The 72,089-nt window shown below is 47.1% G+C and overlaps 1 long non-coding RNA gene across 1 annotated transcript; it reads left to right on the top strand.

Moving 5' to 3' along the window:
- Positions 1 to 23,918: 23,918 nt before the first annotated feature.
- Positions 23,919 to 30,903, top strand: LOC143768835 (uncharacterized). Its single transcript, XR_013214076.1, has 3 exons — positions 23,919 to 24,076; positions 25,215 to 25,255; positions 30,746 to 30,903. It is a non-coding gene; the product is annotated as an uncharacterized LOC143768835 (long non-coding RNA).
- The last annotated feature ends 41,186 nt before the right edge of the window (positions 30,904 to 72,089 follow it).

The raw sequence follows: 72,089 nt of genomic DNA, 5'->3' as shown, positions 1-72,089 counted from the left end.
GATGGAGCAGAGTGTAGGCCGAAGCCTGCACTGGCGGCAGCTTTGGGTCTGTTGTGCCTGCGTGGCAGTTGCAGGACACGTTGCCGGCTGCACAGCAGGGGAACAGCTGGCGGTGCTGAACCCCACTGACACATTGGCTGGTGTTTGGCTCTGTGCAGCTAGCAGTACCGGGCCCCAACTGGCGGTGTTGGAGCCCGGGCTCTGCAGGGGGAGCAGAGTGTAGGCCGAAGCCTACTTGAACCGATTTCAAAGGTAACCTTTAACCCGCCCTCAGGGGTTACAAAGTAGAAGAGCCACAGCTTATGCAGCAGTAGTGCTGCACAAGTCAAAGGTTGCTCTTTTAATTTTGCTCCTTGCACACGCTGAATGAAACACGTATAACATTTAGCCCTTTATATAGTCAAACTGTGTTGGAGGCGCGAGTTCCCTTTGTAATGAGACGCAGCACAGATGTCAAGAATCCCACCTTGGTGCTGGGTGCAGCCTCCTGAGCGTTGTTATTTGCTGTACAGGAGTCTGCGCTGTCGTGTTATCCCCTGGCCTAGCGCTGTTAGCGCTGCCCATCTTCTGACATCATTTAATGTCGGCCGGTGCGGTTCGCGATGACCATGAATCCCAGCCCCGCAGTGTCTTAATATTGTTAAAACACTGCGGGGCTGGGATTCATGGCCTGGCGCAGCACATATGTTCGCCTCTCACACTCGGGTCCTTACACCCGCTTCAGACTGTGCGGCGTCAGCTGATCCCTTATCGCATGCCACGGCCATGAAGCCGCACAGTCTGAAGAAGGCGGAAGGAGATGAGGGACAGGCGAAGTGATGCACTGCTCATGCCCATCAATCACACCCTCGCAGTCCCAAGAAATAAGACACCGAGGGGCGTTGTGTGAGTCAGGGCGGCCGCAGAGGCGCAGGCAGCCAAACAATGATGCCAGAAGACGGGCAGCGCTACCAAGGGGGTTGCAGCGTGTCATTACAAAGGAAAGTCACACCACCGGGACGGTTAAATGGTCACACAGAGGACACATTTTAGACGTGTTTTCAGTTCCACATGTGCGAGGAGAATACGTTTATGAGCCACCTTGCACACATGCAGCATTACCGCTGTACAAGGTGGCCTTAAAAACGTACAAACGCCTGGGGGAGGGGGGACAGGTTCCCTTCAATTTCAGTTCTTGTGTCTGCGTGGCTTTTGCAGGACACGATGCCGGCTGCACAGCAGGGGAACAGCTGGCGGTGCTGAACCCCACTGACACATTGGCTGGTGTTTTTCTCTGTGCAGCTAGCAGTACCGGGCCCCAACTGGCGGTGTTAGAGCCCGGGGTCAGCAGGAGGAGGAGATGGAGCAGAGTGTAGGCCGAAGCCTGCACTGGCGGCAGCTTTGGGTCTGTTGTGCCTGCGTGGCAGTTGCAGGACACGTTGCCGGCTGCACAGCAGGGGAACAGCTGGCGGTGCTGAACCCCACTGACACATTGGCTGGTGTTTGGCTCTGTGCAGCTAGCAGTACCGGGCCCCAACTGGCGGTGTTGGAGCCCGGGCTCTGCAGGGGGAGCAGAGTGTAGGCCGAAGCCTACTTGAACCAATTTCAAAGGTAACCTTTAACCCCCCCTCAGGGGTTACAAAGTAGAAGAGCCACAGCTTATGCAGCAGTAGTGCTGCACAAGTCAAAGGTTGCTCTTTTAATTTTGCTCCTTGCACACGCTGAATGAAACACGTATAACATTTAGCCCTTTATACAGTCAAACTGTGTTGGAGGCGCGAGTTCCCTTTGTAATGAGACGCAGCACAGATGTCAAGAATCCCACCTTGGTGCTGGGTGCAGCCTCCTGAGCGTTGTTATTTGCTGTACAGGAGTCTGCGCTGTCGTGTTATCCCCTGGCCTAGCGCTGTTAGCGCTGCCCATCTTCTGACATCATTTAATGTCGGCCGGTGCGGTTCGCGATGACCATGAATCCCAGCCCCGCAGTGTCTTAACATTGTTAAAACACTGCGGGGCTGGGATTCATGGCCTGGCGCAGCACATATGTTCGCCTCTCACACTCGGGTCCTTACACCCGCTTCAGACTGTGCGGCGTCAGCTGATCCCTTATCGCATGCCACGGCCATGAAGCCGCACAGTCTGAAGAAGGCGGAAGGAGATGAGGGACAGGCGAAGTGATGCACTGCTCATGCCCATCAATCACACCCTCGCAGTCCCAAGAAATAAGACACCGAGGGGCGTTGTGTGGGTCAGGGCGGCCGCAGAGGCGCAGGCAGCCAAACAATGATGCCAGAAGACGGGCAGCGCTACCAAGGGGGTTGCAGCGTGTCATTACAAAGGAAAGTCACACCACCGGGACGGTTAAATGGTCACACAGAGGACACATTTTAGACGTGTTTTCAGTTCCACATGTGCGAGGAGAATACGTTTATGAGCCACCTTGCACACATGCAGCATTACCGCTGTACAAGGTGGCCTTAAAAACGTACAAACGCCTGGGGGAGGGGGGACAGGTTCCCTTCAATTTCAGTTCTTGTGTCTGCGTGGCTTTTGCAGGACACGATGCCGGCTGCACAGCAGGGGAACAGCTGGCGGTGCTGAACCCCACTGACACATTGGCTGGTGTTTTTCTCTGTGCAGCTAGCAGTACCGGGCCCCAACTGGCGGTGTTAGAGCCCGGGGTCAGCAGGAGGAGGAGATGGAGCAGAGTGTAGGCCGAAGCCTGCACTGGCGGCAGCTTTGGGTCTGTTGTGCCTGCGTGGCAGTTGCAGGACACGTTGCCGGCTGCACAGCAGGGGAACAGCTGGCGGTGCTGAACCCCACTGACACATTGGCTGGTGTTTGGCTCTGTGCAGCTAGCAGTACCAGGCCCCAACTGGCGGTGTTGGAGCCCGGGCTCTGCAGGGGGAGCAGAGTGTAGGCCGAAGTCTACTTGAACCAATTTCAAAGGTAACCTTTAACCCCCCCTCAGGGGTTACAAAGTAGAAGAGCCACAGCTTATGCAGCAGTAGTGCTGCACAAGTCAAAGGTTGCTCTTTTAATTTTGCTCCTTGCACACGCTGAATGAAACACGTATAACATTTAGCCCTTTATACAGTCAAACTGTGTTGGAGGCGCGAGTTCCCTTTGTAATGAGACGCAGCACAGATGTCAAGAATCCCACCTTGGTGCTGGGTGCAGCCTCCTGAGCGTTGTTATTTGCTGTACAGGAGTCTGCGCTGTCGTGTTATCCCCTGGCCTAGCGCTGTTAGCGCTGCCCATCTTCTGACATCATTTAATGTCGGCCGGTGCGGTTCGCGATGACCATGAATCCCAGCCCCGCAGTGTCTTAACATTGTTAAAACACTGCGGGGCTGGGATTCATGGCCTGGCGCAGCACATATGTTCGCCTCTCACACTCGGGTCCTTACACCCGCTTCAGACTGTGCGGCGTCAGCTGATCCCTTATCGCATGCCACGGCCATGAAGCCGCACAGTCTGAAGAAGGCGGAAGGAGATGAGGGACAGGCGAAGAAATGCACCGTTCATGCCCGTCAATCACACCCTCGCAGTCAAAATAAATAAGACACCGAGGGGCGTTGTGTGGGGCAAGGCGGCCGCAGAGGCGCACCCAGCCAAACAATGATGCCAGAAGACGGGCAGCGTTACCAAGGAGCTTGTTGCGTGTCAATACAAAGGAAAATCACACCTGAGGGACGTTTTAATGGTCACAGAGGACACATTTTAGACGTGTTCAGTTCCACGAGTGCAAGGAGAATACGTTTCTGAGCCACCTTGCACACATGCAGCATTACTGCTGTACAAGGTGGCTGTAAAACATAGAAACACCTGGGGGAGGGGGGACAGGTTCCCTTCAATTTCAGTTCTTGTGTCTGCGTGGCAGTCGCAGGACACGTTGCCGGCTACACAGCAGGGGAACAGCTGGCGGTGCTGAACCCCACTGACACATTGGCTGGTGTTTTTCTCTGTGCAGCTAGCACATCTGGGCCAAAACTGGCGGTGTTAGAGCCCAGGGTCAGCAGGAGGAGCAGGGGGAGCGGAGTGTAGGCCGAAGCCTGCACCGGAGCAAGTTGAAAGGAAACCTTTAACCCCCCCCCCCAGGCGTTTGTAGCTGAAAGAGCCATTGTGTACAGCACTAATGCTGGAAAAGGTAAACTTAGCTCTTTTAATTATGGTCCTTGCACATGCTGAACCTAACACTTATGAAATGTGTCCCCTCACAGCGTTAAACCGTCCGGTAGGTGGAACTTTCCTTTGTCGTGTGACGCAGCACAGCCATCATTTTTACCCCCTTGGCGCCGTGCGCCGCCTCCTCAGCGTTGTTTGAATCTGTCCCGGAGTCTGCGCTGTTAGGTTAGCCCTTGGCCATGCACACATTTTGCGCTGCCCGTCTTCTGACATCATTTGGTGTCAGGCTGGCTGCACCTGTGCGGGTGCGCTGGCCGAGATCCCGCCTCGCAGTGTCGTCTAATGTAATCCCACCGTGGGCCTGGGATCCGTGGCCATGCGCAGTGCATATCCTCGCCTCTCACTCCCCTCCCTACGACTTCTTCAGACTGTGCGGTGTCACGGCCGTGGCATGCTATTAGGGATCAGCTGACACCGCACAGTCTGAAGAAGCCGTAGGGAGGGGAGTGAGAGGCGAGGATATGCACTGCGCATGGCCACGGATCCCAGGCCCGCGGTGGGATTACATTAGATGACACTGCGAGGCGGGATCTCGGCCAGCGCACCCGCACAGGCGCAGCCAGCCTGACACCAAATGATGTCAGAAGACGGGCAGCGCAAAATGTGTGCATGGCCAAGGGCTAACCTAACAGCGCAGGCTCCGGGACAGATTCAAACAACGCTGAGGAGGCGGCGCACGGCGCCAAGGGGGTAAAAATGATGGCTGTGCTGCGTCACACGACAAAGGAAAGTTCCACCTACCGGACGGTTTAACGCTGTGAGGGGACACATTTCATAAGTGTTAGGTTCAGCATGTGCAAGGAGCACCACGAAAAGAGGCACTTTTTCCCTTTGCATCATTACTGCTGCACAAGGTGGCTCCTTCAGTAACAAACGCCTGGGGGGGGGGACAGGTTCCCTTAAATTTAACTTGTTGTGCCTGCGTGGCGGTCGCAGTACACGTTGCCGTATACACAGCAGGGGAACAGCTGGCGGTGCTGAACCCCACTAACACATTGGCGAGGTGTTTGGCTCTGTGCGTACAGCACTTCTGGACGGCAACTGGCGGTGTTGGAGCCCAGGGACAGGTGGAGGAGGAGGAGGTAGGAGGAGGTAGGAGGGATTGCCACACACACAGCAGGGGAACAGCTGACGTTACTGAACCCCAATAACAGAGGAGGGACTGTTGACTGTGCGTAAAGCACTTCTGGACGGCAACTGGCGGTGTTGGAGCCCAGGGACAGGTGGAGGAGGAGGAGGTAGGAGGAGGTAGGAGGGATTGCCACACACACAGCTGGGGAACAGCTGACGTTACTGAACCCCAATAACAGAGGAGGGACTGTTGACTGTGCGTACAGCACTTCTGAACGGCAACTGGCGGTGTTGGAGTCCAGGGACAGGTGGAGGAGGAGGAGGTAGGAGGAGGTAGGAGGGATTGCCACACACACAGCAGGGGAACAGCTGACGTTACTGAACCCCAATAACAGAGGAGGGACTGTTGACTGTGCGTACAGCACTTCTGGACGGCAACTGGCGGTGTTGGAGCCCAGGGACAGGTGGAGGAGGAGGAGGTAGGAGGAGGTAGGAGGGATTGCCACACACACAGCTGGGGAACAGCTGACGTTACTGAACCCCAATAACAGAGGAGGGACTGTTGACTGTGCGTACAGCACTTCTGGACGGCAACTGGCGGTGTTGGAGCCCAGGGACAGGTGGAGGAGGAGGAGGTAGGAGGAGGTAGGAGGGATTGCCACACACACAGCAGGGGAACAGCTGACGTTACTGAACCCCAATAACAGAGGAGGGACTGTTGACTGTGCGTACAGCACTTCTGGACGGCAACTGGCGGTGTTGGAGCCCAGGGACAGGTGGAGGAGGAGGAGGTAGGAGGAGGTAGGAGGGATTGCCACACACACAGCAGGGGAACAGCTGACGTTACTGAACCCCAATAACAGAGGAGGGACTGTTGACTGTGCGTACAGCACTTCTGGACGGCAACTGGCGGTGTTGGAGCCCAGGGACAGGTGGAGGAGGAGGAGGTAGGAGGAGGTAGGAGGGATTGCTACACACACAGCTGGGGAACAGCTGACGTTACTGAACCCCAATAACAGAGGAGGGACTGTTGACTGTGCGTACAGCACTTCTGGACGGCAACTGGCGGTGTTGGAGCCCAGGGACAGGTGGAGGAGGAGGAGGTAGGAGGAGGTAGGAGGGATTGCCACACACACAGCAGGGGAACAGCTGACGTTACTGAACCCCAATAACAGAGGAGGGACTGTTGACTGTGCGTACAGCACTTCTGGACGGCAACTGGCGGTGTTGGAGCCCAGGGACAGGTGGAGGAGGAGGAAGTAGGAGGAGGTAGGAGGGATTGCCACACACACAGCAGGGGAACAGCTGACGTTACTGAACCCCAATAACAGAGGAGGGACTGTTGACTGTGCGTAAAGCACTTCTGGACGGCAACTGGCGGTGTTGGAGCCCAGGGACAGGTGGAGGAGGAGGAGGTAGGAGGAGGTAGGAGGGATTGCCACACACACAGCTGGGGAACAGCTGACGTTATTGAACCCCAATAACAGAGGAGGGACTGTTGACTGTGTGTACAGCACTTCTGGACGGCAACTGGCGGTGTTGGAGCCCAGGGACAGGTGGAGGAGGAGGAGGTAGGAGGAGGTAGGAGGGATTGCCACACACACAGCAGGGGAACAGCTGACGTTACTGAACCCCAATAACAGAGGAGGGACTGTTGACTGTGCGTACAGCACTTCTGGACGGCAACTGGCGGTGTTGGAGCCCAGGGACAGGTGGAGGAGGAGGAGGTAGGAGGAGGTAGGAGGGATTGCCACACACACAGCAGGGGAACAGCTGACGTTACTGAACCCCAATAACAGAGGGGCTGTTGACTGTGCGTACAGCACTTCTGGACGGCAACTGGCGGTGTTGGAGCCCAGGGACAGGTGGAGGAGGAGGAGGTAGGAGGAGGTAGGAGGGATTGCCACACACACAGCAGGGGAACAGCTGACGTTACTGAACCCCAATAACAGAGGAGCGACTGTTGGGACTGTGCGTACAGCACTTCTGGACGGCAACTGGCGGTGTTGGAGCCCAGGGACAGGTGGAAAAGCAGAGGAACACAATGTAGGCCGAAGCCTGAGAAAGTCGAAAGGGAACCTTTAACCCCCCCAAGGCGTTTGTAGCTGAAAGAGCCAGCTTGTGCAGCACAAAAGATGCAAAAGGAAAAGGTGGCTCTTTTCATCATGCTCCTTGCAAACACAGAACTAAACACTTATAAAATGTGTCCCCTGAAACCGTGAAACCGTCCCAGAGGTGGGACTTTCCTTCGTAATATGACGCAGCACAGCCGTCATTCCTACCCCCCCCCCCGGCGCCGTGCCCCGGCTCCTCAGCGTTGTTTGATTCCGTCCCGGAGCCTGCGCTGTTATGTTATCCCGTGGCCAGGCACACTTAGCGCTGCCCATCTTCTGACATCATTTGGTGTCAGGCTGTCTGCGCCTGTGCGGCCGCGCTGGCCGAGAGCCCGCCTCGCAGTGTCTTCTGATTTAATCCCACTGGGGGCCTGGGATCCATGGCCATGCGCAGTGCATATCCTCGCCTCTCACTCCCCTCCCTACGGCTTCTTAAGACTGTGCGGTGACACGGCCGTGGCATGCTATTAGGGACCAGCTGACACCGAACAGTCTGAAGAAGCCATAGGGAGATGAGTGAGAGGTGGAGGTTCAGATATGCACTGCGCATGTCCATGGATCCCAGGCCCCCAGTGGGATTAAATCAGAAGACACTGCGAGGCGGGCTCTCGGCCAGCACGGCCGCACAGGCGCAGCCATCCTGACGCCAAATGATGCCAGAAGACGGGCAGCGCTAAGTGTGCCCGGTCACGGGATAACATAACAGCGCAGGCTCCGGGACGGAATCAAACAACGCTGAGGAGCCGGGGCATGGCGCCAAGGGGGTAGGAATGACGGCTGTGCTGCGTCATATTACGAAGGAAAGTCCCACCTCCGGGACGGTTTTACGGTATCAGTGGACACATTTTATAAGTGTTAAGTTCTGCGTGTGCAAGGAGCTAAACAAAAATAGCTACCTTTTCCTTGTGCAGCATTACTGCTGCACAAGGTGGCTCTTTCAGTAACAAACGCCTTGGGGGGGGGGGACAGATTCCCTTACATTTCAGTTGTTGTGTCAGCGTGGCGGTCGCAGGACACATTGCCGGCTACACAGCTGGGGATCAGCTGACGTTACTGAAACCCAATAACACTGGGTCGTATGTTTTGACTGTGCAGACGACACTTCTGAGCCTCAACTGGCGGTGTTGGAGCCCAGGAATTACAGTTCAGGTGGTAGAAAGATGAACACAACAGGAGACCTGGATACTGTAGACAGTCACCTAATTATTTAATCAGGAAGAGGAGTGGCAAATTCCTGCGAGATCCAGGCCTTGTTCATTTTCAGGAAAGTAAGCCGGTCAACGTTATCGGAGGATAGTCGCATGCGACGGTCAGTTAGTACACCACCTGCAGCACTAAAGACACGTTCCGATAATACACTGGCTGCAGGGCAAGACAGCACCTCCAATGCATACTGGCTTAGCTCTGGCCATGTATCCAGCTTTGAGACCCAAAACTTGAAAGGGGAAGAGCCGTCTGGGAGTACAGCAAGAGGGCAAGACATGTAGTCTGTCACCATCTGACGGAACCGTTGCCTCCTGCTGACTGGAGCCGTCTGTGATGGTGTAGACTTTTGTGGCGGGCACAGAAAACTGTGCCACAGTTGGGCCATACTGGTCTTGCCTTGGGCAGAGGCACTGCTTCTGCTCCCTCTTTGTGCAGAGCCTCCACCACTGCCTGGACGCACTGAGCTGCTTTGGAATGCACTAGCAGCACTTCTCTCTCAGTTGGAATGGAGAAGATGATGGAATTCACCAGTGTCTTGGTACTCCCGCATTTTTCGCTCCCGGTTCAACGGTGTGATGAGGCTTTCTACGTTGTCCCGGTAGCGAGGATCGAGGAGGGTGAACACCCAATAATCAGACATGTTGAGAATGTGGGCGATGCGGCGGTCGTTTCTCAGGCACTGCAGCATGTAATCCACCATGTGCTGCAGACTGCCAACTGCCCAAGAAACGCTGTCCCCTGCTGGAGGCGTGATCTCTGCCCACTCGTCATCACCCCACCCTCGCTGTACACACTGAGTACTGGACAATTGTGTAACTCCCTCCTCTGGACGGATGTCTTCCTCCTCCATTGACTCCTCCTCATCCTCCTCACAAACTGTCCCCTGCCTACGCGTTTGTGAGGAACCACGTGGCGCTGACTGTCCAGAAGATGATGGAAATGGTGAATCCTCATCCTCCACCTCTTCCACAACATCATCCCTTAGCGCTTGCAGTGATTTTTCAAGCAGGCAGATAAGGGGGACAGTCATGCTGACTAGTGCATCATCTGCACTCGCCATCCGCGTGGAATAATCAAAGGGACGCAAAACCTGGCAGACGTCATTCATAGTGGCCCACTCTGTGGTTGTGAAGTCTGTACGGCGCTGACTGCGACTTCTTTGCGCCTGAAGCAGCTGGTACTCCATTACAGCTTGCTGCTGCTCACACAACCGCTCCAACATATGTAACGTGGAATTCCACCTGGTAGGTAGGTCACATATGATGCGATGTTCCGGCAGGCGGTGTCGGCGCTGCAGAGCCGCAATGCGCGCTTTTGCCGTGCTGGAACGCCGCAAGTGAGCACACTCTAGGCGGACCTTGTGCAGCAGTGCATCAAGATCCGGATAGTCCCTCAAAAAGCTCTGCACGACCAAATTGAGCACATGTGCCAGACATGGGATGTGAGTGAGGTTGCCGAGGCCCAGAGCTGCCACCAGATTTCGGCCATTATCACACACTACCATGCCTGGCTGGAGATTCACTGGCACAAACCACACATCGCTCTCCTGCTTGATGGCATTCCAGAGCTCCTGCGCTGTGTGGCTACGATTCCCCAAAAAAATTAATTTCAAGACGGCCTGTTGACGTTTGGCCACGGCTGTGCTCATGTCGGTCGTAACAGGTACACGTTCATCACGGGTCCATGTGGAGGTGGACTGTGACGGCTCCTGCAGCGATGATTCTGAGGAACTGGTGTAAGAGGAGGAGTCAATGCGTACAGAATGGATTCCTGCAATCCTTGGAGTGGGCAGGACACGTCCTGCGCCACTCGCACGGTCTGTACCCGGCTCAACGACATTAACCCAATGGGCAGTGAGGGAAAGGTATCGCCCCTGTCCATGTTGACTGGTCCACGCATCGGTGGTGAGGTGGACCTTGCTACTGACGGCGTTCAGTAGCGCGTGTTTTATGTGTCCCTCCACATGCTTGTGCAGGGCAGGGACGGCTTGCCTGCTGAAGTAAAAGCGGCTGGGCACATTGTACTGTGGGACTGCCAATGACATCAAGTCACGGAAGCTGTCAGTCTCCACCAGCCTGAATGACAGCATTTCCAGTGACAGAAGTTTGGCAATGCCTGCAGTCAGAGCCTGTGCTCGTGGGTGGTTTGACGAGAAAGGCCGCCTTTTCTCCCATGCCTGTACTACCGATGGCTGTAGACTGGGCTGGGAGTGTGTGGATGACTGGGAAAGTGGTGCTGCGGGTGGAATTACAGCGGGTCTCTGGACAACAGGGCCAGAGGTTCTTCCACGGCGATCCTGGGAGGAAGCCGAACCAGCTGCGTGTGAGCTGGAGGAAGAGGCAACACGAGCTGAAGAGGTGGTAGCTGCCGCTGTTGGTTGGCCTAGCTCTTCAGTGTGTTTTTCTAACTCCGCCGGGTGCCTGGTGCGCACATGTTTCCACATGTTGGAGGTATTGAGGTTGCTGACATTTCGACCTCTTTTGACTTTTTGATGACACACCTTGCATCTGACATAGCAAATGTCATCTGCAACTGTGTCAAAAAAGGACCAGGCACTGCAAGTCTTGGGAGCGCCCTTTTTGGCTTTTGGAAGAGACATGCTCCTAACGGGTGCCAAAGCGGAGGCTGCAGGATCCGCAGTCTTCCCCCTCCCTCTCCCTCTTTGGGCCGTACGGGGAATCTCTTCCTCAGAGCTGCTCCCACCACCTTCCTGTCCCTCACGCCAAGATGGGTCAAGGACCTCATCATCTACACTACCCTCTGCCCCCAACTGCTCCTCCTGGGTAGTCTCAGCAGCAGAGCACGCACCAGTAAGTGGCACCTGAGTGTCATCATCAGCTGATGCGGCCTGCGATGTGGTGACCGGAGCCACTGGCCCACCCGCCTCTTCAGAGGAAGAGAGAAAAAGCTGTTGGGCATCACTGCACCCTGCCTCTTCTTCCATTTCTCCAATGCTGCTTGGCTGGCCCCCTGTTTCCAAGCCAAGAGATTCAGAGAACAGAAGTAGAGACGGCTCCTGCCCTGGGCTCTCTGTCTGCCTGGGCAATTTGGCAGGTGGTGAAGAGACAGATGGCTGCTCTCCAGTGCTCTGTGTCTGAGAGGATGTGGCACTAATTGAAGTTGATGCATTAGCTGCCATCCATCCGACAACGGCTTCAATTTGTTCTTCACGCAGCAGCGGTGTACGGCGCTCTGACACAAAGCTGCGCATGAACGACTGTTGCCTGGTGAAAGTGGGTGCTGATGAGTCACCGGTGCCCGCAGCAGGCACAGAATCCCCACGTCCCCTCCCTGCTCCGCGCCCACGCCCACGTGCCTTACTCACTGCCTTCTTCATCTTGGTTGACTGATAAAGATAAGCAGAAAAGTACTAACGGCTTTGTGTGCTTATTCCTGAACAACTCCTCCTAACAGGTATAAGAAACACTAATTTTCTAAAGTGTGGACTAGACTTTAATATGAGCTAATGTGGCCTACACAAATGTAAAGTGGTGTAACTGGTGTGTTTGGTGAACTTTATTATTTATTTATTTTTTGGGGGCTGAACTGACAACGGATAGAGCTGCAGTCACACGGAGACCGTGCAGACAGCCGTAAACGGCGCTGCAAGGCCCAAAAACCCTCCTCTACGTTATCCTATCTAGTGTTTTTCCACAAATTAGCTGGAGACGGGTGGAAAGACACTAATAGGAATTTTTTGAAAAAATGTGCAGCAGCCTGCACTACTTAAAACAAAATGAAAATTGATTTGGCGGTATGACGCAGTGAACAACCCTGAGCTGGAGACAACCAGGCTATGGCTGCTCACAGACTACAGGGCGAGCTGCAGTCACACGGAGACCGTGCAGACAGCCGTAAACGGCGCTGCAAGGCCCAAAAACCCTCCTCTACGTTATCCTATCTAGTGTTTTTCCACAAATTAGCTGGAGACGGGTGGAAAGACACTAATAGGAATTTTTTGAATAAATTAGCAGCAGACTACACTACTTAAAACAAAATGAAAATTGATTTGGCGGTATGACGCAGTGAACAACCCTGAGCTGGAGACAACCAGGCTATGGCTGCTCACAGACTACAGGGCGAGCTGCAGTCACACGGAGACCGTGCAGACAGCCGTAAACGGCGCTGCAAGGCCCAAAAACCCTCCTCTACGTTATCCTATCTAGTGTTTTTCCACAAATTAGCTGGAGACGGGTGGAAAGACACTAATAGGAATTTTTTGAATAAATTAGCAGCAGACTACACTACTTAAAACAAAATGAAAATTGATTTGGCGGTATGACGCAGTGAACAACCCTGAGCTGGAGACAACCAGGCTATGGCTGCTCACAGACTACAGGGCGAGCTGCAGTCACACGGAGACCGTGCAGACAGCCGTAAACGGCGCTGCAAGGCCCAAAAACCCTCCTCTACGTTATCCTATCTAGTGTTTTTCCACAAATTAGCTGGAGACGGGTGGAAAGACACTAATAGGATTTTTTTGAATAAATTAGCAGCAGACTACACTACTTGGAAAAAAAAAAAAAAAAGGACAGTATGAGGCAATGAACCACCCTCCCTGAACTGAATACAACCAGCTATGGATGGCCTATGTGGCTGCACTCAGACTAGAGAGTGGGCTGCACTCACACATACACACACACAGACCTTGCAGATCGCTGTGAAAACAGCGCTACAAGGCAAAAGCAAGGTGAATAGTAGGTGAACACAGCGGTTGCTAAATTAGCCTTTGGAAAGCACAAAGAAGCAAATCGCTATCTCTAAACTGGCCCTCAGTCAGCAAACAGCGTCCTGTCACTAACTGAATTCACAGCAGAGTGATCGCAAAATGGCGCCAGCGACTTTTAAACTGCATCATGACATCATTTCAGCAGCCAATCACAGCCATGCCAGTAGTTTCATGCCCTCCATGCTGAACAGGATGTGCCCACACTTGAAATCATTCTCATTGGCTGAATTTCTGCATTTTGAATCTGGGAACTTCCGATTCCGGTATCCGATACGCGGCAAGTATCGGAATCCCGGTATCGGAATTCCGATACCGCAAGTATCGGCCGATACCCGATACTTGCGGTATCGGAATGCTCAACACTAGTCATGTTACAAGTCCTACAGATAAACTGTTGCCAAGCCCTGTTGCCATTTTAGTGATTGTTGTATACAGGAACCTAAAGGTGCTACATAATGTAAACCTGTATCTCATAGAAAATGCAGCAGATTTTAAGTAAATAATATAAAACTTTACTATATACAGGCATAACCTAATTTGCCTTTGTGGACTTTAGAGGTATATTTCTGATTGACAATTTGAACTTCAAGAATCATCAGGAGGGCGTTAAACTAGAAGAAGAGGGGACGGGAAGAAAAACATTAGACTCGAACAAAGAAGACCCAGGAAAACATACTCAGAAGGGAGGTAAGAACATTTCTAAAACAATCCACAGCGAGGAGATTGGAACCAAACAAAATCCTCTAAACTGCATGCTCGCAAATGCCAGAAGCCTGACAAACAAGATGGAAGAACTAGAAGCAGAAATATCTACAGGTAACTTTGACATAGTGGGAATAACCAAGACATGGTTAGATGAAAGCTATGACTGGGCAGTTAACTTACAGGGTTACAGTCTGTTTAGAAAGGATCGTAAAAATCGGAGAGGAGGAGGGGTTTGTCTCTATGTAAAGTCTTGTCTAAAGTCCACTTTAAGGGAGGATATTAGCGAAGGTAATGAGGATGTCGAGTCCATATGGGTCGAAATTCATGGAGGGAAAAATGGTAACAAAATTCTCATTGGGGTCTGTTACAAACCGCCAAATATAACAGAAATCATGGAAAGTCTACTTCTAAAGCAGATAGATGAAGCTGCAACCCATAATGAGGTCCTGGTTATGGGGGACTTTAACTACCCGGATATTAACTGGGAAACAGAAACCTGTGAAACCCATAAAGGCAACAGGTTTCTGCTAATAACCAAGAAAAATTATCTTTCACAATTGGTGCAGAATCCAACCAGAGGAGCAGCACTTTTAGACCTAATACTATCTAATAGACCTGACAGAATAACAAATCTGCAGGTGGTCGGGCATCTAGGAAATAGCGACCACAATATTGTACAGTTTCACCTGTCTTTCACTAGGGGGACTTGTCAGGGAGTCACAAAAACACTGAACTTTAGGAAGGCAAAGTTTGACCAGCTTAGAGATGCCCTTAATCTGGTAGACTGGGACAATATCCTCAGAAATAAGAATACAGATAATAAATGGAAAATGTTTAAGAACATCCTAAATAGGCACTGTAAGCGGTTTATACCTTGTGGGAATAAAAGGACTAGAAATAGGAAAAACCCAATGTGGCTAAACAAAGAAGTAAGACAGGCAATTAACAGTAAAAAGAAAGCATTTGCACTACTAAAGCAGGATGGCACCATTGAAGCTCTAAAAAACTATAGGGAGAAAAATACTTTATCTAAAAAACTAATTAAAGCTGCAAAAAAGGAAACAGAGAAGCACATTGCTAAGGAGAGTAAAACTAATCCCAAACTGTTCTTCAACTATATCAATAGTAAAAGAATAAAAACTGAAAATGTAGGCCCCTTAAAAAATAGTGAGGAAAGAATGGTTGTAGATGACGAGGAAAAGGCTAACATATTAAACACCTTCTTCTCCACGGTATTCACGGTGGAAAATGAAATGCTAGGTGAAATCCCAAGAAACAATGAAAACCCTATATTAAGGGTCACCAATCTAACCCAAGAAGAGGTGCGAAACCGGCTAAATAAGACTAAAATAGATAATTCTCCGGGTCCGGATGGCATACACCCATGAGTACTAAGAGAACTAAGTAATGTAATAGATAAACCATTATTTCTTATTTTTAGGGACTCTATAGCGACGGGGTCTGTTCCGCAGGACTGGCGCATAGCAAATGTGGTGCCAATATTCAAAAAGGGCTCTAAAAGTGAACCTGGAAATTATAGGCCAGTAAGTCTAACCTCTACTGTTGGTAAAATATTTGAAGGGTTTCTGAAGGATGTTATTCTGGATTATCTCAATGAGAATAACTGTTTAACTCCATATCAGCATGGGTTTATGAGAAATCGCTCATGTCAAACCAATCTAATCAGTTTTTATGAAGAGGTAAGCTATAGGCTAGACCACGGTGAGTCATTGGACGTGGTATATCTCGATTTTTCCAAAGCGTTTGATACCGTGCCGCACAAGAGGTTGGTACACAAAATGAGAATGCTTGGTCTGGGGGAAAATGTGTGTAAATGGGTTAGTAACTGGCTTAGTGATAGAAAGCAGAGGGTGGTTATAAATGGTATAGTCTCTAACTGGGTCGCTGTGACCAGTGGGGTACCGCAGGGGTCGGTATTGGGACCTGTTCTCTTCAACATATTCATTAATGATCTGGTAGAAGGTTTACACAGTAAAATATTGATATTTGCAGATGATACAAAACTATGTAAAGCAGTTAATACAAGAGAAGATAGCATTCTGCTACAGATGGATCTGGATAAGTTGGAAACTTGGGCTGAAAGGTGGCAGATGAGGTTTAACAATGATAAATGTAAGGTTATACACATGGGAAGAAGGAATCAATATCACCATTACACACTGAACGGGAAACCACTGGGTAAATCTGACAGGGAGAAGGACTTGGGGATCCTAGTTAATGATAAACTTACCTGGAGCAGCCAGTGCCAGGCAGCAGCTGCCAAGGCAAACAGGATCATGGGGTGCATTAAAAGAGGTCTGGATACACATGATGAGAGCATTATACTGCCTCTGTACAAATCCCTAGTTAGACCGCACATGGAGTACTGTGTCCAGTTTTGGGCACCGGTGCTCAGGAAGGATATAATGGAACTAGAGAGAGTACAAAGGAGGACAACAAAGTTAATAATGGGGATGGGAGAACTACAATACCCAGATAGATTAGCGAAATTATGATTATTTAGTCTAGAAAAAAGACGACTGAGGGGCGATCTAATAACCATGTATAAGTATATAAGGGGACAATACAAATATCTCGCTGAGGATCTGTTTATACCAAGGAAGGTGACGGGCACAAGGGGGCATTCTTTGCGTCTGGAGGAGAGAAGGTTTTTCCACCAACATAGAAGAGGATTCTTTACTGTTAGGGCAGTGAGAATCTGGAATTGCTTGCCTGAGGAGGTGGTGATGGCGAACTCAGTCAAGGGGTTCAAGAGAGGCCTGGATGTCTTCCTGGAGCAGAACAATATTGTATCATACAATTATTAGGTTCTGTAGAAGGATGCAGATCTGGGGATTTATTATGATGGAATATAGGAATATAGGCTGAACTGGATGGACAAATGTCTTTTTTCGGCCTTACTAACTATGTTACTATGTTACTATGTTATTCCCGGCAAAGTTTTTATCCTCTTAATATATTGCCGTCATCATATTATATGGCACTGTGTATTTATAACTGCTCATTTTACCTTTCTACCCTGTTAATTCTTCTCCTTTCTATTCGGTCTATGACATCACGTGGTTAAAAACAGACTAGCTGTATCCTTGTATCCTTCTAAGCTCTATGTAGAAACAAAAAGTCTCTTTTCCCTGCACGAGTCATCCCCATCTTCAACTCCTGACCCAGGTGCTTCTCTCCTCCCCCCCACCAGGGACAATGCTGTAGAATTGTATTTCTAATGATGACTCATGCAGGGAAAAGAGACCTAGATCTTCAATGGTCCTCTCCAATTTCTGTATTGGGAAATTATTAACCGAAGACAGATTTTCCCCATGAATTGAGAATTTTCAGAATGAATGATCAGTCCTGGAGGAGAAAGAAGAAGATTTCTCTAGTAAGATACATGACAAAGTTCCTTTTTTTCATGTGCATTAATGATTTATGAAGAAAAAAAACTAAAACTGTCACTACTTAAACCATGCTTGGTTTTCCTTACCTGCTGTGGTAGATCGTCTCACTCACTTCTACTGGTTTATTAAATGTACTGCATAAACCAGTGCAGTGTTAGGAAAACAAAAATGGACTTTCTGGCCTAACGAAAAAACAAAAAAACATAACATATGGCACAGTCCATTTTGCTGCAGGGATCCGCATGCTCAGGAATGAAAAAATCAGAAAAGTTCAGCTTTCCTTATCATGAAAACACAGCTCTGGAGCTTGTATCTCCAGACACACCCAACACAGAATGAGCCAGAAGGCTGGGTATTTATCCTCTGGACTCCTCACACTCAACTTTCACTCAACCTAGCCCTAAACATGGCCAATTAACCCCTCTCAGCACTTAGTGTGCTGGATTATTTTCCTAGGTTCATATCACTGAAGCTAACAACTGCAATGACACTTATCCCCCCTCTAGTACTTTGTCACACTGCACATATATTCACTTTTTGCTCAGTTGGTAAATTCCGCTTGACTTATTTGTCCATCATCATCCATGGCACTGCAACAACCAAGTGTACCATGCAAAATGGACTTTACTTGGTAGATTTGTGCCAAATATTGGTAAAAGCCAAAAATATCATTAAAATAGTTACCTACAAATAAGACTATGCACAAAGCTTTATCGTACTGATAATAGCCATGTGTTGTGAATTCTGCTCTTGGGTTCCCTCCGGTGGTTGTTGGTAGTAATGCAGTTGTCCCTGGGTTGCAATCCTGGGCAGGTGTCCCTGCTGATTGCAGCTCTGACTGGGATATTTAGGTGTGCAGGATTCATTAGCCCTTGCCAGTTGTCCATTGTTCTTGGAGGTTTTGCATCTCTGTCTGGTTCCTCCTGCCCTGCTGCCAAATCAGCAAAGATAAGTGTCTGGTTTTGTTTCTGCAGCACACATGCTGTGTGCTTTACAATTCAGTACTATTCAATGTTTTTTCTTGTCCAGCTTAGACTGTGTTTGGATATTTCAGTCAAGTTGGATTCTCAGGAGATGCAGATATACATTCCATGTCTTTAGTTAGATGGTGGAATTTTTGTATCATCTGCTGTGGATATTTTTAGGGTTTTAATACTCACCGCTTAGTATTCTGTCCTATCCTTTTCTATTTAGCTAGCGTGGCCTCTTTTGCTAAATCCTGATTTCTGCCTGCGTGTGTCTTTCCTCTAATACTCACAGTCAATATTTGTGGGGGGCTGCCGATCCTTTGGGGTTCTGCTCTGAGGCAAGATAGAATTCCCATTTCCATCTATAGGGGTATTTAGTCCTCCGGCTGTGTCGAGGTGTCTAGGATGTGTTAGGTACACCCCACGGCTACTTCTAGTTGCGGTGTTAGTTTAGGTTTGCGGTCAGTACAGGTTCCACCTACTCCTGAGAAAGTCTCATGCGGCTCCAAGGTCACCGGATCATAACAGCCATGACAGTTATGAAGATAGTCTATAGTAGTAGCACCGATGAAAGGTCATATTGGATTAGGCCATTTTTTATGGCATAGAAATATTAAACCTGTAGTTCCAAAAGTGGGCAATAAGGATACTAAAATTGTTCAGTGACTTAAAGGGGCCAAATCCTAAGTCTGCAGTGAAGTGCGGGGATTCACCGGTTTCGGACCCAGGACCAGAGGGTATGTATGAGTTGTATGGAGCAAGACCGCGCCATCTAGTCAGCCACACCCACTGGCCAGGAGTATGTATAACTCATACATACCCTACAGTCCCGGGTCTGAAACTGGCGAATCCCGGCAGCACAGTGCATGAGCTGGGGGGATTCATAAGTCTGCAGTCACACAGAGTGACTGCAAACTTACCGATTTGAACAGGACAATCCCTTTAATGAGGCAAAAAGTCTACCCTTAGGACACATTATGCCATCACCTGTCCAATATGGAGTGCTGATTGAATAGTTAATGTGTTTAGAATTTTTTCCTTGTAAAAAAGTTTTTCCCTACATCTAAAAACAATCTCTGTACAATGTTGAGACAGAATTATAATGTTGAGACAGCTGCGTCGCTTGTGTTGATTTTAATTGGTCCGCGCTATAATATTTGGCTTTGATGGTCCATAAATTGCTTAGCTTTTTGGAAAACTGGCCTCACACCTGCTAAAGTATCAAACATCAAACTTTAACGTTTAGTTTATACAAGTGGGAAAGTCTACAGACCGCTCTGCCTCGTATTTACGTCGTTTATAGAGTTATATGCTTATTGGTTGTGTTTACAATAAAACCATTATTATGTATGGTTGGTAATAAGGTGTTAAACTAAGCAAAGGGGCAATGTTTTTGTAGGAGTAAATAAGCTATAGGCTTTTATATGGAGTGATGAATTTCACTTTTTCTCCATTTTTTTCTAAATAATTGGACTATTATGACTTCAGATTTTCATTTAGATTGCATTCACATTTAGTATAATATTAAAGGGATATGTACCCCTATAGGTGCATTTACTTTTTACTTTAATATATGTATTTTGCACTTTAGAGCTACTAGTAATGTGAAAAACCTTTCCATTAACAGATGACAGATTGGAACGAGGGCATTTTTGGAGGGAAAAATAGAAGTTTTTATTGGTGCCATTTGAGGATACATACTATTTTGGTAATCCCTTTTTATTCTGATTTTTGAGAAACAAAAAGAAAAAGAGAAAAACAACAGCAATTCTTTTACACCAATTTACTCTGTTAGCCACATGGTAATAGTGAGCATCATCCAGTTCATTGATAGCAATCTCTCAGCCAAGAAAATTGCCAGACTGCATTATGCGAGTGCCATGACAGTGAGAAGAAAGCGAAATGAAGACCGTCCATCCATTCAAAGGCCAAGAGGTGGACGTCCAGGAAAAATATTGGAGTCAACAACTCTGCTCATCACCAGGTCACCAGTTCTGCGGTGATAAGCATGGCAGCGGAGGTGGCTCTTATACTTCGTAATAGCGTGAAGGAACTATCATGTTCAGTGGAAGAATGATATTGGGTTGTTTCACAGCTAAAGGTGTTGAAGACTCGACCAGGATCGATGGTGGTCTATGTGAGCATATTCCATTGAGTTACTTCATACATTCAAGTACTATGGGCTTGAAAAGGACAATATAGTGTTCCAGCAGGACAACGACCCGAAGCATATGTCAAGATTGGCGAATAAATGGTTCAATGACAATGAAGTAGATCTGGATTGGACCCCACAATCCCCAGACCTCATCTCAATCAAACACATGTGAGTAAAGTTGAAGAAAAAGCTTTATATGTACCCAAGTGGCTCAATCAGTACGTACCAACTTTAGGAGCATGTAGAAGAGACCTGGGATCAGATTTCAGTTGACACATGCTTGAATCTGAATCATGAGCATGCCCAGAAGGATTCAGACAGTGTTGAAAACCAAAGTGAATTTTCAAAATATTAACAGAATAATAAAAATTAAAATGTAGATTTTTAGGAGCAAAGGAGTAACAATGCAGTGGCATGAAAAGAATTTGTGTAAACCATATGCTAAATAGTTGTAAGTCAAATTTATGTATGAGATAGCCAAGATAATTGTCTATAAACTCAAGGTAGTCCCACACTCGAAGCAGTAGTGGATGGTGAGTTATGGAGCATGAAAGTCAAAAGTTCAAAACTTTGTTACCGTTTTGTTCATCATTGTATCATGTTATATGACAAGTTATGGATTGCTACATGTGTACATGTTCAGAACCAATAGCAGTACAGGAATGCGTGAGCACAACCATCAACGGTACATAAATACATCACTGGAAGCGTCATCAGTACCTGAAAACTTCAACAGAAACTACATCAGTATAAAAATACATCACTAGAACCACCATCAGTACAGAACTGCATCACCAGGACTACCAACAGTACAAGAATACATCACCAGAACCTCCATCAGTACAGAAATACATAATCAGAATCATCAGTATAAAAATACATCACCAGAACCGATATCAGTAAAGAAATACATCACCAGAACCATTGTCAGAACATAAATACAACACTAGAACCACGATCAATACAGGAATGCATAATTCAAACCACCAACAGTATAGAAATACAATCACCAGAACCACTGTTAGGCCGGCGTCACATTACCGTAGAATACGGATGAGTGCTATGCGAGAAAACACTGCATAGCACTCGGACCAGTGTTAATCTAATAGGCAGCTCACATCACCGTATTTATTCTACGTGCGTGTATAATTGCAGCATGCTGTGATTGTCACCGAGACATGGCTGAGACTCACCAATGCAACCCTATGGGTGCAAGAAAAAAATCGCATAGCACTCGGATCATGCGAGTGCTGTCTGATTTTTACGCACCGGTGTCCTTTGAAAAACCGGCAAATCATGTGTGCCGCATACAGTAAATTCACACTGACAGGTTAGAATAGAATAGATAGAATACATATACTGTATATATATATATATATATATATATATAGATGTCAGTGACTCACGCATATATAAATGTATATATATTACATAGATAGATAAATAGAAGAAAAGCCGGTAATTCATCTGCCGTGTTCTGTAAAATCACTGCAGGAGACGACAGGATAGAAGAGATGGATTACATACAGTAAATAAAAATGGAATAGGTAGATATATAGATGTCAGTGACAAATACAATTAGTGCAGTGTGTGTGCAATTTATTGGACATGTATTTAATTAATAAAGGATTCTTAAAAAAAAAATGCTGTGGGCTCCCGAGCAATTTTCGTAACCAGCAGAGGGAAAGCTGACAGATGGGGGCAGATGTTTATAGCCTGGGATGGGGGTAATACCCATGGAGCTTCCCAGGCTAATAATATCAGCTCACAACTGTATACTTAGCCTTTATTGGATATTAACGCCTATGTCGATCTCCCTCCCTTTGCTGTGGGCTTTGGCGGTGAGCCCACATCTTTCTGGGAACATGTCAGCCGTTTTGAACACCTGACATGTGCCCGCAATAGCCGCGGGTGGAATCGCGATCCACCCGCAGCTATTAACAAGTTAAATGCCGCTGTCAAACTCTGATAGCGGCATTTAAATCGGGCTTCCAGCCATTGGGCCAGAATTTCGCACACTGGTGACCCCCGTCACGTGATCGCGGGTCACTGGTGTTTTAGCATGACAACCTGAGGTCTCCTGGAGACCTCTATGGTTGTCAGTGCCGGCTTGCTGTGAGCACTAACCAGTGGTCGGTGCTCATAGCAAGTCAGTAAATCTGCTATATAGAGGCGATGTAGCAGAGCCGATTGGGCTATGGCAGCTTCTAGTCTCCCATGGAGGCTATTGAAGCATACCAAAAGTAAAAAAAAAAGTGTTTAAAAATATGTAAAAAAAATATATATATAAAAGTTCCAATCACCCCCCGTTTGCCCCATTCAAAATAAAACAATAAAAATATAAACAAACATACACATATTTGGTATCGCCGCGTTCAGAATCGCCCGATCGCTAAACGGCTTAGCGAGAAAAAGAGTCAAAACACCAAAATTACATTTTTTTGACTAACACTACATTGCATTAAACTGCAGGAACGAGCGATCAAAGGATTGTATCTGCATCAAAACAGGATCTTTAAAAACGTCTGCTAAGCACACAAAAAATCAGCCCCCACCCAACCCGAGATCACGAAAAATGGAGACGCTACGGGTACTGGAAAATGGCGCAATTTTTTTTTTTTGCAAAGTTTTTATTTTTTTTCACCACTTAGATAAAAAAGAACCTAGACATATTTGGTGTCTATGAACTCGTAATGACCTGGAGAATCATAATGGTAGGTCAGTTTTAGCATTTAGTGAGCATGGTAAAAAAGCCAAACAAAAAACAAGTGTGGGATTGCACTTTTTTTTTGCAATTTCACCGCACTTGGAAATTTTTCCCTTTTTCTAGTACACAACATGGTAAACCAATGGTGTCGTTCAAAAGTACAACTCATCCCACCCAAAAATGGCCCTCACATGGCCATATTGACAGAAAAAAGTTATGGCTCTGGGAAGAAGGGGAGTGAAATACGAAAATGCAAGCTCTGGGGGTTAAGGGGTATGCTGTTTAACGTGAGATATAAATGTTTATATGAGTGCTTTTGTTTACTTTATGTAAAGAGATTGAATCTATTTTTTTCGTTTTATATCCCATTCTGAAGAAGGTCTATGAAAGACCGAAACGTTACAAATCTATTGGGATTCTTTTCATATTAATAAAAGAGCATTCATGTTATGAAGAGTGCCCGAAATTTTGTTTTTTGAAGTGTAGAAATACATTGTTAGTAACATGAATGAATAGATGATGAAGCTTAGTACACTGATCAGTTGCAGTGTGAGGTCAACGCCATAAACAATTGAATTGTATGAACCTACAACTCCCAGCATGTCCTGCGTCATGCATAAATGGTAGCGGTTAATAGACATTGTGTAATGCTTTGTTTTGCCTGGGGTGGAGCTACAGGAGAATTGAACACAAGGTTCCACCAAAGATTACAGCCTATCATTAGGGATTCAAGGAGCCGGACACTCAATGGGAATTGTGCAACCTTCTAATTTGCAAAGCTATGGTGCCGATGTCTCACTGAGGCTCACTGGAGTAACGTAAGGGAACAGGCATCCATCAGGTCAGTACTCAGCCTGCGGATGGTCAGATTTGATTACATAGACCTGTTTCAATCTGACATACCAAACTCAAACAAGGTGTCCAAATCCCCGTTCATCTGTGCAGACTTCAGTTTGTTCGCTGCTTTTCTTGGCCCTACTTTCCAATCACTGCCTGCCCTGATCAGCATCACTGTACCTGTCTTATTGAGTTGCATGCACAGTGCCAACCGTGACCTCAGATCAGTATGACCATGCTCATGTTTATGGATTCTGGTGCCTTCCTCCAGAAACGCCATCTGTGAGTCATCAGCATAAAGTCTACTCCGAGCGTTCATATCTCCGAGGGCATTTTAATTTGAAGATTGCAAAATTCCATCTGGGGTAAAGCCTCATTCAGACGTCGCTGATTCACATACGTGTCCGTCTCAGCTTTTTAGTAGGAAAAGTTGGGAAGATATGTTGGGTTTTGTTTTTACATATGACAAAAGTATATGGCACAAAGATAAAATGGACCAAAAACGCCTGAAAATCTAAGGCTACGTTCACATTTGCGTTGCGTCGGGTGCAGGTTCGGCGACGCATAGCGACGCATGCGTCATGCGCCCCTATATTTAACATGGGGGCGCATGGACATGCGTTGTCTTGCGTTTTGTGACGCATGCGTCATTTTTGGCGCAAGCGTCAGGGCGTACAGGACGCTGCATGTTGCATTTTTTTTGCGTCCAAAATCAAGCCAAAAATGGACGCATGCATCACAAAACAATGCGTTTCTGCATGCGTTTTTGCATGCGTTGTGCGTTGCGTCGCCGACGCAACGCCCAACAACGCGAATGTGAACGTAGCCTAATACAGAACATTTTTTAAAAACGGGACAGTTTTTTTTTTGTTTTTTTTTTAAACTTGTGCACAAAAACAGACATAAAATGGCCATAATGCGGATTTCTAGGATGGATCTGCGTACTGAACGTCCGCAAAATAAATGAAAACTTAAACATTTTATCTGCATGTTGTGGGGATTTTCTACGAGCAGATTTTTAATGTCAACTCTTCCTACATATTTTCATTGCAGATTCAACATCGGCAATGCAAAAATCCTGCTTCAAATACTTGTGCATTTACCTACTAGACTATGTTCACTCTGATTTTTTTTTTTCCCAGGACTTCAAAAACCACAAGTTTCCAAGCAGACACCACTTTAGGTAACTCCTTTTTAAATTTTTGGGGAAGACGTCTTCTTTTCCTGAAGAAGTTTAAAAGAATTTTTGCAACTTTTTGATTGGACAGTAGCTGGTATGAAGAAGTTTTCTTCAGGATCCACGTCAAAAAACTGACATGCACTTTCAATTTTTACACCAGTCATTTATCAAAACCTCTTCAGGGAAGAAAATAATAATAAAATCCTCATATGAACAGCAAATTGGATTTGCCATAGAAACTATTATTATTATTATTACTTATTTATATAGCACCATTAATTCCATGGTGCTGTACATGAGAAAGGGGTTACATACAGGGTTATAAATATCGTTTACAGTAAACAAGTTTACAGTGACAGACTGGTACAGAGGGGAGAGGACCCTGTCCTTGCGGACTTACATTCTATGGGATAGTGGGAAAGAGACAGAAGGTCGGAGGTGCAGCAGCTCGGGTGGTTGGTGAGGCGGCTGCTCTGGCGATGGCGAGGTGGCAGAATGGTTATTGCAGGCTGTAGGCTTTCTTGAAGAGATGGGTTTTCAGGTTCCGTCTGAAGGATCCGAGGGTGGTGGATAGTCGGACGTGTTGAGGCATGGAATTCCAGAGGATGGGGGATATTCGGGAGAAATCTTGGAGGCGGTTGTGAGAGGAACGAATAAGTGTGGAGGAGAGTAGGAGGTCTTGGGAGGATCGGAGATTACGCGAGGGAAGATATTGGGAGATTGGTTCAGAGATATAGGGAGGGGACAGGTTGTGGATGGCTTTGTAGATCAGTGTTAGTAGTTTGAACTGGATTCGTTGGAGAATTGGGAGCCAGTGGAGGGATTTGCAAAGGGGAGAAGCAGGGGAGTAGCGAGGAGAGAGGTGGATTAGCCGAGCAGCAGAGTTGAGGACAGACTGGAGTGGTGCAAGAGAGTTAGCGGGGAGGCCACAGAGGAGGGTGTTGCAGTAGTCGAGGCGGGAGATGATAAAAGCATGCACAAGAGTCTTAGTAGATTGTGGGTTGAGGAAGAAATGAATTGGAGCTTTCTAATAGTTTTTGGGGAGGATTTTAGAGCGTTTCTGCTTCAAAAACTTTTGAAAAAACCTCAACGAGTCGAAATAGCCTAATGGTATGTGCATACGACGTCTTTTAGATGCCGACGTACTTGCATTAGTTCCCCAAAGTGTCTCTTCTGGCTTTTTTTTATCTTCTTTTTGTGACACCAGCATTTTTTTTTTTTTATTTCCATATATAAACTAGTGGAAGTAGTCTGAAAAATGAACCTTTCTTTTAGCCACATCGCGTCTTTCAAAGCTGGAAAGTGGTTAAAAGAAGTTACAAAAGAAAAGTTACAAAAGACGGAACATATACACAGCAAGTTGCTTAGAAATTGCTGTGCATATGTTCATTATTTTTCACATTTCAGTATTTTCAGGTGCGGAATCCACCTGAAAAAGACAACATGCGCTCAAACCCTAAGGGTCTTCTCACACTGACTCTCTTTGCTGAGGTTTTGGAGCAGAAACTCCCCAAATTTTTAGTTTTACAGTAGGGTTTTTGTAGAGTTTCTCATCAAAAACCATGTACACACCCTTAGGGCTTGTTCACATGTAGCTTTTTGGATGCGTTTTTTTTTTTCTTGAAGGAAAAAGCAGGCTATGTACAGAAAAACGCAATGGAAATCCGGCTCAAATTGAATGCATTTTTTGTGCTGTTAAGCCATATTGATCTCAATGGAGAAAAACCATAGTAAGAAAGCTGAAAGCATTGACATTATGTTTAAAAAAAACCAAAAACATGCTGCACAGTGTGAATAAGTTTTTAGAAATCTAATTCATTTTTCTGTTACTGTAAATTGCTGCCTTTTTCCACGTGAAAAAAATTAATATGTAGTAACGTAGTGGATCCATGCTCATTTCTGGAGGCCTTAGCTTTCCTCACAATCTTGTATGTTGTTTAGTGGTGAGGTGTGATCCCAAGATGCTCGCGTGCTAGCCAAGTGTCTTCGGCGTGCTCGAAAAATATGTTCCAGTCTCCATGACTGCATGTCTCGCGGCAGCAACACATGACTAACAAATAGGCCATCGCTGCATGTGTTGCCGCTGTTGACCAGCCGCGATACATGCAGCCGCGAGGACTCGAACATATTTTTCGAGCACGCCGAAGACACTCGGTTAGCACACGAGCATGTTGGGATCACACCGTATCCGAGCACGTTTACTCAATACTAATGTCGCTACTAAAAAAAATGTATGTCAGTGATGGAAAACAATGCCAATAGTAACGGTATGCCGGAGGAAGATTATTAAATTCTCTAATATTACGAGAAAGGTTCAGTGTGGTCAGTGCACGCCTTAAGTATGTACATGCGAGATCTGAAGGCTCACTACTGAGACTTTGCCACCTTGAATGAAAACACTTTGTGTACGAACAACGTCATATTCGTTTCTATTGTCAAACGAGGTCTCAAATGGATCTATCTATAGATAATTAATGTGCTGCTTTCCTTGATGATGTCTGAGGTTAGTGTGAAACATTCACACATAACAAACCATACATTATTTGTTTCCGAGACACAAAAGTTTAAATGTCACATTCTGGTTTCCATGGAAACCACAGACAGTTTACTTCTTGATATACGGAATGACATTTGATAACAGTCAATGAGCTACAATTTCCCTAAAATGTTTTTTATGGCTGTAAAGACTTAACACAGGAACCTTCAGACTAATTTTTCTTTATCAGGATTAAGGTCGGTAGGACATGCAGTCGCAAACTGAGTGCCGTGGTGCCCAGGGGCGGACGTATCATTGGTGCAACCTGTGCAGCCTCACAGGGGCCCAAGGGGTAAGAGGGGACACTACCACCCCCAAAGCATGTAGAACTTTGCATTATGATGAGACTGTTGGACTGGAAAGGGCCCATCTAGTGTTGTTGCACAAGGGCACTTTTCTGTCTGTGTCCGCCAGTGGTGGTACCAGTACTACGAGGGCCGGACTGGCCATCGGGCACTTCTGGCAAATGCCAGAAGGGCCGGTGCCAGTAGTGGTCCGCTGCACTGTTCCTCCCCCTCCCCCCGCCAGTGCCACCGCCGCCGCATTTAACTATACCGGCGTCTATGACGCCGGTATAGTTCAATGCAATGATGGAGGAGAGAGCGTCTCCTGACGCTCCCTCTCCTATCATTCCCCGCTCTGCCTCTGACAGTACACTGCGGGTGCGCGATGACGTCATATCATCGCGCACCTGCTGTGTCCTGGGCAGACTGCAGCCGCCGAGACAGGAGCAGGGACGAGCAGCGCGGGCAAAAGGAAAGGTGAGGAGAGTGTTTGTTTTTTTTTTAACTGGACTGTGGGGCCATTATCGGGGGGGTTGGTGGGGGAGAGATGAGATGTGGGCTGTGCTGTATATATCCCTGTGTGGGCTGTGCTCTATATTCCCCTGTGCGGGCTGTGCTCTATATACCCCTGTGCGGGCTGTGCTGTATATACCCCTGTGCGGGCTGTGCTGTATATACCCCTGTGCGGGCTGTGCTGTATATACCCCTGTGCGGGCTGTGCTGTATATACCCCTGTGCGGGCTGTGCTCTATATACCCCTGTGCGGGCTGTGCTGTATATACCCCTGTGCGGGCTGTGCTGTATATACCCCTGTGCGGGCTGTGCTGTATATACCCCTGTGCGGGCTGTGCTGTATATACCCCTGTGCTGTATATACCCCTGTGCGGGCTGTGCTGTATACTACTACGCGGGCTGTGCTGTATACTACTACGCCGTCTGTGCTGTATACTACTACGCGGACTGTGCTATATTATGCAGGCTGTGCTATATTATGCAGGCTGTGCTATATACTATGCGGGCTTTGCTATATACTATAGGGGGTATATTATATTCTATGGGGGAGGCCGTGTTATGTACTATGTGGCTGTGTTATATACTATTGCGGGGGTATATTATATTCTGTAGGGGAGGCTGTGTTATATACTATGGGGGTATATTCTATTCTATGGGGGAGACTGTCTTATATACTATGGGGGGCTGCATTATATTCTATGGGGGGCTACATTATATATTATGGGGAGGTGGGCTGTATTATATTCTATGGGGGGCTGTATTAGATTTTATGAGGGACTATTGCATCATACTCTGATGGGGCTGAATTATATTCTATGGGGAGGTGGGCTGTATTCTATTCTATTTGGGGCTACATTAAATTCTATGGGGGGCTGTATTATATTTATATTCTATGAGGGGCGGTTTCATCATACTCTATGGGGGGGCTGCATTATTTTCTATGGGGGGGTTACATTATACTCTGGGGTGGCTGCATTATACTCTGTAGGGTGGTGGCTGCATTATACTGTATGTGGGCTGCATTATACTGTATCGAGGACTATGGGGAATACGTTATACTATATGAAGAACTATGGCGTGCATTATACTATGGGAAGTGAATTGTACTACATGGATGACTATAGCGGTGCATTATACTATATGGAGCACTATGAGGAGTGTATTATGCTCTGTGGAGGACTGAGCAGTGTATTATACTATATGGAGGACTGTGGTGCACATTATAATATATGGAGGACAATGGGGTGTATTTTACTAAACAAGTAAAATGCTGCATATTCAGATGGTTTTTGCTGGAACAAAAATCATTATTCTCAGCAGCACATCGCCAGCGTAAACTGTAGATGTGCTGCTGATAACATGATACTGTATGGTGATCGTTCTGTCCCATCATTCTGTCTCAGACGGTGGAAAGAGGACGGTCGATCAAACTCATTTAGCGGCCTGAACTCAGCGCATGTAAATACAACCGAAATGCATTTGGGGCCCCATTTTAAACTTTGCCTAGGCGTAGGGCCCCACTTTGCCTAAAACCGGCCCTGCCTACAAGTGTACAAAGATATTATACAGTCACCATGTGACAAGTGGGCCTGTGTAACTTCAAATGCCAGGGCTGAACTTTAGTCCCAGTCCGGCCCTGAGTACTACCCTAGCTTTGCCTCTGCCCCTTCACATTTCCATATAATGGTTTGTTACCTCCAAGGGTTAGAGATACCTATTTCAAGAGAGTGTGGATATCTGGGCCTAGTCAACCACCAAGTAAGACACCAATGGGCTGAGACTTGGGGCTTATTCAGACGTCAGGTTTTTATTTTTGTAAGAATTCTATCTGCGTTTTTCATGGATAGCACTCATATCTATTGTAGACTATGGAGTATTTCACATATTCGTGCATTTTTGTTGATTGAATGAATCTCACAAAATCATAGAAACATGTCTGGCTTTGATCTGAAACTCGGACCAATTGTGCTAATTCAAGTCTATGGGTCCATGAAAAAATCCAACTGTACGCAGATGCCGTCCGTGTACTATCCATTTTTTAACGGACTGTTTTATACTAGAAACTTGAAAATCTACCACCAATTTTAATTTTTGTGCATGCATCGGGAAAGGTCAAAGAGCCCCGGCGCATGCGCACTGAAGTGCTTTCTTCTACCCAAGCCAGGACAGAGAAGCATGCCTGCGCAGGAGCGCGATGCCAGGGAGAATGTGTGGGTGACGTAGGGACGCGTGAAGCAAGAAGCAAGAAGGATGATGGCATCGCAAGAAGAAAGGGGGCACCAGGCCAGGACCAGTGACACCCCTCGGATTGGACCGTCCCACAGGTGAGTGTAATAAAAGGTGTTTTTCTTTTGTTGCAGGCCAGATCGGGGGCATATATACAGCATATTACTATGCTGTATATGAGGACTGCAAGGTGGTGGCTGTATCTCGTATGGGACAAGCCTGGTGACAGGTTCCCTTTAAATCAGCAGTGCAATCTGAAAATCAATCTGCACATGTACAAACAATGATAGCAAAATCAGGCAACATATTATATATCAACAGTGGGGGGAAAAGGAAAGAGCGACAGGCACTAAATAGTGCACTATAGCCCCCCACCAGAAAGAAAAACCAACTCCATACAAGTCATTAGAACAAGGAGAGACGTGGGAGCATAAGGATATTTGAATAATAGAAAAATGCTTTATTAAATAACATACAGGTAACAAGCTAAATAGCAAAAATACAAAAAAGCACCGAAACATACAGAAATGTGCATTTATAAGGATGATTTAAAAGGAGAGTGGGTAGCCCCCGGTGTGCGCTTGCAAAGAAACCATCATGCATAACTCCATAAAGTAAGGCCAGCTGCTGCACAAACCTATATCGCTATAGTAGCGATGGACAAGTCGTATAATAGATCATAAGGAAAATAAACGGTTAAAAGGGCAGCGCTTACCAGCAGGAGGCACCAGGCAGAGCACACCGGTTGGGATCCACAAAACGCGACCCCCGACGCGCGTTTCGCCCGCAAAGAGACGGCTTTATCAAGGGAAGGCTCTGCCTGGTGCCTCCTGCTGGTAAGCGCTGCCCTTTTAACCGTTTATTTTCCTTATGATCTATTATACGACTTGTCCATCGCTGCTATAGCGATATAGGTTTGTGCAGCAGCTGGCCTTACTTTATGGAGTTATGCATGATGGTTTCTTTGCAAGCGCACACCGGGGGCTACCCACTCTCCTTTTAAATCATCCTTATAAATGCACATTTCTGTATGTTTCGGTGCTTTTTTGTATTTTTGCTATTTAGCTTGTTACCTGTATGTTATTTAATAAAGCATTTTTCTATTATTCAAATATCCTTATGCTCCCACATGTACAAACAAGCCCAGAATACACTTGTGTAACTTTTAGATGCAGATTAAATTTGCTTATGTGGATTTTATGTGCGATGTGTGAACTTTTGCCTAAGGAGAAAAAAAATTATTGCTAAGGAGGACTTTCAAGACTGACGCTACATCCCTAAAGTACCATCTGGAAGCATTGTTTCCATATTAATATAGTCTATCTACCAGGTGTTTAGCAGTAAATATTACTTTTTTCGCGAATGCCCTAGAAGAAGCAAAAATTGGCAAAACCCAGGATTGGGTGTGGATGAACAGTGTGCACCCTTGTAGAAACATTTTACGTAGCACAGTGGAATTTTTGTTTGTTTGCTGATCTGTACTTTGTCCACTGTGTATTAATAGAAATAAGTAGGGATGAGCAGACCCATGAATGTTTGGGTTTGACCAAACTTGAGAAAGTGTGACAGAACTTGACCCCGGACCCGAACTCCATATAAGTCAGTAGGGACTAAAACTTTAGTGCTGTAAAATGGTCATAGTAAGGGCTAAAGGGCTGCAAAATTAAGCAAAATGGGGATAAGAGCAAGACAATTACCCTGCAAACAGATGTGGATAGCAAAATAGCAGATAAAAAAAAAATAATCTTGAACCAGGAGGCGGAGGACCAAGTGACGAAGTGGAGCAGTGCCTTGAGTATTTATTTTACTGTACTTACTAATAAATGAATGACTGAAAAAATGATGCCCCCCCCTATTTTGAATTTCCAGCTAAGGCTCAGCACACGGCAGAAGGCAGATATTAATAGGCTGGAAAGAGCCATGGATATTGGCCCCTTCCCAACCCAATAAGACCAGCCCTCTGATGCCCCAGAAATGTTGCATCCATTAAATGTGCCAATTCTGGTACTTAGCCTCTGTTCTTCCTGATTGCCCAGGTGCTGTGACAATCGGGTGTATGGGATTGTGGGGTTGTTGTTAGCTGTGTAATGTCCGCTGACCTCAAGCCCTCAGGTTAGTAAGGGGCAGCGTCTTTCAGACTTCCCCATTACTAACCTTGTAAGTAAAAAGAGAAGAAAACACACCTAAAAAAATCAAACCTCCCCCACAATTTCCTTATGACCCTCATTTATTAAAAAAAAATAATAATAAAAAAAATAATCTACAGGGTTCACCATAATCCATAATATGGAGGTCCCATGACGTTCCCAATCTTCTTAATTCAGTCTATGGAGCTCTGTTCAGAGAACACAGCTCCATAGACTGGAGCAGCAACCACTGCCGGGGTCTCATGCTGTGTGAGACCTGGCTGCTGTAAACTAAAGTGATGCCAGTAAGGTCACCTCAGTTCCTACAGCGCCAGTGCCGGACTGAAGGTTGACCGCCAATCAGTTCGACAATAGCGCTGATAACCAGCTGCGGTGAACTGAGGTGAAGTCAGTAGGGTCACCTCAGTTCCTACAGCGCCAGTACCGGACTGATGGTTGACCCCCAATCAGTTCGACAATAACGCTGATAACCAGCTGCTGTGAACTGAGATGACGTCCGTAAGGTCACCTCAGTTCAAAGCGGCCAGTTCTTTCTCATTCATCAGTCCGGAACTGACGCTGCACATCGTGAGAACAAATTTCCTTCATTAGGTGAATCTTAACTGCCCGAGGATTTGTGATACGGCGTTTAGTCCACTGAACTCCTTCTAGAGACTGTGCAATGTTCTGCAACTCTTCTGTTGTTCAAGTGCAACTTTCCACCGGCATTTTTGACCTTACGGCGGGAGCGTAGACAATGATATGAGGTCATGGAGTCTGAAGGACATGTTTTCTCTGATCCTATGAAGGCCTATTGTCTGCAAAGATTCTTTGCTTCCAACTTCTGCTCCACTTTATACTGAGTATGGTATAAACTGGCTGAAACTCTGTCTTGAAGACATACCCTAAAAGGTAGAATTTCTCTCCCCAATTGGCAACTATGTAGACTTAGATCCTGTTCCAAGTGGGGCTCAATCATGTGTATTCTCCATACATAGCCGCATTAGTGAGACTCACCCAATTCCATCATTCTCTAAAGTAAAGCCCCACAACGGGGGTTCAAAAACTGCTGTGAGGCAAAAAGAAAGCGTCTGCGGTGATGGAGGTTACAGTATGTCAATTCAAGCTCTGTACCGTTGTCCAAGGTCGTGTGACCAAACCTCTGCAGACAAGCTCCACACGTGCATTGATGGGACCCATTCAATGTAATGTCTAGGGGATTATAGGGTGTTAATGTAAAAAAAAAGTGCTAGTTCCCATCACGTATAAAGAAGATGGTTCTTACGACATTGTGCTTTTCTTAATAGGGTTACCTTTCCAGGGCACAATATTGGCTGGTTCCACAATGGACCTTATTTTACCAGTCGACCATTCCATCTTTAATCCCCGGAGCTAGATGTTTGACAGAACACCATCTTATATTCAGTCTTGAGACGTTGCTTTGATGTCCTTTTTTTTTTTTTTCCAAATCTCGCAGGACCCTGTAATGAATGACATCATTTTAGCCCCATAAGTACAATGATACGCCGACATCAAATGCCAAACCGCAGAGAATCAGACAATTCAGATCGCGCCGTAATCAAGGGAGAAAGGAATGAGATTAAGAGATGAAGACATTTAAATGTGAAAATCTAGCAGCATTTGGATATCTAAGAAGTTTCTATTACATCCAACTGGAATTTACATACAAATGCACTTTTTTGTCTAATTGTGCACAAAGCATGGGCTGTGGCTTAATTTTCTAAGGCTTTTTTTTCAGCCCCTTTCAAGCATTGCATTATATTTACATGCAAATCAGATCTAGAAGAGCTTTACAACATGCCAGCCTCCGATCCGACACAACAAGATTTCACTCTTCTTTTTATTGATTTCTACAGAATTCCTGGAGGTTTAGAGTGAATATTATTCCTGGGTCTACATACCACTGTCAGTGACTATTGAAGAGTCTGGAGGGAGAGAATACAAGCTGGATGAAAAGGACAACATGCGGCGCTTCTGTATCCATCACTGTAATTATGAGAACGCTGTATTATAGGCTCTGTGTGTCGAGTGCGTGCTCCGTCTCTCTGTAAAGGCGGGTCGTGTACCCGTCACATTGGGTAAGCCTTCCTTCAAAAACTACATGTGTAGGAAGGATCTTATGTAGCCCGAAAAGCCGCCACTGGAGCATTATCTGTCAACACTTATATCAAATGTCATTTTCACCTTAAAAAAATATACTGTAAATTTGACCAAATATTAGTGATTCAGAAGACAGAGCTGTAACCAAACTTTGCTGATTATGAGAGTTGTGCAAATCAATCACTAGCAATATAAAAACTTCAGAAATTTAGCACTATTAACACTGGCCTAATACTAGATTCAACCTTTCTATTCTGTACAGAAGAATTTTCATAAGTCTCATTATCATCAAAGACAGAATTACAATGACTGATAACTGCGGCGCCCCAGGGTCCTGGTCGTCGCAGTGGTATTGCTTTCCTCTCGAGGAGAGTGATGCTACGTTTGGAGGCAAAGAAGGATAACTGCATCCAGGTATCGCAGACATGCAACACATTTCACACTCCAGGCCACTAGGGGGAGCTCTTGCTCCTATTTATTAGGTCACTCCCCACATAGGCAAAACTGGTGATCTGTAGGGAAAGTGAGTCAGTTGCTGGCTGAGCTCCGCTCAATTAGTTGGTCCCTGGCAGGGGTTGGATCCTGTCAGAGAACGAAGGAGAAGGACACGGAGCTGTGCATGCCCTCAGAGCTGCAGCTCCTAGGAAGAGACATCGAAGGCAGAACTGTATTTTGCAGCGAGCGTGCAAGGAAGTCGTAGCAAAGGAGAGGATACTAGAAGGGGACCAGCCCTACACAGGCTGCCTCCTTCTGAGGTGCAGAAGTCCGGTAGCCGGAACACCGAGGGAGTAATGACCTTTAAGCCTTGCTCCAGAGACCGGCAGACAGCTAATTTCATGTTACCTGTCCGCCCTACACCCAGGAGGCATGGTGGCACCCCTTAGAGGCTGGGGCATGATAGAGTCCCTATAAACCGCCTCAAGCCACCAGTCATACGGGTTTGTCCTATCCTATATGGGGGACAGAGAGAGAGACATTACATCTGTGAGGACCTTATGTGAAGCCTTAGGCAGTAAGGAACTACAACACCACGGTGATAGAGGAAGGCTACTGATTTCCACCTGGACAAGGGAACTCTGGACTTGCCTCCAAACCGGCCGGACTCTGCCTGCCCTGTGATCTGGTGCCCTGGACTGTGGATGCTGAAGTCTTCAGTAAAGGTAAAGAGACTGCAACCTTGTGTCCTCGTTCTTCTCTGCACCTCTCAACATCCACCATCTACACACCGGGAAGCCCTGGAGATATACTTCACCTGTGGGAAGGTATACCATCTAGCTGCCATAACATCACCCCAGTGGACCCCTTAAAGCCGTGTCGGTCACCCTGACCGAATACCACAGGTGGCGTCACGAACATTTCCTTTAAAGACCTTTCCCCTTTTACACGGACGTTCCAGGGCCACGGACCGGGTCAGCCACTGTGACATCCCCCTGTGAACTGAAGGACCCGGTACCGAGTACCCCGCGGCCCCATGGGGGCAAACTATAACACCTCCACATACAGTAGATAACACAGGATCCATTATTCATAATAGATGTCACAGCTCACCTCTTCCACAATGCCTGACTGGTAACCCTTCTATATACAGTAGATAACACAGGATCTGACATTCACAATATCTGATGTCACAGCTCACCTCCTCCTCCTGTACAATGACTGATAACACCTCTATATACAGTAGATAACAAGTTAGACAATTCACAATAGATGTAACAGCTCACCTCCTCTTCTTCCTGTACAATTACTGATAACCTCTGTTTACACTGTAGCTATCACAGGAACCACAGACATAATATTTGATATCACAGCTCACCTCCTCCTCCTGTACAATGACTGATGAAACAGGCTCCATCATTCACAATCAGTTACTTCAGAGCTCACCTCGCATTCCGTGCATGCGACTGTCCAATATTGACAGCAGCGCTTAAGGGGTTAACATTAGCAATCGGAGCTGAGAAGTTATTGGAAAACCCTTTTAATCAGTTCTCCAGTCCCTTTATTCCCAAACTCGGTGAAGGTCCCAGAGATTGGAGCCTCCCTGACCAGAAAATGATGGCATGTCCTCGAACCCTACAAACATTGCTTTCAGGTATGACTCCAGTGCCATACAGAGGCATCATTCTGCAGTTCCATGACGTGCCATCATTCAGGCTTCATGCACATAGAAAAGCTTTTTTGCAAAAGTCCTTATTTATTACTTTTTATAAGCGATCCAGTCCTACTATTGTGCAGCGCCCCAGAGTCCTGGTCGTTGCAGTACTGTGGCTCCGCCACTATGGGGAGCTATGGTACGTCTGATTGCACTAAAGGAGTTTCTCTGACCAGGTAACACCTCACTACACTTCACACTCCGGCCACCAGGGGGGGTGGTCCTATCTAGTAGGCCACTCCTCACACTCTGGTAAAACTGGGGGTTGGACAGGAAGACAGGGAGAAGTTGCTGGGAAGAGCTAGTGAGAGGACCTGTCAGGGATGGGATCCTGGCAGACTCCTCAGAACAGAACTAACCAGTGCACAACGGGAATACAGTAAAGAGGAATTAGGACCAGAAGGAGTCGTGCTGTTAGACCGAGGCAACATCCTTCTGAGGCGCAAACAGTCGGTGGCCGGAACGCCGAGCAAGTAAGAGACTTTAAGTACTACTGCAAACCACGGCCGGACAGCTAATTACAGGTTGGCTGTCTCACTTAACACCTAAGCAGACAACGGAGGCAGCTGTGGGAGAGGGGCGACTCTAGGGTCCCGGAAGAACTCCAGGCCTACCCCGTCATACGGGTGCGTCCTACCATATCATCTGGGGGACGGAGAGAACGAACATCAGGGACAGACAGAAGCAGTTGTGAGGACTACCCCGGGAGCTCAGCAGGGAAGGACTACAACACACAGCGCTAGAAGGTAGACACTGATTCCCACCTGTAAAGAGAACTCCTGATGTGCCTTTGGACCGGCCGGTCTCAGGCAGCCCTGTTGACAGCGCTCTGGACTGAGGACTCTAAAACCTTCAGTAAAGAGGTAAAGAGACTGCAACCTGGTGTCCTCATTATTTACCACTACAGCACCACCACCACCATCATCCATCATATCTATCATCGTACGCCCCTCGGCAGGGTCACGGACCGGGCCTAGCCACCGTGACAACCCCAGAGCAGAGACTCAGAGGCCCGGTACCGAGTACCCCTCGGCCCTGCGGCGGTGGGGGCGCTACAACTTGGCGTCACGAACAGGATCTACTTAAGCCTGAAAAATCAGGTCATGTGTGCCTTGGAACTGTGATTTATTGTGCTTGGACTGTGTATTGCCATTTACCGCCAAAATTCGCCATTGCCGCGCACGGAGGGAGGAGCCTTAGCTTCGTGGGCGGAACCGGCCAAAAGAAGCGCGGAACGGAAAGCGCGGTAAGGCACCAATCCCGGAAGAGGAACTCCGACCTCCAGCAGGTTAGTGGGAGGAAGGGACAGCCATGTCCGAGTCGGGAGGAGAGGAGGTGGCGGCCGCAGCCGTGGATGCAGGGGCAGCTCCGGTACCCGCAGCGGGCGAAGCTGCGGCCCTAATACCACCACCGGTTGCCGCAGAACCCGCTGTTCCCCTCAGCCACTCAGACACTGCCGCTAACACAAAAGCCATAATGCCCTTCTCTATGCCCAGGGCCGGACTGGCCATAGGGCAGTTCTGGCAAATGCCAGAAGGGCCGGTGGCAGTAGTGGGCCGCTCGAGTGTGCCGCTGTCGGCACACTCTCCCCGCTGTCGGCGCACTACTGGCCCCGCATTCAACTATACCGGCGTCATAGATGCCGGTACAGTTGAATGCAATGATGGAGGAGAGAGCGTCTGCTGACGCCCCCTCTCCCATCATTCCCCGCTCTGCCTGCCGCTGACACTGCGGGTGCACGATGACGTCATATCATCGCGCACCGGCTGTGTGACCGGGCGGGCAGACTGCGACTGCTGAGACCAGAGCCAGAGCAGCGCGGGGCAGGAGGAAAGGTGAGTAGAGTGTTTTGTTTTTTTTATCAATGAGTGATGACTGGATTGTGGAGCTATTGGGGGAAGGGGGGGGGGGGGCTGTGCTGCATTCCATTCTATGGGCCTCTGCTGCATTATATTCTATGGGGCTGGCTGCATTCCATTCTATGGGCCTCTGCTGCATTATATTCTATGGGGCTGGCTGCATTCCATTCTATGGGCCTCTGCTGCATTATATTCTATGGGGCTGGCTGCATTCCATTCTATGGGCCTCTGCTGCATTATATTCTATGGGGCTGGCTGCATTCCATTCTATGGGCCTCTGCTGCATTATATTCTATGGGGCTGGCTGCATTCCATTCTATGGGCCTCTGCTGCATTATATTCTATGGGGCTGGCTGCATTCCATTCTATGGGCCTCTGCTGCATTATATTCTATGGGGCTGTGCTGCATTCCATTCTATGGGCCTCTGCTGCATTATATTCTATGGGGCTGGCTGCATTCCATTCTATGGGCCTCTGCTGCATTATATTCTATGGGGCTGGCTGCATTCCATTCTATGGGCCTCTGCTGCATTATATTATATGGGGCTGGCTGCATTCCATTCTATGGGCCTCTGCTGCATTATACTCTATGGGGCTGTGCTGCATTCCATTCTATGGGCCTCTGCTGCATTATATTCTATGGGGCTGGCTGCATTCCATTCTATGGGCCTCTGCTGCATTATATTCTATGGGGCTGGCTGCATTCCATTCTATGGGCCTCTGCTGCATTATATTCTATGGGGCTGGCTGCATTCCATTCTATGGGCCACTGCTGCATTATATTCTATGGGGCTGGCTGCATTCCATTCTATGGGCCTCTGCTGCATTATATTCTATAGGGCTGGCTGCATTCCATTCTATGGGCCTCTGCTCCATTATATTCTATGGGGCTGGCTGCATTCCATTCTATGGGCCTCTGCTGCATTATATTCTATGGGGCTGGCTGCATTCCATTCTATGGGCCACTGCTGCATTATATTCTATGGGGCTGGCTGCATTCCATTCTATGGGCCTCTGCTGCATTATATTCTATGGGGCTGGCTGCATTCCATTCTATGGGCCTCTGCTGCATTATATTCTATGGGGCTGTGCTGCATTCCATTCTATGGGCCTGTGCTGCATTCCATTCTATGGGCCTGTGCTGCATTATATTCTATGTACAAATAAACACCGTGTGCACTGCTATGTATTGGTGCAGAGACTAGGTTCCCAAGCCGTATAGTAAATTGTAAAAAGGTCTCGCACTCAACTTAAATCTGATAGATTTATTGGTCCAGTGCTACCTTAGTACCAATAAATCTATCAGATTTAAGTTGAGTGCGAGACTTTTTTACAATTTACAATGCATTATATTCTATGGGCCTGTGCTGCATTATATTCTATGGGGCTGTGCTGCATTATATTCTATGGGCCTGTGCTGCATTGTATTCTATGGGCCTGTGCTGCATTCCATTCTATGGGCCTGTGCTGCATTCCATTCTATGGGCCTGTGCTGCATTCCATTCTATGGGCCTGTGCTGCATTATATTCTATGGGGCTGTGCTGCATTCCATTCTATGGGCCTGTGCTGCATTATATTCTATGGGCCTGTGCTGCATTATATTCTATGGGCCTGTGCTGCATTATATTCTATGGGCCTGTGCTGCATTATATTCTATGGGGCTGTGCTGCATTCCATTCTATGGGCCTGTGCTGCATTATATTGTATGGGGGCTGTGCTGCATTACATTCTATGGGGCTGTGCTGCATTACATTCTATGGGGCTGTGCTGCATTATATTGTATGGGGGCTGTGCTGCATTATATTCTATGGGGGCTGTGCTGCATTATATTGTATGGTGGCTGGCTGCATTACATTCTATGGTGGCTGGCTGCATTACATTCTATGGGGGCTGTGCTGCATTACATTCTATGGGGGCTGTGCTGCATTACATTCTATGGGGGCTGTGCAGCATTACATTCTATGGGGCTGTACTGTATTATAGTCTATGGGGGCTGGCTATATTACATTCTATGGGGGCTGTGCTGTATTACATTCTATGGGGGCTGTGCAGCATTACATTCTATGGGGCTGTGCTGTATTATAGTCTATGGGGGCTGGCTGTATTACATTCTATGGGGGCTGGCTGTATTACATTCTATGGGGCTGTGCTGCATTACATTCTATGGGGGCTGTGCTGCATTACATTCTATGGGGGCTGTGCTGCATTACATTCTATGGGGGCTGTGCAGCATTACATTCTATGGGGCTGTGCTGTATTATAGTCTATGGGGGCTGGCTGTATTACATTCTATGGGGGCTGTGCTGTATAACATTCTATGGGGGCTGAGCTGTAATGCTGGATACAGCTGTAATTATATGTTATATAGTCGTGTTACACTCCCCTCACTTCTTGTAGCCTACAAGTGTACAAAGATATTATACAGTCACCATGTGACAAGTGGGCCTGTGTGACTTCAAATGCCAGGGCTGAATTTTAGTCCCAGTCCGGCCCTGTCTATGCCGTACCTGTCCGGAGCGGCCTGGCTCCCACGATACTCTGGGGAGTCGCATACATTCACTGACTTTAAGGAAGGGCTCTGCAGCCTGCTCGAGTTCTATCCCCTGACAGAGCCTCAGAAGGTTCATATGATAATCGGCCAACTCTTTGGGGCAGCTCTGAGAGAATTGAAGTCCTGGCACGCCGAGGATAAGGGAACTGCACAGCAGATTTTTGCAAAGCTTAAAGCCACCTTTGATACTCGCACTGCTACAGAAATTAAACTGACTTTCTATGGATGCAAACAGAGACCGCAGGATAGCTTACGGGACTATGCCCTTAACCTCCAGGAGGCGATGCGGGCCATTAAGCAGAGTGACCCCGGCAGCATGCAGGATGAGGATAAACTCCTGAAGGAGCGGTTCATTGAGGGGCTCCTGTGCAGTCACCAGCGGGGCCAATTGCACTTCCTGGCCATGCAAAATCCAGACTTGACTTTTGCGCAATTCAAAGATAAAGCTATCCAGGCATTGCAGGAGTGACAGCCCAGCCGCGCAATACCACCCAGGCGCCCCGCTCTCACATACCACCAGGAGGTGGCATCGGATACCCCAGTTGCCGCGGAGGCCGACGCCCAGAGCTTCGAGGACGACTCCCCTGCAGGACTCCGTCTTCAGATGCAGGAGCTGACCAAGAGCGTTGCTGCCCTAGCCCGGACGGTACAGTCCCTACAGGAGTCCCCCAAGGAAAAGATCCAGCTAGCCTCCAGACCAGAAGATGTCCCCTGGACGCGACAGAAGAGGACCCCACCGACCAGAGGCCGGGACAGCGATCGCTTCCATCAGGACGGACGACCCATCTGCCGCCGCTGTCACCAGGTGGGCCACCTTGCAAGGTACTGTCCTTTAAACGAGCAACCCCTGGGGCAAAGGGCCAACCCCCAGGAGTAGGACGGTCAGGCCCGCAGCATTGGAGAACCAAGTATATTGGAGGACGACCAGTTCTCCCTGTAGTGGTTGATGGAATCCCCTTGAACGCTTTGCTGGACACCGGTTCTCAGGTGACGACTATACCTTACGTGCTTTATAAACGGTATTGGGAGGACACTGATATTACTCGTGGCCCTGACGATGATTTCACCATAATAGCCAGTAATGGTCAGCCGTTGCCACAAGTGGGGTATAAGGAGGTCACCATTAAGGTGGGGCGGGTGGAATTGAAAGCCCAAGGGATTGTGATTGTTGATATTGATCGTCGAGAATGTAATCCCATGATGACTCTTGGTACTAATGTTATAGAAAATTGTCTTGCAGAAGTTATTGTTTTGTTGCAACAGGTGGCAGAAACCGCTGGCCACAGTGAGCAACGTGCTCTGCAGAAGGAAATCAGAGCTCTGATGCAGAGACAGCAGGTAGAGCTGACTGGTGGTGAGATTGGTCGTGTCACTGTGAGTGATTCAAACCCCATCGCGATACCCCCCAGGAGTGAAATGTTAATATGGTGTCGGGCAGCCATAGGCCTCAGGGGTAAGGACTACCAGGCCTTGGTAGAACCCGTATATTCAGACAATAGGCCTACTGTTCTGACAGCCCGGGGGGTGGTCGACATCCGCCAGGGGAGAGTGCCCGTACGTGTCCTCAATTGTGGGGAGGAAGAGGTTCACCTCACCAAGTATACCACGCTCGCCAAACTGTTCACTGTCAATAATAGTGTGATACAGACACCTGAACCCTTGGTCCCGTCAAACGTGGCGGAGAACAAAGGTTCTGCAGAGCACTCGAAAGACTGGTGTCGGGAATTGCATGTGGGCACTGACTCTACCCCATCCCATCAAAAACAGGGGGCCTACAGGGTGGTACACGAGTACGAGCAGGTATTCAGCAAACACTCCTTAGATTTTGGGCAGGTGAAAGGGATCCAACATCATATCCCCACGGGAGATCACCGACCCATAAAAGAGAGATATCGCCCTGTACCCCCAGCTCATTACCAGTGTGCCAAGGACATGTTGCGGGAAATGAAGGAGGCTGGGGTGGTGAGAGACAGCTGTAGCCCCTGGGCAGCTCCGTTAGTCCTTGTTAAAAAGAAAGATGGTACAATGAGGATGTGTGTTGATTACAGGCAGTTGAATCGCATTACACATAAAGACGCATAGCCACTGCCCAGGATAGAGGAGTCTCTGGCTGCCTTAAAATCTGCTAACTACTTCTCTACCTTAGATCTCACCAGTGGGTACTGGCAGGTTCCTGTGGCAGAGGCGGACAAAGAGAAGACAGCCTTCACGACCCCAATGGGTCTCTGCGAATTCAACTACATGCCCTTCGGATTGTGCAATGCTCCCGGGACGTTCCAGAGGATGATGGAGTGCTGCCTGGGACACATGAACTTTGAAACCGTGCTGCTGTATTTGGATGATGTCATTATCTTCTCTAAGACCTACGAAGACCATTTGAAGCACCTGGCTGAGGTGTTTGAAGCCCTGTCCAACTTCGGCTTAAAGGTGAAACCGTCCAAGTGTCATCTGCTGAAACCTAAAGTGCAGTACCTGGGCCATGTGGTGAGCGCTGAAGGAGTGGCCCCAGACCCCGACAAGGTCACAGTGATCAAGGACTGGCCAAAGCCTAGTGACCTCCACGAAGTCCGGCAGTTCCTCGGGTTGGTAGGCTACTACCGGAGGTTCATTAAGGACTTCACCAAGAAGGCCGCACCCTTGCAAAACCTGTTGGTGGGCCAACCAAAGAAGACCAAGGGGAGGAACACCCCCTTTGATTGGAACGAGGAGCTGGAGGAATCCTTCACCTGTTTGAAGTCGGCACTGACGGGAGAAGAGGTACTGGCTTACCCCGAATACGATCAACCGTTTGTGCTGTACACAGATGCCAGCAATGTGGGATTAGGAGCCGTGCTGTCCCAGGTCCAGAAAGGCAAAGAAAGGGTGATCGCTTACGCCAGCAGGAAACTCCGTCCCACGGAAAGGAACCCTGACAACTACAGTTCCTTTAAGCTGGAATTCCTTGCCATCGTCTGGGCAGTGACAGAGAGGTTCAAACACTACCTGGCCTCCGCGAAATTCACCGTCTTTACGGATAACAATCCACTAACGCATCTGGATACTGCCAAACTCGGGGCCTTGGAACAGCGATGGATGGCCCGGCTGTCCAACTACGATTTCACCATCAAGTACCGGGCAGGACACAAGAATGCCAATGCCGATGCCTTGTCCCGAATGCCCAATTTGCCAGAAACGGGAGAAGACCCGGAGGCACTTGAAGAGGTGGAGCTGCCTGCATTCCATCGCCCCAAAGCCACTCAGAACTCTCATCATGTGAAGAACAGGCACAGGAACCAACCAGATGCCACGCTGAATCCCCTGCCTCATTACGGGTGGGCAGAAACCCAGGATGGTGACCCCGCGGTCCGTCGGGTGAAGGAGCTCTTGACGCAGGCAGGGTTGCATCCCGGCCCAGATGATCCACAAGAAACCCAACAGCTGTGGAAGGGGAGAAGCAAACTGTTTATCCATAATGGCAAGCTGTGCAGGAGGAGCATCGACCCACGTACTCATGAATTGGTGTGGCAGATAGTGGTGCCAAGGCGAGATGCGCCCATGGTTCTGGGAGCCTACCATGATGGAGCCGGACACTTCGGATGGAGGAAGCTAGAAAGGCTACTCCGAGGGAGGTTCTATTGGATTGGCATGAAGAGAACCATTGAGAAGTGGTGTCGGGAGTGTGGTCCATGTAGTCTGCGCAGGAAGGACCGTGACAGTCAACGAGCTCTCCTGCGGCCTATCATCACCAAACGGCCGCTCGAACTGGTCGCGCTGGATCATGTGAAGCTGACACCTAGCTGGTCGGGCTATATCTACGCCCTTACCATCGTGGACCACTACTCCAGGTTTTTGGTGGTTGTACCTGTCAAGGATCTAACGGCCAGGACTGCCGCCAGGGCCTTCCAGCAGCACTTTTGTAGGCCCCATGGCTACCCAGAGAAGGTACTGACAGACCAGGGACCTGCATTCGAAGCAGAAGTGTTCCAAGAATTCTGCCAACTGTACGGGTGTAAGAAGATCAGAACCACACCGTACCATCCTCAAACCAACGGGATGTGCGAGAAGATGAACCAAGTGGTAATCGATTTATTGAAGACCTTGCCTGTGGAGGAACGGAACCTGTGGCCGATAAAGTTGCCTGACTTGGTGGATATGTACAATCACATCCCAGTAAAATCCACCAACTGTACTCCAGCGTACCTGATGCGAGGAAGATCTAGTCGGTTACCCGTTGATCTGGACATGGGGGTCCTAGTACCCGAAGATACCTCGCCGGATGCAGATTGGGATGCAGAAAGGCAGCGAAGGTACCGCGAAGTACAGGAGTGTGTAGAAAGAAGTCTCGCCCAGGCTAGGCAGAAACCAGAAAGGGACTACAACAAACACGCTCCTGCGATTCCCCTGTCACCTGGTGAGCAAGCACTTAAACGAAAGAGGAGATTACACAAGCTCGATGACCAATGGGAAGCGGAACCGTATACCATCCTGCCATCCGACTTCGACAACACGAAGGTCTGTCTCATCAGCAAGGACAGAGGGGAGACCTCGACAGCGGTATCCAGGGATCACCTTAAGGTCTGCCCCGATAAGTTGAGAGAGAGGGACACGGCCCCAAGAATCTCCCCGCCGGTGGAAAAGGAGAAGGTGATCCATACCGTCCTTGGTGACTTTCCCCAGTCCTGGACTCAGATAAATCAGGCCATCGTGGTACCTGTTCTAACGTTTGAACAGCCGGACCCACCAGAAGCGATGGTGGTACCAGATCATCCGGCCCCGCAACCTCAACAAGCCCTACCTGAAGATGCCATGCCAACCGTTGAACCGGCAAATCCTCCCTCTGCTATCGGTGAATCTGCTGTACCCACTGTTGATAGCAGCAGCTCTGAGAGCCCCAACCTGCCAGTGCTACCCAGACTCACTAGAAGTGTAGCTAGAAGACAATGCACTACACCAGCGGTAGAAAGCATAGCGGGCCCTGTTAGGTCAATAGCAACCCCTGCGCTGCGAAGGTCCACACGCAGCACTCAAAATCAAACTCCCCTCCGCTACAAAACTTGGAGGTATTAATAAGGGCTGCTATTTAGTTGAGAATGTTTGTGTGTATATCTTTTGTTACAGGTTTTAAAATGGACAATAGAGTAATGGACGGTGAATTGCTCAAAAACGTTCAAAAAGGGGGACCCCTTTGTTTACCCGGGGTCCCCGCTGTTTCAACCACTGAACTGAGAGTCATAAACTGTGCATGACCTAAATTTCGCAACGTTCAAGAGTTTTCACCTCCCATAAAGGGAAGCACTGTTATGTTTAATTGTTATGCTATTTCAAAAATGTTGTGTGTTTCCTGTTAACATGTATTGTTGTTTTTGTTTTCCCAGTCTGGGAGTACTGGATTTAACCGGGGGGGAGTGCAGCGCCCCAGAGTCCTGGTCGTTGCAGTACTGTGGCTCCGCCACTATGGGGAGCTATGGTACGTCTGATTGCACTAAAGGAGTTTTTCTGACCAGGTAACACCTCACTACACTTCACACTCCGGCCACCAGGGGGGGTGGTCCTATCTAGTAGGCCACTCCTCACACTCTGGTAAAACTGGGGGTTGGACAGGAAGACAGGGAGAAGTAGCTGGGAAGAGCTAGTGAGAGGACCTGTCAGGGATGGGATCCTGGCAGACTCCTCAGAACAGAACTAACCAGTGCACAACGGGAATACAGTAAAGAGGAATTAGGACCAGAAGGAGTCGTGCTGTTAGACCGAGGCAACATCCTTCTGAGGCGCAAACAGTCGTTGGCCGGAACGCCGAGCAAGTAAGAGACTTTAAGTACTACTGCAAACCACGGCAGGACAGCCAATTATAGGTTGGCTGTCTCACTTAACACCTAAGCAGACAACGGAGGCAGCTGTGGGAGAGGGGCGACTCTAGGGTCCCGGAAGAACTCCAGGCCTACCCCGTCATACGGGTGCGTCCTACCATATCATCTGGGGGACGGAGAGAACGAACATCAGGGACAGACAGAAGCAGTTGTGAGGACTACCCCGGGAGCTCAGCAGGGAAGGACTACAACACACAGCGCTAGAAGGTAGACACTGATTCCCACCTGTAAAGAGAACTCCTGATGTGCCTTTGGACCGGCCGGTCTCAGGCAGCCCTGTTGACAGCGCTCTGGACTGAGGACTCTAAAACCTTCAGTAAAGAGGTAAAGAGACTGCAACCTGGTGTCCTCATTATTTACCACTACAGCACCACCACCACCATCATCCATCATATCTATCATCGTACGCCCCTCGGCAGGGTCACGGACCGGGCCTAGCCACCGTGACAACCCCAGAGCAGAGACTCAGAGGCCCGGTACCGAGTACCCCTCGGCCCTGCGGCGGTGGGGGCGCTACAATTGCTTTTAAGAATAAGGACAACTGACTGACCATTGATGCTATCTCCCTTCTATGATGCTGTGTACATTTAAAGGAATGCTATCATTAGAAATTAGCATATTGTTGAAGTAAGGTTTTTGTGTTTGAATTTTTTTTTCTCGATATAATCTGTATTAAAACTAGAACTCTTGCAGTTCTCACACTGGGGCTGTTTTTAGACTCTTCCAATTTGTTTTAGGAATTTGACATGAACATTAGCAGCAATGAATAAACCAATTATACCTCCACACATATATAGCTGCGGCAGCATTGGAGCTATTTTCTCAGGTAGCATCTTTCCCAAATATAGGTTACTCAAAATATCTATATGTTAGTTTTATTTTTATAAACATTTTTATGACACCTTTTATAAAGTGTTATAAAAATGAAGGAGACCCAACTTGGATTCTCCACATTTCATAAAAGTGTCACACAGCACTAAAATGGCATCAATTTCTCCACAATAGAAATAGTATAATTGCGCAGCATTTTGACAACTTCTCTTACTGGATGCCTTACTGCTCACTTCTCTGGTTCCTTCGCTCTTCACCATCTTCTCCGTCTTGTCTTTGATGCATCTTACGATTGACGATGCTTATGGTAGGGTTCTGCATATGCGCATACGAGGTCATAGTACAAAACATGACATCATGACTGCACATTTCTCCTGTCCTCACCGTTGCCCATCTTGTCCTCGTCGCATCTTCAGATTACAGCAGCTCACGGTAGGATTCTGCAAATGTGCACAAAGTAAGGATGTGATGACCTTTCAATGTATGAAAATAAGACCCCATGAAATAATGAGGGACATTAAATTTGAGGAGAATAACTTCTCCGCAAATTGAATTTTCTTAGAAAAAAAAAAAAGGCGGTAGCAGGCGAATTTAGAATTTTGCTTGATCCGCCAATATGTATTATTGAAGCATCTAATGAGCGTGTGCTAAGATCATTGTCAAGGGAGCAAAGCATCTGTGAGATCTCGTATTGTGATTGGAGGATCCTGTGTTATCAGCTGTCCATAGTTGTCATTTTGTGATGAGCGAGCGTGCTCGGATAAGGTGTTATCTGAGCATCCTCGTGTCGTAATTGAGTATTTTTACTGTGCTGGAAAAGAATGCTCGAGATGCCGTGCCTGCATGTCTCTCAGCTGTTGGACAGCCACAACACATGTAGTGATTGTCTAAGAAACAGGTAATCCCTGCATGTGTTGTGGCTGTTCAAAACGAAGACGTGGCGACTCCAAAAATGCTTGTTTAGGACACGAGAGTGCTTGGAAAACACCTTATCTGAGCAAACTTGCTCGTCACTACTGTCACATTAATCCTGCCTCTGATGGTAAGGAAGTTGCTGAAAACTCTTCCTTTAAAGGACAGGAAGTTAAAGTGGAGCGCCCCATGGGGCCATGGGGTACTCGGTACCGGGTCTTACGGTTCACAGGGGGATGTCAGAGTGGCTGACCTGGTCCGTGGCCGTGGGACGTCCGTGTAAAAGGGAAAGGTCTTTAAAGGGATAAAATTTGTGTTCGTGACGCCACCTGTGGTATTCGGTCATGGTGACCGACGCTGCTTTAAGGGGTCCGCTGGGGTAATGTTATGGCAGCTAGATGGTATACCTTCCCACAGGTGAAGTATATCTCCAGGGCTTCCCAGTGTGTAGATGGTGAATGATGAGAGGCGCAGAGAAGAACGAGGACACAAGGTTGCAGTCTCTTTACCTTTATTGAAGACTTCAGCATCCACAGTCCAGGGCACCAGATCACAGGGCAGGCAGAGTCCAGCCGGTTTGGAGGCAAGTCCAGAGTCCCCTTGTCCAGGTGGAAATAAAAGCCTTCCTCTAGCGCCATGATGTTGTAGTCCCTTACTGCTAAGCTTCTCATAAGGTCCTCACAACTGTTGTAGATGTTCTGTCTTTCTCTGTCCCCCATATAGGATAGGACACACCTGTATGACTGGAGGCTTGAGGGGTGCCACCGTGCCTCCTGGGTGTAGGGGTGGACAGGTAACTTGCAATTAGCTGTCCTGCCGGTCTCTGGAGCAAAGCATAAAGGTCCTTACTCCCTCGGTGTTCCGGCTACCGGGATCCTGCACCTCAGAAGGAGGCAGCCTGTGCTTCTGGTATCTTCTCCTTTGCTTCCTCTCCTTTACATGCTCGCTGCAATACAATTCTGCCTTCTGAGTGTCTCTTTCTGGGAACTACAGCTCTGAGGGCATGTGTAATAATTATAGCGGATAACTCAGGAGAATCCACAACACTATCTATAGACACTATCTCAGTCTATAGGAAACTTCAGAGGAAAATGCAATCACGCAGAAAGTCTATGAAGCACAGTTATTCTTGAGGATACTTGACACGAATAAGTCCTTGTCTTAGTCCAAACACAGATAGATATGCTTATAAGGCAGTTCAAATAATATGTTAGCTCAACCAGGGAGGCCTGGTTAATAGTCTCAGGTTTTTGCAGAGCAGCAACAGCTTACATGTCCAGCAAATGCAGATTGAAGTAAACACGAGCAGCAGATGAAGGAGGATTACTGGAAACTGGTGTATGCAGCAGGAACTCAGAGCAGAGTAGCAGGATCACCACACAGGTTCACAGGAGCAGGTATATAGCCAGGAAGTCACCAGAGTCAGGAGCTGGATGCTAGGCAGAGTACTCTAGCACAGACTGAAGGCTGGGGTGGAGTTTTATAGCAGGAAGACACAGTGCACATGAGACCAAAGACGCCATCTTGGAAAAGGGCAGTAATGCACAAAAGGTAATAAAAATGTTCAGAGTCCTGACAGCATGCAAAGCTCCTTTGGACCCTCTGTCTACCTCAGACTACTGTCTGAAACTCACTAACTTTCCCTACAGACATACCAATCATATATATATATATATATATATATATATATATATATATATATATATACAGGGCCGTATTTGCCACTAGGCACCCGAGGGCACGTGCCTAGGGCGGGGACGATGCGGGGGGGCGGCACCAGAGCAAGTGAGCAAGGTTTTTTTCTTTTTTTCCCCACCTCCCGACCGCCCCAACCCCCGCCCCCCCAGCCCCCCCCGGGACCAGCCTCCCACCCACCCTCCGACCGACGCCCCCCCCCCTCCCCCCGCCCTCCTTGAAGACGATACTCACCTTGCTCCAGCGATGCCTGGTCTCAGCTTCTGTAGCGCGTCCTGAGTGAGCGGTCATGTGGTACCGCTCATTAAGGCTCATGAATATGCGCATATTCATGAGCCTTAATGAAGCGGTATCACGTGACCGCTCACGCAGGAAGAAGGAGCTGCGAGCCTGCGCCTGTGCGCCGGGAGTCGGGACAGAGAGCCGGAGGGATGTCGCCGTCGGCGCGCCCGCTTGGTGTGAGACAGCTGACAGGTGAGTATGAGGGACAGAGGACAGGGGGGATTGAAGGAGGACGGTAAGCCGCCCGTGCCATGGGAGAAGGAGCGGGGAGGGGAGGGGGGAGGGGGGAGTGATGAGCCATGCATGGGGGGGGAGGGGGGAGTGATGATCCATGCATGGGGGGAGGGGGGAGTGATGAGCCATGCATGGGGGGGAGGGGGGAGTGATGAGCCATGCATGGGGGGGAGGAGGGGGAGTGATGAGCCATGCATGGGGGGGTGGAGGGGGAGTGATGAGCCATGCATGGGGGGGGGAGGAGGGGGAGTGATGAGCCATGCATGGGGGGGGGAGGAGGGGGAGTGATGAGCCATGCATGGGGGGGGGGAGGAGGGGGAGTGATGAGCCATGCATGGGGGGGGGGAGGGGGAGTGATGAGCCATGCATGGGGGGGGGAGGGGGGAGTGATGAGCCATGCATAGGGGGAATAAGAGTCGTGCATACAAGAGGTGGGGGGGTTATGAGCCATGCATACAGCCAGGGGGGCGGGGGGGGCGGATATGAGCCATGCATACAGGGGGGGGGAATTATGAGCCATGCATACAGGAGGTGGGGGGGAATTATGAGCCATGCATAGGGGGATATGAGCCATGCATACAGGGGGGGAATTATGAGCCATGCATAGGGGGATATGAGCCATGCATACAGGGGGGCGGATATGAGCCATGCATAGGGGGATATGAGCCATGCATACAGGGGGGCGGATATGAGCCATGCATACAGGGGGGGGGAATTATGAGCCATGCATAGGGGGATATGAGGCATGCATACGGGGGGGTGGATATCGGCCATGCATACTGGGGGGAATTATGAGCCATGCATACAGGAGGTGGGGGGGAATTATGAGCCATGCATATGGGGATATGAGCCATGCATACGGGGGGGGAATTATGAGCCATGCATACGCGGGGGGATATGAGCCATGCATATGGGATGGGAGGAAGGTGAGCCATGCATACAAGATGGGAGGGCGGCATTATACACTATTGAGCATCATATGGGGTCATTATACAGTATGGAGCATCATGTGTGGTCATTATACAGTATGGAGCATCATGTGTGGCCAATATACAGTATGGAGCATCATGTGCGGTCATTATACAGTATGGAGCATCATGTGCGGTCATTATACAGTATGGAGCATCATGTGCGGTCATTATACAGTATGGAGCATCATGTGCGGTCATTATACAGTATGGAGCATCATGTGCGGTCATTATACAGTGTATGGAGCATCATGTGCGGTCATTATACAGTGTATGGAGCATCATGTGCGGTCATTATACAGTATTAAACATCATTTGTGGCCATTATACAGTATGGAGCATCATGTGCGGTCATTATACAGTATGGAGCATCATGTGTGGCCAATATACAGTATGGAGCATCATGTGCGGTCATTATACAGTATTAAACATTTGTGGCCATTATACAGTATGGAGCATCATGTGCGGTCATTATACAGTGTATGGAGCATCATGTGGGGTCATTATACAGTATGGAGCATCATGTGCAGTCATTATACAGTATGGAGCATCATGTGTGGCCATTATACAGTATGGAGCATCATGTGCGGTCATTATACAGTGTATGGAGCATCATGTGCGGTCATTATACAGTGTATGGAGCATCATGTGGGGTCATTATACAGTATGGAGCATCATGTGCGGTCATTATACAGTATGGAGCATCATGTGTGGCCATATTTTTTTGGTTATAATTATTGTATATGAAACAGTTGTGATCAGCAGTGCTAAATGGGTGTGGTTGGGACTTGGATATGGGTGTGACTAGTTGCGCCGCAACCTTTATACCTCTTTCCCTTCAAGAGTTGGGAGGTATGGTACCGCATTTGCCAGATCACAGCAAGTGCCACAAATCCCATAGGGAATGAATGAAGCCAAGCGCAGTGTTGCCGTAAGTGATCCGTTGTAAGTGATCCGTTACGTGGCAGATGCAAAAAAACTGCCCGATCTGCTGCAAAAGGCTATTTTCGCAACAGCGATTCTTGCCAAAGTCACTGCCGATAGTGTCATACTCACCAATGGGGGGGCAGCGCTAAAAGTGCCTAGGGCAGCAGAAACTCTAAATACGGCCCTGTATATATATATATATATATATATATATATATGGAGTGACCTGATAAATAGGAGCAGAAGCTCCCCCTGGTGGTCTGGAGTGTGAAATGTGTTGCATGTTTGTGATACCTGGATGCGGTTATCCTTCTTTGCCTCCAAACGTAGCATCACTCTCCCCGAGAGGAAAGCAATACCACTGTGACGACCAGGACCCTGGGGAGCCGCAAAAGTCTAAAATGACCCTATTGGCCAATGTGAAAATTGCATTATTTACTAACTTTTAGGTTTAGATGATATGGAAAAAATGTCTAAAAAATAAATATAACACAAAAACTGGTTTAATCTATAGATCATTTTCTGATGACACATTCCCTGCAAGAAAGGGAAATAGTTAAGTAACCGCGTCTGAAAATCTTCTATAGAATGTAGTACGAGCTGACTGCAAATGCGCCATTGTAAATTGCACAGGTAATCATGTACACTTTCCTTACAGGAAGGAGCAGAACTTGGCAAACACATTGAATGTTATTTTCCATGAAACACAAACACTGTATCTTAAATGTGACTAAGGGCCAAATATTGTATTCATCTCCATATGGCTATGAGATTAAAGCCAGCAGGGGCTGTACAAAAGCAGAAAATATGCGGCGTTATTCACATGCAGGAAAAATCCAGCACATTATTAGTTCAGCCGTAACATCAGATCCATGTTATTGTTCATATGGCGGGATTCTATTAGTTAGTGTATCTATATTCTAGTAAATGTGCTTCAAAAGTGACAACCAATTTTATATGTGAGAAATATGCTCGGAATAATAGTCATTTCCCTTCCCCCACAGATCTGTGCAGCATGGGTAGCCCAGCAGGGGGGCACAATGAGCACGGAATACCTGGAGCATGACTCCGATTTTTTATTATTATTTTATATCTTTTTTTTTATATTTTTTAAGACCTTAATTTGTGCCATCTAATAATACTGGACTTGTCTTATAGTAACTCAGCTCTGCATGCACTGACTTCTTAGAGAGCCTGTGTTTATACACAGCAGCCAATCTGATCAAACAAATTTGCAACTAAAGAGGGGGAAGAACAGTGTTGACCAATGAGAAGGCAGAAGACAGATTTGGGACCACCTCCAAGCTCCCTGTAGACATAGCTTAGCTATAGTTGTAGATCACAGTAAGATGCAATAACACAGCTGAGCTAAAAAAAGAGCCAAGCAGCTAGCACTGAGCAAAAAAAAGTATTCATACTGCCCCTCGAGGAAGCCGAGGGCGAAACGCCTGTCGGGGCGCGTGTGTGCACATATGGAGAAGGATATGGGTAAGACTTTGTGATGGGAACACTGGTTTGTGGATATAAGGGGGCTACCTTGCTATGCGGTTTTGACCAATTTAAAATTGAGAGATGAGTACTTCTCTATACTATTATATTAGCAAGTGGACTACATCTATTGTGGTTATTATGCACTGGCACTGTATTTTTGACAGACTGGTTGTATTGGCCCCAATCCTTCCATCTTTGTACCCATGATCCCCCTGTGGTGTTACACATTTTATATGGGTGCACCTATACCTTATATTCAAATTGCTCTGTTATTAATAATTGTATCTTGACTGTTATAGACATGTAATCTATGCTAAATGTTTTATAAGTACTGAATAAAATATATTTTTGTTTTTACTTCTTTTTGTGTGATTATATGCTTCATATTATGTTTTGGATGTCAGTAGGAAGCATCACAAGGTATTACTCTAAGTAGTTTGGTGATTTGATCCCAAGGACTACTATTATGGTATCTGTTTCTGAGATTCTATTTTTGATTTTTTTGATTTTACCATGAAGGCCTGCTGCTCAAAGTCTCCTCTTAACAGTTGTTGTAGAGATGTGTCTGCTGCTAGAACTCTGTGTGGCATTGACCTGGTCTCTAATCTGAGCTGCTGTTATGCTGTTAACCTGCGATATCTGAGGCTGGTGACTCGGATAAACTTATCCTCAGAAGCAGAGGTGACTCTTGGTCTTCCTTTCCTGGGGCGGTCCTCATGTGAGCCAGTTTCTTTGTAGCGCTTGATGGTTTTTGCTACTGCACTTGGGGACACTTTCAAAGTTTTCCCAATTTTTCGGACTGACTGACCTTCGTTTCTTAAAGTAATGATGGCCACTCGTTTTTCTTTACTTAGCTGTTTTTTTCTTGCCATAATACAAATTCTAACAGTCTATTCAGTAGGACTATCAGCTGTGTATCCACCAGACTTCTGCTCAACACAACTGATGGTCCCAACCCCATTTATAAGGCAAGAAATCCCACTTATTAAACCTGACAGGGCACACCTGTGAAGTGAAAACCATTCCCGGTGACTACCTCTTGAAGCTCATCAAGAGAATGCCAAGAGTGTGCAAAGCAGTCATCGAAGCAAAAGGTGGCTACTTTGAAGAACCTAGAATATAAAACATAATTTCAGTTGTTTCACACTTTTTTGTTAAGTATATAATTCCACATGTGTTAATTCATAGTTTTGATGCCTTCAGTGTGAATGTACAATTTTCATAGTCATGAAAATACAGAAAAATCTTTAAATGAGAAGGTGTGTCCAAACTTTTGGTCTGTACTGTATATATTTAATTTATTTTTGAATAAGTACACTATATACATATCTATCTATCTATCTATCTATCTATCTATCTATCTATCTATCTATCTATCTATCTATCGTATAGTATCACTTCAGTGTCATGATGTTTCTACCCTAACTCCCATATTTCCTCCTCTTTATGTCATTTTCTCCAGCTTTAGATAAATGTTATCTCTCCTATCAAACCCAAGGTTGGCTCCCACAGCTAAACAAAATTTAATCTGAACGCTGAACATGATGGACTGTGTTCAGTACTGGACTGTAACTTATCATGGGAAATTATATTTTCTCAAAAAATTAGAAAAATAAAACATAAAATAAAATGCAAATAAACATCTTTGGTACGATTACCATCATTATATCAGGGACATAAGCCTCAGCATTATAGACATCCCCGGTCATGTATTTAAACCAAGCAAAATTATAGCAAAAATTAAAAAAATAAATAAGTAAAAATTCCCCCCTTCCTTCCTCATCCAAAAATTTTTTTTAGCAAGAAACCTGTCTCTGGTATTCTTTTTGGCCGGGTCTGTTACGTCTGGTTTTGAGGTTGCCCTGAAGGAATATGCTTGTTTTAAATAAACTCACAAAGCCTTGAAATAAAACAAGATGTCTTAAAATTGCAGCGATTCATTTTCAAACTTCAAAGTGCTATTAATGCAAGGCTTGGCTAAGATTTCCTGCTCAAGCAGTTCCCCCGGAGCCATGATTTAAGAATACGCCTCGTTTTAAAGCTGGCATTTACTGCAGCTGCAGAACGGGAGTTTTTTTTTTCTTTTTTTTTGTATTTCTTTTTTTATCCCCCCCCGAGTGCTGGAACGTTATCCAACAATTAAACTGCATCCCGCAAACAATTGAACATCTGTTTGGAGACAGGCTGCTGTGACATCTTCCCACTAGGTCTAACCCTTTCTGCACTAGACGCTGAATTCTTGGCTGGCATTCTCCTTTTATTGTTATCGCAGTTTCACCTGGGGAAACAGTACTTCATGAGCTGTCAGCACTCTCGGTTTAAAATTGTACTTTACTAAAGAAATTAAGGCTTGTGCCATTGGCAGATGTCCCATGTACACAGCAAAGGATACAGGCTGTATAATAATATACCTTATCTATATTTAGACACTCATAAACAAAAGCGTGGAAAAAATAAAAATGGGGTCACTTCGCGGATCAATAGTGACTGGTTTATCAGGAAATTGTATAAATAGCTGTACAGTAGTAGAATAACATGGATTCTAGTTTTTTTTAGTTTTTTTCTGCAGGTTATATGTGATATTATAGCCAAGCAACACTAGACTGCAACTGAGCTGAGCTGCAATACCAAACATGGACATGTCTGGCGCTGTTTCTTATTAAAACAAAACTTTAAAAAGACTCTGCAATCAGGCTTTTGCTATTTAATCTCAGAGCAGCATGATGTAGGGATAGAGAAACTCATTCTAGAGATGTATCACTTGCTAAGCAGCTTGGTGTAGTTTTGATAGAATCCCTGTTTTCTCAGCTGTAGATGTAGCAGTGATTACACTGCTGAGTTGTTCATAACCCCACCCACATTGCTGATTGGCAGATTCCTGTGTGTATTGTCAGCAAGCTGCCAATCGGGGATGAAGGCGGAGTTACACAGACTAGCTGGACTGCTATGCACATGAGAACTAGTCCTGCAGTGACAATTTCCTACTGATAAAGCACTGATTGTAATGAAACTACAACACACAGCCTAATAACTGACACATCCCCGGAATCAGATTCTCCTGCTCTATATTATTCTGCTCTCAAATATGACATATCAATTGTTTTTAGAAAAAACACATTATATATACATATACAGTACAGACTTTAAATTACGTCTTATATTCTATGTTCTTCAAAGTAGCCATCTTTTTCTTTGATGACTGCTTTGCACACTCTTGGCATTCTCTTGATGAGCTTCAAGAGGCAATCACTGGAAATGGTCTTCCAACAATCTTGAAGGAGTTGCCAGAGATGCTTAGAACTTGTTGGCCCTTTTGCCTTCACTCTGCGGTCCAGCTCACCCCAAACCATCTCGATTCGGTTCAGGTCTGGTGAGTGTTGAGGCCAGGTCATCTGGCGTAGCACCCCATCACTCTCCTTCTTGGTCAAATAGCCCTTACACTGCCTGGAGGTGTGTTTGGGGTCATTGTCCTGTTGAAAAATAAATGATGGTCCAACTAAACGCAAACCGGTTGGAATAGCATGCCGCTGCAAGATGCTGTGGTAGCCATGCTGGTTCAGTATGCCTTCAGTTTTGAATAAATCCCCAACAGTGTCACCAGCAAAGCACCCCCCCACCATCACACCTCCTCCTCCATGCTTCACGGTGGGAACCAGGCATGTAGAGTCCATCCGTTCACCTTTTCTGCGTCGCACAAAGACACGGTGGTTGGAACCAAAGATCTCAAATTTGGACTCATCAGACCAAAGCACAGATTTCCACTGGTCTAATGTCCATTCCTTGTGTTCTTTAGCCCAAACAAGTCTCTTCTGCTTGTTGCCTGTCCTTAGCAGTGGTTTCCTAGCAGCTATTTTACCATGAAGGCTTGCTGCACAAAGTCTCCTCTTAACAGTTGTTGTAGAGATGTGTCTGCTGCTAGAACTCTGTGTGGCATTGAGCTGGTCTCTAATCTGAGCTGCTGTTGGAGCGCCCCCAAGGGCTAGGGGTTACTCGGTACCGGGTCCTGCGGTTCACAGGGGGATGTCAAGGTGGCTGACCCGGTCCGTGGCCCTCGGGAGGTCCATTGTAAAAGGGAAAGGTCTTTAAAGGGGAAATGTTCGTGACGCCCCCTGTGGTATTCGGTCAGGGTGACCGACGCTGCTTTAGGGGTCCACTGGGGTGATGTTATGGCAGCTAGATGGTATACCTTCCCAGAGGTGAAGTGTGTCCCCAGGGCTTCCCAGTGTGTAAATGGTGGATGGTGTGAGGCGCAGTGAAGAACGAGGACACAAGGCTGCAGTCTCTTTACCTTTTACTGAAGGCTTCAGCATCCACAGTCCAGAGCACCAGATCACAGGGCAGGCAGAGTCCAGCTGGTTTGGAGTCCTTTTATCCAGGTGGAAATCAGTAGCCTTCCTCTAGCGCCTTGGTGTTGTAGTACCTCACTGCTAAGCCTCTCATAAGGTCCTCACAGATGTTGTAGATGTTATCCATGTTAGCTCTCTCTCTGTCCCCCAGATGGATAGGACAAACCTGTATGAACGGTGGCTTGAGGCTTTTTACAGGGACTCTATGGTGCCCTGGCCTCTCGTGGGTGCCACCTTGCCTCCTGGGTATGGGGCGGATCAGTAACTTGCAATTAGCTGTCCTGCCGGTCTCTGGAGCAAGGCATAAAGGACTGTTGCACCCTCGGTGTTCTGGCTACCGGGATCCTGCGCCTCAGAAGGAGGCAGCCTGTGCAGGGCAGAACTCCTTCTGGTATCCACTCCTTTGCTATGACTTTTTCACCCTCTCTACAATACAATTCTCTTTTCGTGTCCTTTCTTAGGAACTGCCGTACTTAGGGCAGGCGCCGCCCCGTGACCCTCTGTCTGGGCCTCTGACAGGATTCCACCCCTGTCAGGGACCAACTACCTGAGCAAAGCTCAGCCAGCAACTGCCTAACTTCCTCTCCAGGCCACCAGTTTTACCTAAGTGTGAGGAGTGCCCTAATAAATAGGAGCATAGCTCCCCCTGGTGGACTGGAGTGTGAAACGTTGTATGTTTGTGGTACCTGGCAAAGAGATCTCCTTTATTGCCTCCAAATGTAACATCACCCCCCCCCCCCCCCTTAGAGGAAAATGACATTACTGCAACGACCAGGACCCTGGGGCTCTGCACTGCTAACCTGCGATTTCTGAGGCTGGTGACTCGGATAAACTTATTCTCAGAAGCAGAGGTGACTCTTGGTTTTCCTTTCCTGGGGCAGTCCTCATGTGGCCAGTTTCTTTGTAGCGGTTGATGGGTTTTGCCACTGCACTTGGGGACACTTTCAAAGTTTGCCTAATTTTTCGGACTGACTGACCTTCATTTCTTAAAGTAATGATGGCCACTCGTTTTTCTTTACTTGGCTGCTTTTTTCTTGACATAATACAAATTCTAGCAGTCTATTCAGTAGGACTATCTGCTGTGCATCCACCAGACTTCTGCACAGCACAACTGATGGTCCCAACCCCATTTATAAGGCAAGGAATCCCACTTATTAAACCTGACAGGGCACACCTTTGAAGTGAAAACCATTTCCGGTGACTACCTCTTGAAGCTCATCAACAGAATGCCAAGAGTGTGCAAAGCAGTCATCAAATCAAAAGGTGGCTACTTTGAAGAACCTAGAATATAAGACATATTTTCAGTTGTTTTACACTTTTTTGTTAAGTATATAATTCCACATGTGCTAACCCATAGTTTTGATGCCTTCAGAGTGAATTTACAGTCATGAAAATACAGAAAAATCTTTAAAGGAGAAGGTGTGTCCAAACTTTTGGTCTGTACTGTGTGTGTATGTATATGTATATGTATATATATATATATATATATATATATATATATATATATATATATATATATAATATATATATATATATATATGTATATATTCCCTGTATTAGGGTTCAGCGAAACGGATCAGACAAATTCAAAAATCACCGACTTTCGGCAAAGTCGAGTATCATGAAACCCGACCCGATCCTAGTGTGGGATCGGCCATGAGGTCGGCGATCTCCGCGCCAAAGTCGCGTTTCATATGACGCTTTCACCGCCATTTTTCAGCCAATGAAGGAGGACGCAGAGTGTGGGCAGCGTGATGACATAGGTCATCACGTGACAGTGATTGGCTTGCTTTCTGCGGCGTCACAGGGGGTATAAAGAGGCGTGCACGCCGATCGCCATCTTACTTCTGCCGATCTTAGCATAGGGAGAGGTTGCTGCAGCTTCATCAGAAGAAGGGATATAGTTAGGGAGGGAAGATTAACCCCCAAACCGCTTGTGCTGTAGCGATTTCCACTGTCCAACACCACCTTTGTTTTGCAGGGACAGTGGAGGCTATATTTTTGTGCATCAGCTCTGTAGCTTATTAGGCTGCATTATAAGGCTCCCTGATAGCTGCATTGCTGTTTGCACGCTGCTGTGCAAACCAACTGCTTTTTTAAAAGCAAAAATCCTGTTGCTCCTTTCAGCACAGTTATCTTGTTTATTTGTCCACAGTGATCTTTTGTGTGCAGCAGTCCTTTTTATTGCTGCCATACTTGTCCTGAGATCATTGTAGGGAGATTGAAATTGTACTACAGTCCTTGTATTTTTTCATATATCTTCCAGCCACTTTCTGCCACTTACATTGTGTTGTTTTATACACTGGGCCTGAGTTTTGGTTCAGTCTCCCCCAAAAAAAGTGAGATTCAAATCCTCACAAAGTGGATATACTTCAGTCCTGTTAGTTTGTCGTATATCAGCCAGCCACTCTCTGCCACTTACATTGTGTTCTTTTATACACTGGGCCTGAGTTTTGGTTCAGTCCCCAAAAAAAAGGGAGATTTAAATTCTCAACAAGTTTATATACACCTTCTACATTGTTTTACAGTACCATATAACGGTTGTTATTTTGGTTAGATTTTCCAAAAAATGAGGAAGTCTGGTGGAAGAGCCCGTGGGCGGTCATTGCCAGCTGGTATTGATGGTGGTGGTGGTGGTGCATCTGGTGGTAGTGGCAAAAGCACAATAGCACCTAAGGCTGGAGGTGTTGAGCCAGCGTCATCGTCAGGCTACACAAGGCCTCGAAGGCTCCCTTATCTGGGAGTAGGAAAACAGCTTTTAAAGCTGGAGCAGCAGGAAAAAGTTTTGGCTTTCCTTGCTGACTCAGCCTCTAGCTCTTTCGCCTCCTCTTCAGAAAGTTCCAAATATAAAAGCAGCGAGTCATCAGTGGATGCTCCCGGTCAGGAACAAGACGTTTCCTTGTGTCCTTCACCCAAACCAAAAGTGAAGGATGCGTCAGGCGACACTACAAGTTACTCCATGGAGCTCTTTACACATACCGTGCCTGGGTTAGAAAGGGAAATTGTTAACTGCCCATTACAAGATGAATCGGACATGGAGTGCACTGATGCACAGCCACAGCTAGATTATTACGCTGTTCCATTGACTCAGCTCACTACATTGCCCTCGCAGTGTACTGAGCCTGAATCTGACCCTGATGAGACTATGGTGCCCCGTCCCGAACGCTATAGCACCTTACACGGTGACACAGATGAAGGTGCACATGACATTGAAGAGGAGGTGATAGATGACCCAGTTGTTTACCCAGATTGGCAGCCATTGGGGGAAGAGGGTGCCGCTGCCAGTAGCTCAGAAGCGGAGGAGGATGATCTGCAGCAGCCATCTACATCGCAACAGCTGTCATCTGGCAGGCCCGTATCAGGCCAAAAACGTTTGTCAAAAACAAAAACAGTTTTAGGACAGTGTGGCCATCCAGTGAAAGTAGCACAGCATGCAATGCCTGAAAAGGTATTCCATAGTAGGAAGAGTGTAGTGTGGCAATTTTTTAACCAAGATCCGAATGATCAGTCAAAAGTTATCTGTAAGAAATGCTCAAACACCTTTAGCAGAGGGAAGAATCTTCAAAATTTAAATACAATGTGCATGCTTAGACATTTAACCAGCATGCACTTGCAAGCCTGGACTAACTACCAAACGTCCCGTACCGTTGGTGCACCTGGTGAGAATGAAGGTAGTCAGCAACGCTACATTGCTTCCCTCACTGTAAGCCCACCGGTTAGGACACCACCAGCAGCAAATGTGGAGGTATCGTCGCAAGGCCAAAGCAGTCAGGGAATCACAAGGTTTTTGGTAGCAAACACTGTATGTAGGCCAACATCAAGAATACCATCACCAACCCTCTCTCAATCCGCCATGTCCACCACCACCACCACCGCTAGTTCCACCATTTGCAGCTCTCCAGTCCAGCTCACCCTACAAGAGACTCTCGTTAGGAAAAGAAAGTACTCATCCTCTCATCCGCGTACACAGGGTTTGAACGCCCACATTGCTATACTAATCTCGTTAGAGATGATGCCCTACCGGTTGGTTGAAAGTGAAGCTTTCAAAGACCTGATGGCCTACGCAGTACCACGCTATGACCTACCCAGTCAGCACTTCTTTGTGAGAAAAGCCATCCCAGCCCTCCACCAGCATGTCAAAGACCGCATTGTCCATGTACTGAGGCAATCAGTCAGTGGAAAGGTGCACCTCACAACAGATGCATGGACCAGTAGGCATGGCCAGGGACGTTATGTGTCCATCACGGCGCACTGGGTTAATGTGGTGGCTGCAGGGTCCACAGGGGACAGCCATAGTGGGACAGTTCTGTCTAGCCCATGGTCTAGGAAACAGTTGGCTGTAGGCGCTTGCCACCCCTCCTCCTCCTCCTCCTCCTCCTCCAGAAGTGAAAGCTCATCCACAGAGGGCAGTCGCACGACCACTCCATCCACAGCTGCCAGTGTTGCACACGAGCTGTCTCATTATCGAACAGCTAGTGGTAAGCGTCAGCAGGCTGTGTTACAAATGAAGTGTTTGGGTGACAACAGACACACCACGGAAGTACTGGCCGAGTACTTGCAGCAAGAAACTCAGTCATTGCTGGGCAGTGTACATCTTGAGGCAGGCAAGGTAGTCAGTGATAACGGAAGGAATTTTAAGGCTGCCTTAGCCCTTTCAGAACTGAAACACATACCTGCCTGGCTCACACCTTGAACCTGGTGGTGCAGTGCTTCCTGAAAAATTATCCGGGGTTACCAGCCCTGCTCCTGAAAGTGCAAAGACTTTGCTCGCACATCCGCCGGTCGCCCGTACACTCCAGCCGTATGCTGAACCATCAGCGATTGCGGAATCTTCCCCAGCACCGCCTAATAATCGACGTTGCAACAAGGTGGAACTCCACACTGCACATGGTTCAGAGGCTGTGCGAACAGAGGCGTGCTGTAATTTATTTGTGGGAGGATACACATACACGGGCAGGCACTTGGATGGCAGACATGGAGTTGTCTGGTGTGCAGTGGTCGAAGCTACAAGACCTCTGTCAAGTCCTTCAGTGTTTTGAGGAATGCACACGGCTGGTAAGTGCAGATGACGCCATCATAAGCATGAGCATCCCACTAATGCGTCTGCTGATGCAAAGATTGACGCACATTAAGGAGCAGGCGTCTGCAGCCGAGGAGGAGGGAAGCCTTGATGACAGTCAGCCATTGTCTGCTCAGGGAACTCTCCTGGACGAGGTGGCGGATGAAGAGGAGGAGGAGGATGATGGGGATGAATATTTATGGGAGGAGGATGCTTCTCAGGGGGCAATAGAAACTGGTGGCGTTGCAAGGTCAGGTACAGGGTTTTTGCGGGACACAAGTGATGTTGATTTGCAAGAAAGTGCTCCTCAACCCAGCACAAGCAGTGAATTGACACCTGGAACATTGGCCCACATGGCTGAGTATGCCTTGCATATCCTAAAAAGGGACCCCCGCATTATCAAAATGATGACCGATGACGATTACTGGTTGGCCTGCCTCCTTGATCCACGATATAAAGGAAAATTACAAAATATCATGCCACATGAGAACCTTGAGCAAATATTGGCTACCAAACAAGCATCTCTTGTAGACTGTTTGGTTCAGGCATTCCCAGCACACAGCGGCGGTGATGGTTCTCACACGAGCCGTAGGGGGCAACATGGCAGAGGTGTTAGAGGTGCACAAATCCGAAGTGGCGTTGGACAGAGGGGTTTTATGACAAGGTTGTGGAGTGATTTCGCAATGACCGCAGACACGACAGGTACTGCTGCATCAATTCAAAGTGACAGGAGACAGCATTTGTCCAGTATGGTTACGAACTACTTTTCCTCCCTTATCGATGTTCTCCCTCACAGGTCATTCCCCATTGATTACTGGGCATCTAAAATAGACACCTGGCCTGAATTGGCGGAATATGCATTACAGGAGCTCGCTTGCCCTGCTTGCTGCTAGTGTGCTATCAGAAAGAGTCTTCAGTGCTGCTGGTTCAATACTGACCGAAAAAAGGACACGTCTCGCTACCCGAAATGTTGATGATTTAACCTTCATTAAAATGAACCAATCATGGATTTCAAATTATTTGGCCCCACCTTCCCCTGCTGACACGTAGCTTGCCTGAAAAATGTCTTGCTTTTGGCCTCCTCTTACTGACTGCTCCAATTCCTCCATTTGCAGCTGCTAAACGTCCACCATAGGCCATTTTTATACCTCCCTAAATGAGCTGACTCCCCCCACAGGGCCGTGGTCACCACCTGGCGCAAGCACCCGTGCGAGTGCCGTTTGCCTGGACAGGTGGGTGTTCCCACTCTTGGGCGACGGCACTGGCACAGGGTTCCTCATAGTACAATGAAGTGTCTCTGACGGTGGTGGTGCACAACCAACATCAGACACACAGTCGTAATATGAGGAGCCCTGTGCCAGTACCGCCGCCCACGAGAGAGTGTTTCCCCCCGGTCGAACAGTGCTCTACCACTTGCAATACTTACCTCTCCCTGCTCCACCACTGTGTAGTCTGGGCTGATAAATCCTTCAATGGCACTGCCAATACAAATTTGTTGAAATGATAGATGATAGTTAAAATATACAGGGGCCCTGGACTCCATTTAGACCAGATAATACTTTGCGCCTACTACCACTGTCTGCTACTCAGCAGAGGAGCCCACCCTTGTACCTAGCTATGCCACCTGTTTATTTATGAACAATTTTTTGGCAGACATTTAGCCCACTTTATTATTTGGGCCTACTAACTGTGTCTGCCACTCATTACAGTTGTCCTCCACTAAACAAAGCAATGCCGCCTGTTTAGTCCTGTTACCAATTTTGAACTGCATTTAGCCTACTTTATTATTTGGGCCTACTAACTGTGTCTGCCCCTCATTACAGTTGTCCTCCACTGAACAAAGCGATGCTGCCTGTTTAGTCCTGTTACCACATTTGAACTGCATTTAGTCTACTTTATTATTTGGGCCTACTAACTGTGTCTGCCGCTCATTACAGTTGTCCTCCACTAAACAAAGCAATACCGCCTGTTTAGTCCTGTTACCAATTTTGAACTGCATTTAGCCTACTTTATTATTTGGGCCTACAAACTGTGTCTGCCACTCATTACAGTTGTCCTCCACTGAACAAAGCAATGCCGCCTGTTTAGTCCTGTTACCAATTTTGAACTGCATTTAGCCTACTTTATTATTTGGGCCTACTAACTGACTCTGCCACTCATTACAGTTGTCCTCCACTGAACAAAGCAATGCCGCCTGTTTAGTCCTGTTACCAATTTTGAACTGCATTTAGCCTACTTTATTATTTGGGCCTACAAACTGTGTCTGCCACTCATTACAGTTGTCCTCCACTGAACAAAGCAATGCCGCCTGTTTAGTCCTGTTACCAATTTTGAACTGCATTTAGCCTACTTTATTATTTGGGCCTACTAACTGACTCTGCCACTCATTACAGTTGTCCTCCACTGAACAAAGCAATGCCGCCTGTTTAGTCCTGTTACCAATTTTGAACTGCATTTAGCCTACTTTATTATTTGGGCCTACTAACTGACTCTGCCACTCATTACAGTTGTCCTCCACTGAACAAAGCAATGCTGCCTGTTTAGTCCTGCTACCAATTTTGAACGGCATTTAGCCTACTTTATTATTTGGACCTACTAACTGTGTCTGCCGCTCATTACAGTTGTCCTCCACTGAACAAAGCAATGCCGCCTGTTTAGTCCTGTTACCAATTTTGAATTGCATTTAGCCTACTTTATTATTTGGGCCTAATGTGTCTGCCGCTCATTACAGTTGTCCTCCACTGAACAAAGCAATGCCGCCTGTTTAGTCCTGTTACCACATTTGAACTGCATTTAGCCCACTTTATTATTTGGGCCTACTAACTTTGTCTGCCACTCATTACAGTTGTCCTCCACTGAACAAAGCAATGCCGCCTGTTTAGTCCTGTTACCAATTTTGAACTGCATTTAGCCTACTTTATTATTTGGGCCTACTAACTGTGTCTGCCACTCATTACAGTTGTCCTCCACTGAACAAAGCAATGCCGCCTGTTTAGTCCTGTTACCAATTTTGAACTGCATTTAGCCTACTTTATTATTTGGGCCTACTAACTGTGTCTGCCACTCATTACAGTTGTCCTCCACTGAACAAAGCAATGCCGCCTGTTTAGTCCTGTTACCAATTTTGAACGGCATTTAGTGTCAGGACTCTGAACAATTTTTATTACCTTTTGTACATTACTGCCCTTTTCCAAGAAGGCGTCTTTGGTCTCATGTGCACTGTGTCTTTCTGCTATAAAACTCCACCCCAGCCTTCAGTCTGTGCTAGAGTATTCTGCCTTGCATCCAGATCCTGACCTCTGGTGACTCCCTGGCTATATACCTGCTCCTGTGAACCTGTGGGGTTATCCTGCTACTCTGCTCTGAGTTCCTGCTGCATACACCAGTTCCAGTAATCCTCCTTCATCTGCTGCTCGTGTTTACTTCCATCTGCATTTGCTGGACATGTACGCTGTTGCTGCTCTGCAAGAACCTGAGACTATTACCCAGGCCTCCCTGGTTGAGCTAAGATATTATTTGAACTGCCTTATAAGCATATCTATCTGTGTTTTGGACTAAGCAAGGACTTATTCGTGTCAAGTATCCTCACAAATAATTGTGCTTCATAGACTTTCTGCATGATTGCATTTTCCTCTGAAGCTTCCTATAGACTGCTAAGCTGCATTTAATATTTACTCCAAGTGTTGTGGACTTGAGTTTCTCTCTGCACCTGTTTAAATCACCATGTGATAATATAGACTTTACCACTTATAAAACTGTGTCCTGTAGTTGTCTTGTTCCACACAAAGAGTCTCCTGAGTTATCCTCTATAATTATTACAGGGTACTCTAGCCTAAAAATATAGGAGACTGCTGGAACAATGACTGCAGAAAGCAGACTAGAGCAGGTGTTTTCCATAATTAGATCACTGCAGAAAGATGTGGAAGGTCTGCAAAAGAAGTTTGGAAGCTTTGATCACAATCAACAAGTGTTTGGACAGACTTTGCAGGACTTAAGCACCCGCATGGCAGCCCAGGAAAACAAACTTGCTGGCATATAGTCCCAGTATAGACGGGCTTTTCAGGACATAAGCACGCAAATGGCTGCACAAGCAACTTTTCCCTCTGGGCAACCGCCACCAGCTAGTCCACCTAAGTTGCCCACATTCACATTTAATGGTGATAGCAACAAATTTCGTGGCTTTGTGAATCAATGTATGCTATATTTTGATGTGCATGCTGACTGTTTTCCTAATGATAGATCCAAAGTATTGTGTGTAATAATGCTGCTGACCACACGAGCGCTTGCCTGGGCGAATCCGATGATTGAGTCTCGTGACTCGCGGTTAAATAACTTGGATGATTTCTTGTCCGCTAAGGCATTAATGCTTGATGACCCTAATCGCCATGCAACCGCTGAATCTGCTTTATTGTCTTTATGCAAGGCAAAACGTTCTGTTATTGAGTATGCTACTGAATTCAGGAGATTAGCGGTAGATACCAATTGGGACAGTTATGCACAATTGCCTATTTTTAAAAGGGGTCTGTCTAGTATTGTAAAAGATGAACTAGCTCGCTCTGAGTCACCACAAGAGCTAGAGACATTTATACAGCATTGTGTGCACATTGACATTCGCCTTACTGAGCGTAGGCAGGAGAAGTTTGCTGCATATAACCGTATTTCTAACTTTTCCCTTCCTTCCAAAGAGCCTGCAGGTAAAACATCTTGAGAGGTGGAGGAGGTGCCCATGCAAATTAATTCCATTCAGAGGCGCGAGATCAATGAACGCCGGGAGCATCGCCTTCGTGAAAGTCTATGTGAAATTCTCCGGTTCTGGCAGTGGAGGAAAGGCTGACTGCGATGAGGCAAAATCTGGAGGTTCTGAAGGAATCCCTGACCACAGCTCAAGAACGTTATAAGAGATCGGCTGATAGATTCCGTAAACCTGCACCCATGTTCAAGGTAGGAGATTCCGTGTAGTTAGCAACTAAGAATCTGAAGTTAAACGTTCCTTCACAAAAACTTGGACAGAAGTTCATTGGCCCTTTCAAGATCAGCGGTATTGTGAGCTCTGTGGCCTGCCGGCTGAAGCTGCCTAGGACTATGAAGGTACACCCAGTTTTTCATGTATCTTTACTAAAGCCTGTATCTCCTAATACCTTCCAGGGATGTGTTGTGCCACCTCCGCAGCATGTTGTGATTGATGGGCAAGAACAATTTGTGGTGGAGGAAATTGTTGATTCCAGGATTCGTGGGAATCGGCTCCAATATCTGATAAGATGGCAGGGATATCCCCCTGAGGAAGACTCTTGGGAACCTGTGGAAAACATCAATGCCCAACAGAAGATTTCTCATTTTCATCAGAGATTCCATGAGAAACCAGGTCCAGAATCGACCTGAGGCCACTTCTAAGGAGGGAGAAATTTCAGGACTCTGAACATTTTTTTATTACCTTTTGTGCATTACTGCCCTTTTCCAAGATGGCGTCTTTGGTCTCATGTGCACTGTGTCTTCCTGCTATAAAACTCCACCCCAGCCTTCAGTCTGTGCTAGAGTATTCTACCTTGCATCCAGCTCCTGACCTCTGGTGACTCCCTGGCTATATACCTGCTCCTGTGAAACTGTGGGGTTATCCTGCTACTCTGCTCTGAGTTCCTGCTGCATACACCAGTTCCAGTAATCCTCCTTCATCTGCTGCTCGTGTTTACTTCCATCTGCATTTGCTGGACATGTACGCTGTTGCTCCTCTGCAAGAACCTGAGACCATTACCCAGGCCTCCCTGGTTGAGCTAAGATATTATTTGAACTGCCTTATAAGCATATCTATCTGTGTTTTGGACTAAGCAAGGACTTATTCTTGTCAAGTATCCTCACGAATAATTGTGCTTCATAGACTTTCTGCGTGATTGCATTTTCCTCTGAAGTTTCCTATAGACTTCTAAGCTGCATTTAATATTTACTCAAAGTGTTGTGAACTTGAGTTTCTCTCTGCACCTGTTTGAATCACCGTGTGATAATATAGACTTTACCACTTATAACACTGTGTCCTGTAGTTGTCTTGTTCCACGCAAAGAGTCTCCTGAGTTATCCCCTATAATTATTACATTTAGCCTACTTTATTATTTGGGCCTACTAACTGTGTCTGCCACTCATTACAATTGTCCTCCACTGAACAAAGCAATGCCGCCTGTTTAGTCCTGTTACCACATTTGAACTGCATTTAGCCCACTTTATTATTTGGGCCTACTAACTGTGTCTGCCACTCATTACAGTTGTCCTCCACTGAACAAAGCAATGCCGCCTGTTTAGTCCTGTTACCACATCTGAACTGCATTTAGCCCACTTTATTATTTAGGCCTACTAACTGTGTCTGCCACTCATTACAGTTGTCCTCCACTGAACAAAGCAATGCTGCCTGTTTAGTCCTGTTACCAATTTTGAACTGCATTTAGCCCACTTTATTACTATTTCTGTGTTTCCTCCTCATCCTGCCCATTGCCCAGCCACTGCTAGATGAGTCTGCTGGTACATTGACCCAGACCACTACATTCCCCTTGCACTCTACACAGCCAGAATCTGACCCTGCTGAAAGTCAGGTTCCCCTTCCCTCATACTATACCACCTTACACAGGGACAAAAAGGAAGGTGCAGATGAAAGTGCAGGTTCCTTCATCAGGTGGGGGGGCATACTCATTGGCGACATCACTGGCACAGGGCCCCTCATAGTACGCAAAAGTGTCTCTGCCGGTGGGAGGCGCCACCCACAGTCAAACACACTGCCGTACTATGAGGGACCCTGTGCCAGTGCCAATGCCAATGAGTGGGCCCCCACTGCTTGCTCAGGATCACAGCACTTGCAAAGTTGAAATACTTACCTCTCCCTGCTCCACCGCCGTGACGTATTCCACGTTTCCTGGGTCCATGAAAATCTTGAGCCAGCCCTACCCCCCCACAACTTTAGCTAAATGACCCCCAGTTTTCAATGCCTAACTATTATTATAAAGTAAATTAATATTGACAATCTTAAGTAATAAGAATTGATGTTTTTGGCATTAAAATGGGCACTGTAGGTGTTTTCCTGTCCTCCACTCACTGCCGACTTTGATTCCCAATTGACTTGCATTGGGTTTTGTGTTTCAGTCGACCCCTGACTTTTCGCAATAATCGGCCAATTTCACCCGACCTGACTTCTGACAAAGTTGGGTTTCGCGAAACCCGACTCGATCCGAAAAAAGAAAAAAAAGTCACTCAACTCTACCCTGTATAAATCATTCCTTTTTTCACCTCCTTACCCAGGTGCTCCTTCCTTCCCCTGAAAGGGACTTTTTCAGTGACTCATGACTTGTGCAGAAAAAATTGACCTCCTGTGTCTACATAGAGCTTAGAAGGATTCAGCTAGTGGGTTTTTAATCACGTGATGTCATAGACCTAATTTGAAAACAAAATAATGTGCTGAGTAGAAAGGTAAAATGAGCAATTGTCAGTGCACAGTGCTGTATAATAGGGTGACTGCAATATACAGTATTACATTTCTTATTTGCCAGTGGGACCTATGATGAGCCTCCTCAAGCACTTGGAACTGCTATCAGCACCTCCTTTTTGCTGGACACCTTAGATTGGAAAACATATGCTTACCCTCAGAGTTTCCTTTGTCCAACACTGCATGAATGGGCTGTTGCTTAAAGTAGACTTAACAAAATATCATGGACCTCCAAGAATTGGATATTGTGTCTCCCAGTTGTAAGAAAATGAAAGAAAATGATGAGTTTCTCATATAGATGAGCAAAATGAGTGAATCTACCCTGGTCAGGCATCTAGTTCTGCCCTACTTTGCAGCCTGAGCTTGGCCATGTTCACATTCGACACTGGCAATCTTCTGCCCGGCATCATGGGCAAATTAT

Source organism: Ranitomeya variabilis, chromosome 4 (assembly GCF_051348905.1).
Source record: "Ranitomeya variabilis isolate aRanVar5 chromosome 4, aRanVar5.hap1, whole genome shotgun sequence".
Classification (NCBI taxonomy): domain Eukaryota; kingdom Metazoa; phylum Chordata; class Amphibia; order Anura; family Dendrobatidae; genus Ranitomeya; species Ranitomeya variabilis.
The sequence above is the reverse complement of the archived record's forward strand: the minus strand, read 5'-3'. Positions and strand labels throughout refer to the sequence as shown.